Source organism: Oryctolagus cuniculus, chromosome 12 (genome assembly GCF_964237555.1).
Source record: "Oryctolagus cuniculus chromosome 12, mOryCun1.1, whole genome shotgun sequence".
Taxonomy (NCBI): Eukaryota; Metazoa; Chordata; class Mammalia; order Lagomorpha; family Leporidae; genus Oryctolagus; species Oryctolagus cuniculus.
Window position 1 is genome coordinate 76458301 of NC_091443.1, and position 72089 is coordinate 76530389.

Here is a 72089-nt window from a genome sequence, read left to right on the forward strand (position 1 = left end):
TCAAAAAATAAAATAAAATAAAAGGTCTTCCATCTGCTGGTTCACTCCCCAAATGGCCAGAATGGCCGGAGCTGTGCTGATCCGAAACCAGGAGCCAGGAGCTTTTTCCAGGTTTCCCATGTGGTGCAGGGGCCCAAGCACTTGGGCCATCTTCTACTGCTTTCCCAGGCCATAGAAGAGAGCTAGATTGGAAGAGGAGCAGCCAGGACTAGAACCAGCGCCTGTATAGGATGCCGGCACCGCAGGTGGAGGATTAGCCTACTATGCCACAGTGCTGGCCACAATCAGGTGTATTAATACATGTTTGCCTCATAATATCTTTAATTTATGATAGGGTTGTTGGGATGTAATAGCATTATAAGCCTATTTATTATAACCTGAAATAAATACTGGTGGACTCATAGAGATATAAGAATTGAATAAATGTATCCATGGAGAAGAGATAAATCTCCCATGTCAAATTAGAAGTAAATTATGTAGATATTCCCCCATTCAATGAAGTGGAACATAAGCCCATATTCCTTGAGTGTGCAGCATGTATAGTGACTTCCCTCCAAAGAATATAGTGTGAAAAGGAAGAAAAAGTGGTAACTTTTCACACCCCATTTTAGTCAGATCATCATGGTCACCATCCACAGTAATACATTATGTTAATAGTGTGTATCGTTGATGTGGTAGAATGAAAATGGCACTGTTATTTTTCCCCCAACCCTAGTCTTATAGTGATAAAAATATCAAACAAACTGTAATAGAGAGGAATCCTATGGTACAGTCTCAGAGGCTGGCACAGTCAAGAAGAATCATTTTGGCTTAGTATTTCCTTTTGTCTACATCTGTTGAATTTTTCCCTTTAATTAGCTTTTCTGCTAATTATACCATCTTTCTCATCTTGAGATGGTTATACCTTACTTCCTCTGTTCTTGAGCAAAAGCCACCTGCTTGCTTGTTTGCATGTGTGTTGAGTGTGCATGGGACACCTGCTAGTATGAGTGCTCTGTGGGAGACATAGGAAGAGTGACTTTGATTCTGTTCCACGTTGATGTGGCTGGGCTCGGGCTTTGAACTGAAGTCCTGTAGTGAGTAGCTAACAGTTCCCTCAGTGCTTTTACTGTTGCTCTGGGTCTACCCTGTGTGCGTTAGTTGAGTGTGTCCGGCTAACATTTCAGGCCAACACTGGTGACCTGTTTTGAGATGCATCCCCTGCAGGACTTCTTGCCTTGCAAGCTTTCTGGCTGAAGTGCGGCCTCTTAGGCCTGAGATGCGGTGTTCTGCTGCCCTGATGGTCTCAAAAGATTGAAGGCTGTCTCCAGGCAAGAGGCCATAAATTCCCCAGTCTGACCTGATGGCATTCCTGTTTTTGCACAGAACTCCCTCCAGTTTCTACCAGTTCCTAGTTGTTCTCCAGGGCCTCGAGATGAATTTTCTCTTTAGATATCTTGATCAGATTTTAAAACTTTTCAGGAGTGGGGAACATCCAGCCTGTGGGCCTTCTAAGACCCACAGAATCATTTGGATTGGCTCTGCCAAGGCAACCACAGGCAGGACTTAAAACTCAAAAAATCCATGGCAAGCTACTTTTTAAGTTGACAATCTTGTATGATCCATGAATGACGTTAATATTCAAATGGCCCTTGGCTGAAAAAAGTTTTCTTGCCACTGCAGAGGTAGCTACTCCAATATTAACAGATAGACAAGCCAGTCAGTGAACTCTTTTTGGAGGTTCAGCAAAGTGTGGTCTAGTGTAAGATAAGGACCTATGCCTTCTCCCTTGCTTATTTTATTCCAGGAGCATTTGTTTAGTGTTTCTTAAGTACCAGGTACTATTCTACATTCTTTAGAAATACTCATTTATTCCTTTTTTAAAAAAATATTTATTTATTTGAAAGGCAGAGTCACAGAGAGGTAGAGAAAGAGACGGAGAGACAGAAAAGTCTTCTGTTCACTCCCCAAATGGCTGATCCAAAGCCAGGAGCCAGGAGCTTCTTCCAGGTCTCCCACGTGGGTGCAGGGGCTCAAGGACCTGGGCCATCTTCTACTGTTTTCCCAGGCCACAGCAGAGAGCTGGATCGGAAATGGAGCAGCTGAGACTCAAACCGGCGCCCATATGGGATACCACACTGCAGGTGATGGCTTTACCTGCTACACCACAGCGCCGACCCCACTCATTCATTCCTTGTAAAAAAAAACCTCCATGGAAACCACTGTTGTTTATTTATTTGCCAACAGAAAAGCTGAAATACAGAGGAGTTAAATTACTTGCCAGAAGCCAGGCAGCTGGCAAAAGGGAGGACAGGGATTCACATGCAGAAGTTTTGTTCCAAAGTTTGTACTCAACCTCTGGACTATGCTTCCCCTCTTTCTTTTCACTGAAGATGAAACACTGATGCTAATTGTTTAATGCAGGTGATTGTGTTTAGCCTGGCTTATTCTTCTGTGCTATTTGAAAAGAAGCACAAAGGATAGACACAGGGGTTTGGTATGTCTCTCAGACCATGCCATAAAGAGTGTCTGAATAGGCTGTAGGGCCGGCACCATGGCTCACTTGGCTAATCCTTCGCCTGTGGCACTGGCACCCTGGGTTCTAGTCCCGGTTGGGGTGCCAGACTGGATTCTGTCCCGGTTGCTCCTCTTCCAGTCCAGCTCTCTGCTGTGGCCCAGGAAGGCAAGTGGAGGATGGCCCAAGTGCTTGGGCCCTGCACCCGCATGGGAGACCAGGAGGAAGCACCTGGATCCTGGCTTCGGATCGGCTCAGCACGCCGGCCGTAGCGGCCATTTGGGGAGTGAACCAAAGGAAAAGGCAGACCTTTCTCTCTGTCTCTCTCTGTCTAACTGCCTGTCCAAAAAAAAAAAAAAAAAAAAGGCTGTAGGAATAACCAATATAGACACCTCAATCCAGATATCCTGATTGTGGGGATGGCTCTACCATTAAATTTGTATAGCATTTCAGACTTTCAGCTCCAGTTTATTCATGTATAAAATGGAGTGGTTCAGGCTGGCTCTGTGGTGTAGCAGATTAAGCCTCTACTTGTAATGCCAGCATTACATATGGCCAGCAGTTTGATTTCTGGCAGCCCCACTCCTGATCTAGCTCCCTGCTAATGCACCTGAAAAAGCAGTGGAAGATGGCCTAAGCACTTGGGCCCTTGCACCCATGTTGGAGACTCCGAAGTACTCTAGGCTCCTAATTTCAGCCTGGTTCAGCCCCTGTCGTTGAAGCCATTTGGGGAGTGAATCAGTGGATGAAGGCTCTCTTTCTCTCTCCCCCCTCCAGACCTGGAGTCCACTGAGTTTCTAGGAGCTGTACGCTGATATCTGTTACCAGGCTGTGGGAGCTTTTAGACAATGCAAGGTGCAGTGGGGCGCTTGCCTGAGCTGCTTTGGAGGAGACACGTGGACATTTGAGTATTGCTCCTGGTTTCCTGTTTTTCTGTAGCTCTGCCTTTCAAGTAAATAAAAGATAACGCTTTAAAAGAGAAACCGAAGTGTTTATATATTCTCTAACAGGATTAGTCCTCACAGATCTGAAGACAAAAAAGCACCTGAGTGTTTCCTCTTTTTCACCACTAGAGGGAGAAGCGATACCGGTTCTTTTCTGTTTGAAAGCCCTGAAAAAGAAACTCCAGTGTTGCTTAACATTTTTTTCATGATGGTTTAATACTATTCATTGTAGGAAAAAAAAAAAAAGTGGCAGCTAGGGAGAAGCATCAAGAAGGAGGAAAACATCACCTCAAATACCACTGTTGTAAACATTTTTCACCACTTTCGGCTACAGGACATCCAAACTTCCTTCCCTGTATGTGTGGAAAAGCCTGTTTTTCCTACCTCCCCTTGCACCTGGGGTGTGGACACATGACTGAGGCTAGATCCCAAGACTCGGGTCTGAGACTCCAGGAAATCAGGGGCGGGAAAGAAGCTGCACAGGCAGGAGGCAGTCCCAGGGAGTGACAGCCCCCTCAGCCTCCTGATGTGACAGCCATCAGGCGCAGAAATGAAGGGTGGTGGCCACAGCCCAGCTCACTGGGGACCTGGAGTCCACTGAGTTTCTAGGAGCTGTACGCTGATATCTGTTACCAGGCAGTGGGAGCTTTTAGACAATGCAAGGTGCAGTGGGGCGCTTGCCTGAGCTGCTTTGGAGGAGACACGTGGACATTTGAGTATTGCTCCTGGTTTCCTGTTAGCCTTTTGTGCCCCCTCTACACACAGCAGCCTTAAGAGTCTGTGAACTGTGGAAAATATATTTTTTTAAAAGACAACTGTTTTATGTTTAAAACAACCAGAATTTTTTTTTTAGTGCTTCCAACTAAGAAATCTTGCCAGAAGCACCTTCTCCCCGTGACAACCACTGTTGCTATTTTGGTAAATTTTAAGAGGGCTTCACAAGAATTTTAAAGAGATGAATCTGGTTCCAAAAACAAATTACCCAGACATTATTTGAAAAGTTTCCCAGGTGGCATTGATTTACACCATAGCAGAAGGACATCTTGGCTTTTGGATACCTCCATCTGAATGTTCCACAGGTTCTGTGAAACCATGAGGCATTCTAAAAGATGGTAAGATGATGTCTTAAGATCCATACAAGGCAAAAAGAGCTAACCTTCCTTTAATTATAGGTATGTTACTTTAAAAAAGATTTTACTTATTTATTTGAGAGGTAGAGTTACAGACAGTGAGAGAGAGAGACAGAGAGAAAGGTCTTCCTTCCATTGGTTCACTCCTCAAATGGCCAAAACAACCAGAGCTTCACTGATCCGAAGCCAGGAGCCAGTAGCTTCTTCGTGGTCTCCCATGTGGGTGCAGGGGCCCAAGGACTTGGGCCATCCTCCACTGCTTTCCCAGGCCATAGCAGAGAGCTGGACTGGAAGAGGAGCAGCTGGGACTAGAACCAGCACCCATATGGGATGCAGGTGCCTCAGGCAGATGATTAACCTACTGTGCCATGGCGCCGGGCCCGATATGTTACTTTTGATAATGCATGTACAAGTGTAAGACTGTCTCTTAATCCAAGAACCAATTTCTTCACCAGTATGCTCCATTTTCTTGCAAAAGGAACCCTTGGTTACCCATGTTGTTTATCTTGGAGTCCTTTTGGTTATTTTCTTTCCTTCACATTCTGCATTTGATCCGTCAGTGATGCCTTTTTCTAAACTGTGCATTAGAAGTAGATTTTACCCTAGTTTTCCCTCTCACTGTATCTCCTTGACCTCTGCTGGTTCTGATCCGCATAAGCACTGGGGTCTTGGATGGATGAAAAGCATGAACTCTCTACCCATCTGGAGTTCAGGACGGCCAGAGGGGGAGCTGGGTTTCAGGCAAGGGGAAAGTCTGTGCAGAGAGAACTGTGTCTAGGCAGAGAGAAGCGGTCTAGCACGGACCTTCAGGCTCGGCAGCAGGGACTGAGGGTGAGGGTGCTGCAGGGTTCACACCGCTGACTGATTGGCGGGCCCATTTAGTGCAGCTGTCCTGGTTGCACATGTGGCCCCAAGGAACAGTGGGTAGTCTGAGTCCTAAGAACTCTTCTCACTGCACCCCCTAGCACACAGTTCCTGCATGTACCTTGCTTAGGACACTCTGCAATGACATGGGAGAGGGGGCTCGAAGGAGGATACTGCTTCCCGCTGTGCAAAAGGTGGCTGAGTTTCTGCTGTACACATGGGACCAGGAACGGCGGCAGCTCTTGGAGATAGAAGTTCTGAAGAAGATTCTGGTGGCAAACGTAGCTTCAGCTTTGTGTTGCTGCTGTTGTTCTGCAAACGTATGTGATACAACCCTTTGCAAACACCCAGGAACACTTTGGAGAGACATGAGAGGAGGGAAGGCCTGCTGGTCCAGGTGGCACTTGGAGCTTGCAGACAGAACAGAAGGGCACGTGTGGTTCCGACTGTCCTTCCAGACTTGTGAAGATAGCCAGCTCCTGTAGCTCTGTCTCTCTCTCAAAGTTGTCTCCTCACTCCTACCCAAGCTGCTGCTGACCTTACGACTTCCTTTCCCCGCCTGGACTGCTCTGCCAGCCTCTTAACCTGGATCTTGTCTTTGTCTTTCTCCAAGTTCCAATCCGTTCTCCATATGAGTGGAGGTTTGATTTCTGCAGTGTTAATTATATTATGTCACTCTTCTTAACATTTTGATGGCTTCTTATTTTCTTTACTGCTTTTTTTTAAAGATTTATTTATTTGAAAGACAGAGTTACACAAAGGCAGAGGTGGGGCAGGGGGGTCTTCCATCCACTGGTTCACTCCCCAGATGGCAGCAACAACCAGAGCTGTGCTGATCCAAAGCCAGGAGCCAGGAACTTCTTCAAGGTCTCCCACATGGGTGCAGGAGCCCAAGGACTTAGACCATCTTCTGCTTTCCCACGCCATAGCAGAGAGCTGGATCAGAAGTGGAGCAGCCAGGACTTGAACCAGCGCCCATATGGGATACTAGCACCATAGCCAGGACACAAACTGGCACCCCTGGCTTAACCTCCTACACCACAGCACTGCCCATTATTTTCTCTGAAAAAAAAAAATAGCCAGTATTCTGTGTTGATTTTATTTTATTTTTTAAAAGATTTATTTGAAAGACAGAGTTACATAGAGAGGCAGAGACAGAGAGAGAGGTCTTCCATTTGCTGGTTCACTCCCCAGATGGCCACAACGGCTGGAGCTGTGCCAATCCGAAGCCAGGAGCCAGGAGCTTCTTCTGGGTCTCCCACATGGGAGCAGGGGCCCAAGGACTTGGTCAGCTTCTACTGCTTTCCCAGGCCATAGCAGAGAGCTGGATCAGAAGAGGAGCAGCCGGGACTAGAACTGGCACCCATATGGGATGCCAGCGCTTCAGGCCAGGGTTTTAACCTGCTGCGCTACAGCGCCGGCCCCTCTGTGTTGATTTTAGATACTGTTTTCCATGACTGGACTGCAGTCATTCTGCATACAGACCTCCCATTCAACTCCCACCTTGCAGCTTATACTCTTACCAGTCCCACTACGAGTTGGCAGTTTCATGGACAGAGCATGCATTTTATTTTGTGCATTCCAGTGTCTTCCTTATATATTGATAATTAAAGAGTTAAACAGAATATCGACACATGTTCGTTTTATCTCTGTGTGAAAGTCAAAATTAGGTCTGCTTTTAAAAAGTGTTCTTTACTAATACAAAGCAAATTCTTTTCATGCACAATCATGCCCTCCTTGAGAATGCGCATTAATGGTACTTGTGCAGTTTCTAGATTATGAGGATTCAGCTTGAGTAGCTTGCATTTGGCATTAACCATTGTGTTTTCTGCTCAGTTGAGGCTCAGCTTCCTTTTCAAATTTTCAATTCTTTCAAAAACTTAAGGAAATGGGAGCCAGGTAGAAATTTATAGTTTTGCTTGATATGTTGGGGCTGTGTCCACCAGATGTCACTCTCACATCTCAGGATCTCAGAACACAAGTGTTCTGGGTGCACTAGTTCTGATAGTGCTTATACAACTGCAAACTGACGATGCTGTGCGTCTTAAATAGACTGGGCAGGCAGAGTTGGAAGCAGAATCCTGGCCATTGTATTTCACCATGTCCCCACATACCTGAGACATGTGTCTGTCTGAATGATACTGGGAATTATTCTCTTACTGCTTAAAACTAGATAAGTTTAAAAGTGTTCTCTTGATTAAATCTACCACTTAATTCAGAAAACACTTATAATAACCTAAATGTATATTGCCAATTTCTGAATAATGGAGGGGTCTTCTTAAGTTTAGAGCAGTATCCATTGAGACTTTATCCTTGGTAAGAGGGTCTGGGACAGGAACAAGGACATAGCTTCATGATCAAGTCAGACAGTAGCCCTCTCATGAGTGATCTGTGCTGCTCTTCTTTAGTGTCTGTTAACATCAGTAGTGTTCCCCATTGTCAGAAATCACCACTCTTTCATTCTGCTCCAATTTCACCTTCTCCTAATTATTCTGTTTCATGAGCCTTAACTGCTGTATAGAAAGTGTGTATGTGTGTGTGGGGGGGGGGGGGCGTACTGTAATGACAAACTAGGATTGCCTTTTCTTGCCTCATCTTCCTGTTTGTACTTAAATAATTTTTTGGCTTATCAAGGCAGGTGATAACAAAAATAATTTGTTACAATTTATTCATGAAGCAAAAGGAGGTAAATGTTGTTAGAGAATCAGCATTTCTATAGCATCTAGCCTATGTCAAGTGCTTTTTGAGCTATGCACATTTTAGTCTTCTTCATATTTTGAGATGCCTAAGATAGAAAATGCCATCCCTTGCATAGAGATATTTTTAATGCCATAAGCTATGGATATTTATTTATTTACATATTTATTTAAAGATTGATTTGTTTATTTGAAGGAGGGTATGTATTTGTGTGTGTGTATGTGTGTGTGTGTGTGTGAGAGAGAGAGAGAGAGAGAGAGAGAGATTTTTTTCCATCCACTGGTTCACTCCCTAAATGGCCACAATGCCTGTGGCTGGGACAGTTGGAAGCAAGGAGTCTCAAAGTCCAACTGGGTCTCTTACCTGGGTGCCAGTGGTACAAGCACCTGGGCCATCCCTTCAGAAGTGGAGTAGCTAGGACTCTAGCAGGCGCCCACATGGAATGGTGGTGGCACAGGTGGGAGTTTAACACACTGTGCCATGTTACCAGCCCCTAAAATAGGCAATTTAATGATCTTGGACATAAACATTTACGTGACTCTGTCACAACCAAGTTTTTTCTATCTATCTAATCATGACTTCTGAACTTTTCCCTGTGCTTCTTTTTTTATTCTTCTGTGTATGTAGGAACAGTTAACAAGAAGTCTGCTTCCTTAAGAAAATTTTAAGTGCATGATATCATTTTGTTAGCTGCAGCACTGTGACCTACAACAGACCTCTAGAACATATTCATCCTATATCACTGAAACTTTCCACTGCTGAACAACAGGTCCTAATTCCCTCTCCCCCAGGCCCTGGTAACCACTGTTCTGCTCTGCTTTTTCTGTGGTTATGCTTATTTTAGATATAGAAGAGGAACATTTTATTATTTGTCTTTTCTTTCTTAAGTGATTTGCCAGGTAATTGGGAGGGTCCAGAACACTTAAGTTGGTCATTTGCTGCTGCTCTCATCTTTTTACTGATCTGACAGTGAAAAAAGCAAAAAAATGAGAGTGAAAGTTTAAACTTGAAAAGAACATAAATTAATTTAATTGCTCTTTCCTCTTGGATATTTTTTCCACTATTTTGATTGATCATTTTATGTGGCAAAAATGAATTTCAGTGAAAGAAAATACTTGCTATAAATATTGGAATTGATCTGTAGAAACAAACACATAAACATTGCAATGAGTATGAAAACATAATTATTTTCTTGAAAAAAGACCTTTAGAGATCTTGCATGAAATTTGTTTGACCAAAAAAAATTGAATATTTCAAAAACATATGAAGCTTAATTGGTGAATTTCTGAAAAGATAATTTAGATGCTGTGTAATTACAATAGAGTTTTATAATTATTTTATGGTTATAGCAATGTAGAAAACATGATTGGGACAGCATTTTTGCCTTAATTATTTTTAGCAAAATCAGGAGATTTCTATAAAATTACAGATCTACCAGTAACCAAACATAATATAAAGTATAAATAAATTCCATTAAAGAAATTTTTCTGCAATACATTTGCAGAAAACTCACTTCTTTTCCTTTAATTTCATCTGATTAATCAAATCTTTTGTGGATAATTTTTTGACTCCACCAAACCACAAATTGGCAAGTATCTATTTTCTTCAGCATGAAAGTGATGAGCCAGCATTTTCCCCAATATATCATCTTGATATTACTTGTCTATGACCAAGTTATTTTTCTTAATTTTTATTATTTGATGCTGGAGTAAAAATATTTACCTCAGTCCTTTTTGCTTCCTTTCCTCAGTATTATCTCTCTCTCTCTCTCTCTCTCTCTCTCTCTCTCTCTTTCTCTCTCTTTCTCCTTCTGTTGGTTATCCTTATCGCATGGTGGTTGTTTGCCTGAAGTCATTCTTGATTTAGTTTTTGCTGTCTCCATCTTTGTCTTTTTTCCTATTCTGATGGTGCAAATGAGCACAGTGGTTTTGATTTAAACACCCTGAGTTGGAACTTGGCTCTAGTTTGCTATCTGCCTTCTAAATTCCCTGAAGTCTAATTGACTTGGAAGCCTGCCAGTTTGCTGGATGCCAAACCTGCACTGACAAAATTTCTAAGTTCAGTTCTCATCTTGCCCTTGGGTCCAGTGTTCCCAGTTCGTTGCCTACTTTGCATTGCAGGACTCATCTGTTTTGTGTCAATCTCACAAGAGTGTTAATATATCCAAGGCCAGGATTTTTCTTATATTTAAACAAAATATTTGTCCTTGTGTGACTGGCTTATTTCACTTAGCAAAATGTCCTTCAGGTTGAATCATCTTGTTACAAGTGGCAAGAGTTCCTTCTTTTTAGGCTGAGTGATATTCCATTGTATGAAAATACTACATTTTCTTTATCTGTTGATTTATCGATAGGCATTTGTGTTGTCACAGTATCTTGGCTGTTGTGAATAATTCTGCAGTGAACGTAAGAATAAAGCTCCCTCTTTAAGGTTCTGATTTCAGTTATTTTGTATACATACCCCAAGTGGAGTTGCTGAATCATTTTGTAGCCCAGTTTTTAACTTTTTTATAAAAGATTTATTTATTTGAAAGTCAGAATTACAGAGAGAGAGAGAGAGAGAGAGAGAGAAATCTTATGTCCATTGGTTTATTCCCTAAATGGACACAATGGCCAGAGCTGGGCCAGGCTGAGGCCAGGAGCAAGGAGCTTCTTCTGCATGTCCCATGTAGGCATAGGGGCCCAAACATTTGGGCCATCTTCCACTGCTTTCCCAGGCACATTAGCAGAGAACTGGATTGGAAGTGGAGCAGCCAGGACACGAACCAGTGCCCATGTGCAATGCCGGCAACTCAGGCGGTGACTACCCACTATACCACCATTCTAGCCCCTAAGTTCTTAACTTTTTGAGGTACCTTCATACTGCTCTCCATAGCAGCTGCTTTGTTTTACATTCTCACCAGCAGTTTATAAGGGTTCATTTTTCTCCACATCTTCACCAACTCTTGGTATCTTTTTTTTTTTTTTTTTGTAATACTCATTCTGACAGGTAACTCATTGTGGTTTTGATTTTCATTTTGCTGATAATTAATGATGTTGAGCACCTTTTCATGTATCTTCTGGCCAAACACTTGGAAGGATAATCGTCTCTTCAACAAGTACTGGTAGGAGGCAAGAGTTGGGGCACAACAGTCTAAGCCATAGCTTGGGATGCCCATGTCCACATCCCGTATCAGAGTGCTTGGCTCAAGTCTTGGCTACCCCATTTTGCTCTAGCTTCCTGTTGATGCATGTGGAATGCAGCAGATGATAGCCCAAGTGCTTGGATCAAGGAGACCCTGATGAATTCCTGGTTCCTGGTTTAAGCTTTGCCCAGTCCCAGCTGTTGCATCATTTAGCTAGTGAACCAGCAGATGGAAGATCGATTCTCTCTCCTCTCTCTCTCTCTCTCTCTTTGTCTCATGTGTCTCACTTTCTCTGTTGTCCTGCCTTTCAATTAAATAATCTTAATAAAAAGACACTGTATGCAGATCAGTGAAATTTGACCTCCTGTCTTACACCATATACAAAAATCAGCTTAGAATTGATTAATGACTTATATGTCATACCTGAAACTGTAAAACTCTTGGAAGAAAACATAGAGGAAAAGCCTCTTGAAATTGGTCTTAGCATTGTTGTCTTGGATATGATACCAAAAGCATAGGAAACAAAAGCAAAAATAGGTAAGTGGGACGATATCAAACCAGAAAGATTTTGCACATAAATGAAACCAATCAAAATGGAAAGGTAGCATTTAGCATGAGAATAAACATGACAAGCCATATATGTGAGAAGGAGCTAATGTCTAATATATACATATATATACACACATATATATGTATGTATATGAGCTGTAACTCAGTAGTAAAACAACCAAATAATCTGATTTTAAAATGAATAATAGACATTTCTCCAAAGAAATGTGCATATTTTCCTCAAGTCTGGTTCCATTTCCCTGCTCCTGGCTGTACTCTTGATCTTGCTTGTAGCTTTCTTTCTATATCTGTTCTTCTCCATGCTTGCCATAGGCGCAGGTATGAACCATTTTTTTCTCCTTCTCTTCAAATACAAAGAGATTCAGAAAATTAAAGTAGTTTGCTCAAGAAGAGAGAATGATGCACAAGGTTATATAAGGTTTTCTGACTCTCAAAACAGAGCTTTTTTTATTCATTATTCTTTGTGAAATAAAATGATATTTTAAGAATGTTTTAGAAAGTAGAATTAAAACATGCTTCTTTTGGTGCAAAAATTTTTGAGAGCCAATCAGTGTTTTCATAATAGTCATTTTTCATGAACTTTATGAAGATCTGGCATAACTGCCAGATACATAGGCTGGGCAGGGGAATAATAAAATGAAATAAATTTGATTGGTAGTGAGATAGTAAAACATTTTACTTGGTGAAAATTTCTAATTTTCTTTAAAGTGAAAATTTATTGTTTAGAGCCATGATTCTTTTACTAATATCCATTAACTGGAGGTATTATTTTTATGGTTATCTATACAGAATTAACTATATATAAAATTATCTTTCAAACATGTGGCAATATAACAAGTAGTCCCTACTTCTCTAAAGAACTAGTTACTTATTTTAATGCCTCTACTATAATGGACTAACAGTATTTTATGTTGGCATTGAAATTATCTGAAAAGGACCTTAAAAAACAAACAAGTAAGTTCTCATTCAGAGTATAAAGATGATCTCCTTTGCTTTCTCAATTACAGTACATGAATTTTGTAGGCAGTAACCCTTGGAAATCTGATCTGGAGATATTTTGAAAGTCAGTTAGAAAGAGAGGGGGAGGCAAAGAAAGAGATAAATCTTCCTTCTGCTGATTTACTCCCCGGGTGGCAATAATAGCCAGCACTGGGCCAGGCTGAAGCCAGGAGCTTCTGCATCTCTCATGTGGGTAGCAGGTGCCTAAACATTTATGCCCTCTTCCTCTTCTTTTCCCAGGATGTTAGCAAGGACATGGATCCAAGTGGAGTAGTGGCTGGTGCTGTGGTATGGCAGGTAAAACTGTCGCTTGCAGTGCTGGCATCCCCTATGGGTGCCAGTTCGAGTCTGCTCCACTTCTGATCCAGCTCTCTGCTGTGGCCTGGGAAAGCAGTGGAAGATGGCCCAGGTCCTTGGGCCCCTGCACCCACATGGGAGACCTGGAAGAAGCTCCTGGCTCCTGGCTTTGGATCAGCCATTTGGGGAGTGAATGGAAGACCTTTCTTTCTCCCTCTGTCTCTTTCTCTACCTCTCTGTGACTCTGCCTTTCAAATAAATAAATAGGTCATTGAGAGTAACTGGAATGAGATCGTTGACAGCTTTGACGACATGAACCTCTCTGAGTCCCTCCTTCGTGGCATCTATGCCTATGGTTTTGAGAAGCCCTCTGCCATCCAGCAGCGTGCCATTCTTCCTTGTATCAAGGGTTATGATGTGATCGCTCAAGCCCGATCTGGGACTGGGAAGATGGCCATATTCGCCATATCGATTCTCCAGCAGATTGAATTGGATCTGAAGGCCACCCAGGCCTTGGTACTAGCACCCACTCGGGAATTGGCCCAACAGATACAAAAGGTGGTCATGGCATTAGGAGATTACATGGGTGCGTCCTATCACACCTGCATCGGGGGCACCAATGTGTGTGCTGAGGTGCAGAAGCTGCAAATGGAAGCTCCGCACATAATCGTGGGCACCCCTGGCCACGTGTTCGACATGCTTAACCGGAGATACCTGTCTCCCATGTAGATCAAGATGTTTGTACTGGACGAAGCTGATGAAATGTTAAGCGGTGGATTCAAGGACCAGATCTGTGACATCTTCCAGAAGCTCAACAGCAACACCCAGGTGGTTTTGTTGTCAGCTACAGTGCCTTCCGATGTGCTCGAGGTGACCAAGAAGTTCATGAGGGACCCCATCCGGATTCTTGTCAAGGAGGAGGAGCTGATGCTGGAGGGTATCCGCCAGTTCTACATCAACGTGGAACGCGAGGAGTGGAAGCTGGACACACTGTGTGACTTGTACGAAACCCTGACCATAACACAGGCTGTCATCTTCATCAACACTCAAAGGAAGGTCGATTGGCTCACTGAGAAGATGCATGCCCGGGACTTCACCGTCTCTGCCATGCATGGAGATGTGGACCAAAAGGAGCGAGATGTGATCATGAGGGAGTTCCGCTCTGGCTCTAGCCGAGTACTGATTACCACTGATCTGCTGACCAGAGGCACTGATGTACAACAAGTTTCTTTAGTCATCAACTATGACCTTCCCACCAACAGGGAAAACTGTATTCACAGAATTGGCCATGGTGGACGCTTTGGCAGTAAGGGTGTGGCTATTAACATGGTGACAGAAGAAGATAAGCGGACTCTCAGAGACATCGAGACCTTCTACAACACCTCCATTGAGGAGATGCCCCTCAATGTTGCTGACCTCATCTGAGAGGGGCTGTCCTGCCACTTAGCCCCAGCTGGGGTTCAGTCCTCAGGGGCTGAGGAGCAGCAGGAGGGGGGAGGGGAGGGAGCCAAGGGATGGACATCTTGTCATTTTTTTCTTTTTTTTTTCTTTGAATAAATGTCACTTTTTGAGGCAAAAAAAATCAAAATGGAACAGATATCAATGAATATCATATAAATTAGAAGGAAATGAGTTATTTCCTCTTTAATTATGATGAATACCTTTAGATTTTATAAGTAAGATGCATTCCTGTATAATGACATAACTGTGAATTTTTTCTAACTATGGTTAAAATTCCAAATGAAGTAAAAGATAAATATAATTTGATCTCAAAAATGTTTTGCATATCAAAAGATACCATAGACACAGTTGAATGGCACCAGTGACAAAATAGTTGTAAAATATGTTGCTGATAGAGGAATGTTTATTTATATATGAATGTATATATATATACATAATATATGAAAAACTTAATATGAGGAGAATTTTTTAAATGTTTTATTTATTTCAAAAAGTTAGAGAGGCAGAGACACAGAGAGAGAGAGAGAGAGAGAGAGAGATCCTGTATTCTCTAGTTCACTACTCAGATGACCACAATGGCTGGGGCTGGGACAAGCCAAAGCCAGAAGCCAGAAGCTTCATCCAGGTCTCCCACATGGATTTCAGGGGCACAAGTGCTTGAGCCACCTTCTGCTTTTCTTAGGCCATTAGCAGGGAGCTAGATGGGAAGTCGAGCAGTGGGGACTTGAACCTGCATCCTTATGGAATGCCAGAGTTGTAGGTAGGAGTTTTACCTGTTGTGCCATAATGCCAGCCCTTTTTGAGAAACTTTAAAGACAGAACAGAACTTAACATTCAGGGAAAACATCACAAACGACATGAACACAGAGTTCCCAGGGAAGTAGTTACAAATTGTATTTATACATATGAAATATATTCAGTTTCTCTTACAATGAAAGAACAGATTTGAAGAAGCACTGACATATTTTTCACTTAATAAAGATGAACAAGTTTGCCCATGCACTTTATTGGGAAGGCTATGGAAAAATAGTTGTTTTTATATGTTGCTAGTAATAATACAAAGTGGTATTTATTAAAACCACATAGTTCTGTGTTCTTTGACCCAGAAATCCTACTTCTAGGAATTTACACTGAAATTTTCTTTAATATAAAAGAGCATATACCAAAGGTTATTTGCTCTAAGGTTATTTAAAGCACAAAAAACCAGAAATGACCTAATATCTATCCCTTAAACAATGATTGAATAAGCCATTCATGGCGTATACACACAGTGGAGTAACTAGCAGCCAAACACAAAATGAGGAACATCTGTAGAAACAGATGTGCAGTGAATTCCAGATTCCAGTCAAGGTAAATGTAGAAAAAGTAGAGGAAATAAACACAAATGTACTTATTTGTTAAAAAAAAATGAAAAAATAAATTTAGGAACTATAAACTAGAAATTTGTGAGTATGATTACCTAGATGGGATGGGTGAGAACAGACTGAATGTGAGGCTTTTCTGTGTTTACCTTTTAATATAGTTGTGACCTTTTTTTCCCCAGGAAAATGTTTTACATATTCAAAAATAAAATTAAGGCACACTTTAATGAATTCCAGGTAGAAACAAGTGGGCATCTATATATAAATTTGATAATATAACAACAGAATCAACCTCTGTGAGTTTGTTTTTTTCGAATAAATTTGGTCTGGCTGCAAAAAAAATATTATTTAAATATTATGACTATACCATACTTAAATATATTCTTAGAACAAAAATAGATAAAAATATAGTTAGAATTTAGCTGAGTACGTTCATTTTGGTAGTGGTATTGGAATTAAAGTGTTATTTAGTGTACTTTATGTACATTGATAGTGAAAACAAGCAAATTGTGGGTCAGATTCCTTTCTGTAAAGAAGAGAGATAAGAACATGAACCAGGGAAGTGAGAAGAAGAATATATTGGTACTGGATTAGCACTAAAGGTATCAGTATGTAGCCGCGTATCTTCTACCTCTATCCACTGAAAGAGATTGGAAGCAATGGCATCCTAATAGCTATATTCAAATATATTGTACAGATCTTCATTTATATATTTTTATTAATTGATTGATTGATGAGGGAGCTAGACAGAGAGCAAGTGAGCAAGCTACTATGGGCTAGTTCACCCCCTAAATGGGTGATCTCCAAAGGCTATACATTAGTGGGAAGCTGGAATGGGGAGTGGATCTGGGAGTTGAAGTCAGGCACTCTGCTATGGGATGTGGGGGCCCTGGGCCGCATCCTAACCACTGTGCCAAATATCCACACCAGATCTTGGTTTGTACATACCGCTCCTCACTCCGAAGGACTCAAGGCCCCTTGGGGAAACAGTGGACTCCGGAGTTGCATCAGAGAGAATACAAGAAAGTTTGCAGCATTTCGTATTTCAGACACTAGGGAAGTACTAAAGTGATGAATGGGTCAAAGGACTCAAAAGTTAGCTTAAAGAGGCCCCTATTGGACATATACAGGATAACTGAGAACCTAACAATGACAAAAATTGAGAATAATACATTGAGTATATGAAATATTTCATGAGTCCATATTTATACCAATATACTAAAAATAAATCGAAAGGGGAGAGATGTGAAATCTATTTACAGAAGACTATCATCAAATGTAGAAAGTAATGGAAGGATTTTAGAACCAGCATCGTGCAGTTGCTTCAAGAAAGTTATCAACAGATATTAAATCACTGAGCTAAAGTTTGTTGAACAATGTGCTATTATCTCAGACTATTAGTTATAAATGGGTAAGTTATTACCCATGGGTAGAGAGTATTATTATAAATAGGTAAACTAGAGAAATCTAGCAGATACTACTTTACAAATAATCACACAGGAACAAAGCACATGTGCTCCCTTAAAAGGACGCAATATGGCCTTTATGGAAATTTCTGGCGAAAATATTTTATCGTGGGCAGACATTTGGCAGCTGCTTGGGGCACTCGCATCCCATATCAAAGTGCCTGCTTTGACGTCTGTCTCCTTGGCTTCCAATTCATTTTCCAGCTGATTTGCACCCCAGGAAGCAGAGGTGATGGCTCAAAGTACGTGGTCCATGCCACCCATGTGGGAGAATCAAACTGAGTTTCAGATTCCTGGATTTGGCCTGGTCCAGCTCTGTGTATTCCCAGTGTTCAGAGAGTGAACCAGCAGCTTCAGTGGATGGAAGATCTCTCTCTGTGCCTTTCAAGTGAAGTGAAATAAATAAATAAAAATGTTAAAAAATTAACTTGATTTTAAACTTGAGGAAACAATCAGATAAGTCCAGTTTGAGGGACATTTGCAAAACAACTGATCTGACCTCTAAAAATATCAGTTACAAAAGACAGAAAAAAAAGGCTAGAGAAAAATTCTAGATTAAAGGATATTGAATAACTATCTTTTTTAAAAAGAAACATCTCTAACTTATAAAGAAGAGCTGTCTACTTTTGATTTATGTACTTCAATAAGACTCAATTTAAAAGTTATAAAATATTATGAGTTCTTTTTGATGCCTGCAGAGGATACTCTTAAATAGTACCAGTTAAATTCTTCTGTCTCACTTCATTTTAGTGACACTTTTAACTAGTTATCAGTTCTATATTAAGGCTAGAGGGAATGAAGAAGAATGAGGAAAAAAAAATAAGAAAGGTTTCTTTAATAAGGAAAAAAATACCAGCTTTGCTCTTTTGGGGTGGGATGTATGGTGCAAGTTGCCATCTGTTCAAATTTGGTCTCAAATGTTTAAAATTCAATGGATAAATTAACCTGAAAAGGCAGTTGACTTTATTCAGACACAATACCCACATTGGAATTATTTGTTTAAGTTGAGAACAGGAGAGGTGCCCTGGTCATAGGATATAACACTTTTGAACTTTTGAACATTTCTGGATTTCAGTGTTGTGTTAAAATTTGTAATTAAAATTCATTATACCGGAAAAAATTTGAGTGTATGATAAGAGAGCTTTGTAAACTACAGATAGTATAATAGGGTTTTTTAAGTTTATGATTTATTTATTTGAAAGTTAGGGAGAGAGGGAGAGACAAAGAGTGATCTTGAATCCATGGTTCACTCCGCAGATGGCCACAAGGACGGGGACTGTGTCAGGGCAAAGCCAGGACTCTCCCAGGTGTCCCATGTGGATTTGCAGGGGCACAAGCACCTGGGTCATCCTCCACTGCCTTTCCCAGGCCATCAGCAGGGAGCTGGATTGGAAGTGAAGCAGCCCAAACCCAAAGGGTACCCTCATGGGATTCCGGCATTGCAGGTGCCAGCTTTACACACTATGCCACATCACTGGCCCCTATGACAGGATATTTTTTCACGTACCTGAGTTCTGACTAAAAGTAAGGGACAAAGCTTATTAGTTTGTGAAGGAAAATTTCTATCTGGGAAGAAATGAGAAATCAAGGTGTTAAGTACTCTACAATTCATGATAATCGTAAGATGGATCTCTTTGGTTCTCTAACCCATCAAATTAAATGTATAATATGGTGTTTAATTACTTGTAGTAGGGCCCAGAACCATAAATGTATGGGCTCCATGTCAGGGTTTAAATTATGTATTAGCTTTTACTATGATCAATTTTAAACATGTATACAAGTAAATAATAAGTTAACCTACATGTAACGCATGATGCGGCACTAACAGGAATGTGTATCAGCTGGTTGCTAATCTTGTTATATGTATACTGACATACTGACCTTTATTTCTCCTCTGGATTATTTTGAAGCAGATCACAGACATATAACTTCAAGATTAGATTATATGTTATGAAGATCTTTATTCCTATTAGTATTGTTCACACCTAGTACATTAGCCTTAATAGACATCAGACACCAGCACAGTAATAATGCATTGCATTTCTATAGTTCTTTAAATCACCAAAGTTTTTTTTAGCACTTGTGGCATGTTGCATGAACTTAAGAGCTTCCCAATTTAAATACTCTTCAGATGCAAGCCAAGATGGTAATAACAAATGTTTTATAATGAAATGTATCAATTTTGGAAGATCTGTGAACCAATATTTTATAAATGAATAATGTAAAATCATACATAAGTAAAAGATACGTTCAGAATTCAAGAAAAATGTATCAGTGGATTCTAATGCAATATAGTACAAAAAGTTTAATTATTGGGGCCAGTGCTGTGTTGTAGTGGGTTAAGCCACTACCTGCAGCACTGGCAACCTAAATGAGTGCTGGTTCAAGTTCCAGCTGCTCCACTTCCAATCCAGCTCCCCTTAATGCACCTGGGAAAACAGAGGAAAATGTCTCAAATCCTTGGGCCCTTGTACCCACGTGGGAGACCCAGATGAAGCTCCTGGCTTCTGCCTGACTCAGCCCTGGCTGTTGCAGCCATCTGGGGAGTGAACCAGTGAATGGAAAGCTGTCAGGTCAGGATCAATGCTTTGGAAATTAATCAAGTAAGGTTGCTTGTACAAAATCTGGCTTTCCTAGCAGTTTTTAACTGTTTTCCCTATTATTGAGTAGAGAACACTTCACAGAAAGAAAAACTTTTTGTTCTTACTTTTAATTAAGGCAGATGGTTAACTTAAATGGAAAACGCGTATTGTTGGGAACATATAACTAATGTGGTCCCTATCAGAAATCTTCTCCACGTCGGTAGTAGGAAAAGAAGACATATTTATTATTGCATAAGCACTGACACAGAATGCAATGTCTATCACAAGAAATCTACTAAGTGGTTGCTAAAATAGAAAGAAATCCCATGTGCTGCAGCTAAGCAGATAAAACACACTACATACATGTTTTCATTATAAGCAGCAGTGCAAGTAGGAAGACTGGAAAGTACATTTGTCACTGCTGTTCATTGTAGCTTCATCTGTTGATTGGAGTGACTGTGCTAATTTGCTTTACTTGGAGGAAATCTAGTTAATTTATGATTCGAAGTAGTTTTGCAACTAGTAGTAAGTTGCCCAATTAAGTTAGCCTCCTACCCTACCAGAGAAACTGGGAAATGGTGGTACTATCTTTCTTGATGTTTACATCTCAAAAGTAATGGCTCCAGGTTCTTTGAGAAAGACATTCCTAGATCATAAAGCTGACAAAATAAAAATCTAATTATCAAAAGGATTCATATGCATTTCAAAGAAAGAGGAAAGCTCTCATAGTGAAAATAGTTTTTTTTTTTTTTGACAGGCAGAGTGGACAGTGAGAGAGAGAGACAGAGAGAGAAAGGTCTTCCTGCGCCGTTGGTTCACCCTCCAATGGCCGCCGCTGCAGCCGGCGCACCGCGCTGATCCGATGGCAGGAGCCAGGATCCAGGTGCTTTTTTTCCTGGTCTCCCATGGGGTGCAGGGCCCAAGCACCTGGGCCATCCTCCATTGCACTCCCTGGCCATAGCAGAGAGCTGGCCTGGAAGAGGGGCAACCGGGACAGAATCCGGCGCCCCGACCGGGACTAGAACCCGGTGTGCCGGCGCCGCAAGGTGGAGGATTAGCCTATTGAGCCACGGCGCCGGCGTGAAAATAGTTTTTTAAATGTTTTAAAGATTTATTTACTTGAAAAGCAGAGATAAAGAGAGGGAGGGAGGGAGGAAGGGAGGGAGAAAGGGAGGAAGAGAGGGAAAAGGAGAAGGAAGGAGGGGGGAGGGGGAGGGGGAGGGGGAGGGAGAGCTTCCCCTATCTGCTGGTTCACTTCCCAAATGGCCACAAAGGCCAGAGCTGGGCCAGGCTGAAGTCAAGAGCCACCATCTTCCTCTGAGTCTCCCAGTCTCCCACTTAGATACAGCAGCCCAAGTACCTGGGCCATCTTCTGCTGATTTTCCAGGCGCACCTGCAGGGAGCTAGACTGGAAGTGGAGCAGCTGGAACTTGTAGTAGGCACTACAGTCAGAGGCTTAACCTTCTATGTCACAGCACCAGGCCCAATAAAATAAATCTTTTAAAAAGTTTAATTATTTAGTTTTATATTCCACATTGCAGTTAACCTAAAGAGACTGCTGTCTGTTGAGTTTTGGTATGATATTAAAAAAAAACAATTATCTGATAAGGTTCTTAACATGGTTTACTCTCTTTTCCGACAACATATCTGTGTGAGACTAGACTTCCTTTATACACTTCTTCCATCACAGCATATTAAAACAGATTGGAAGGAAGCTGGATGAGAAGCAAAGTGGCCAGGACTGGAACTAGGCAGCTCTGACTGGGATATGGAGGACCCATGTAATATCTTAACCAAATGCCTGACGCCACTTTTTATTTTAGGTTTCTTTTTTTTTTTTTTTTTCCCAATAAGCTGTCAATTAAACCAGCTTTCTTGGCTAGAACCATTGGAACACTTATACTCTTTTGTGGAATGAATGTTGCTTGATTATAGAATTCAAAGTAAAGCCAATTAACCTTAAACTGTCATGTTTTTAAAGTGTGGTATCATGAAGACTACAAATATCTTTTAACCACTCTTCACCTTCTTCCCCCATTATTCACCAATATGTCAACCACCATAATTTCAAAAAAATATGAATTTATTCACTCAGTAATCTCATAATAAAACTTGTAAAATGTTTGCTTATTTGAGAAGCAGAACAGACACAGAGAGCCAGAGCCAGAGTAACAGACAGGAAGAGCGTGAGCTCCCAGCTGCTATTCGACTCTAAATGCCTGCGGAGTCCAGAGCTGGGCCAGAGCAGAAGCTGGGAAGGACCCAGCGACTAAGCCATCACCTAATGCCTCCTGTGGTCTGCATGAGCAGGAAGCTGGATCAGGAGCAGAGCCAAGGTTGAATCCAGGAACCCTGATATGGGACACAGATGTCTTAGCCTCTGGGCCAAAGGCCTGTCCCTCATGACAAACTTTATTTATTTATTTTTATTTTAAAGGTACAGTTGGGGGGCAGGGAACAGAAAGAGAGAGAATCTTCCATCTGCTGGTTTACTTCCCAAATAGCTGCAATGGCCAGAGCTGGGCCAGACAGAAGGCAAAAATTTCTCTTGGGGCTCCCACGTGGGCATGGGGGCCCAAGGACTTGGGTCATCTTTTGCTGTTTTTTTTTTCCCCCAGGTACATTAGCAGGGGGCTGATTAAGAAGTGGAGCAGCTGGGACTCAAACCAGTGTCCATATTGGATATTGGCATCACAAGTGGTGGCTTTATCCACTATGCCACAATGCTGGCCACTTTATGATGAAATTTTAAGGAGTTTCTGTTTGCTTAGGATAAAATTAAACATTTCTGCCAGAATGTTCTTCACAGTTTTTTGTTCAAATGTCCCAGTCATTTATAAATGGACAACTAGGAGTAAATATTAGGGGAATGTCCCTTGCATTTAAAAAATTAACTTTTTTTTATTATTATTTGACAGATAGAGTTAGACAGTGAGAGAGACAGAGAGAAAGATCTTCCTTCCATTGGTTCACCCCCAAAATGGCCGCTATGGCTGGAACTACGCCGATCCAAAGCCAGGAGCCAGGTGCTTCCTTTTGGTCTCCCATGTGGGTACAGGGCCCAAGCACTTGGGCCATCCTCCACTACCTTCCTGGGCCACAGCAGAGAGCTGGACTGGAAGAGGAGCAACTGGGACTAGAAAGAACCTGGTGCCCATATGGGATGCCAGCGCCTTGGGCAGAGGATTAACCAAGTGAGCCACAGTGCCGGCCCCTAAAAAAATTAATTTCTAAATAAATATGTAATTCTTCTAATTAAAACATAGCAAGCCAAATGTTTTATAGTATTATCTATTAGTGAGGAGCACTGGACTCTTTTTCTTATTAGAACGTACCTCTATAGATTACATTTTTAAAAATAATTAAAGACAGAGTTAAGGATACATTCAGCAGTAGCTTCATTCTTCCTGTGCACTGTAGGATTTTTTTCCCATTGTGAAATTTCAATTATATAGATTGTCTGGATATGCCTTAATAAGCTTAGAGAGATAAACCCTTGAGAATGATTTTATAGGGTTACTTTCATAATTTCATTTCATAGTTAAAAAGTATTACATTTATAATTATGCTTCTGGCAGAATAAGCACTTTCCGTCAACATCTGAGAGGGAGGAGTTCATCTGAACTACACAAAGCTGCTTTTCATTTGAACTGCAAAAAAACCTGCTTTTCTGTAAGTCGGAGCATCACTGCTAGGTTGTACTTGAGGAACATTTTGTTCTACAGTCATACTTAATTGGGTATTAATGGTGCATTTTAATCCGCTTTGTATAAATTAACAGCAAAATAAAGACAAAGCATTTTTAAGTATATTCTTACAAAAAGTGTGCCATTTACAAGAGAATTTATATCAATAGATTATTAAATGTAAAACTGGTGATTGAGACCCAACAAATGAATCATGAGTATACAAGGTAGTGGCTGAGTGGCTGAGGGACAAGCAGGAGCATCTCAGCCAAGTGAGATAAGGAAGTGTGACGGGTAAGTATCCACTCGTCTTTGGGCAGTGGTTAATGAGATATATCTTTCCAACTCTGCATAAATATTTAAGCATAAATATTTATGAATCTATGTGTTTCTTTCCTTTATAATATAATGTTGACCTGAGGGAAATAAATTTAAAAAAATACTTTGACCTCTTCCTTAAGATAATGCAAAGTATGAAACAGAGATAGAGACTAACCATGGACAGTAGTGCTTGGAGGCATGCATAGAAATTACCCAACATGTGGCCTTCCTGAGATTAGTATCCAAACTGCGACTTCAGTAAATGGGACTACATTCACTGATTTTTAAAGTGCACATCAGATGCGGATTCCAGTTCCCTTCTCTGTCTTTACATAGTTTTCTAAACAGGCCAACAGAGTTTCAACGGGCACCATTACGTTTTGTCCAATTTACTCTGCTTAAAAGTATCAGTGTCTCTTTCAGAAAATTATAACATATAAAAATATATAATTTAAATTGTGTTGAGAAAAATAAACATTAAATAGAATTGGATAATAGTTTCAATAATTAATAACTTCTTTCAAATCACATACTTTATGCTGCTGCAGTCTTTTCCAGTTTTCTTTTTTTTAAAAAAATAATTTATTTATATGAAAGTCAGAGAGAGGGAGAGGCAGAGAGAGATTGTCCATCCACTGGTTCATTCCTCAGATGGCTACAATGGCCAGAACTGGGCCAGGCTGAAGCCAGGAGCCAGGAGCTTCACCTGGTCTCCCACATGGGTGGCAGAATCCCAAGTACTGGAGCCATCTTCCACTGCTTTTCCCAGGCCATTAGCAGAGAACTGGATTGGAAGTGGAGCAGTGGGGACTCCAATCAGCATCCATATGGGATGCAGGCATCTCAAGCAGTGGCTTTACAAGCTGCATAATGCCAGCCCCAATAAACCCAGTTTACTTCTTTAAAAAAATTCTGACTTAAGGGCCAGTGCTATGGTGTAGTAGGCTAAGCCTCCGCCTGCAGCACCAGCATCCCTTATAGGTGCCAGTTCATGTCCTGGCTGCTCCTCTTCCTTTATATATCTCTGTTACAGCTTGGGAAAGCAGTGGAGGATGGCCCAAGTGCTCTGAACTTTGCACCCATGTGGGAGACCTGGAAGAAACTCCTGGATCCTGGCTTTGGGTCAGCCTAGCTCCAGGTATTGCAGCCATTTGGGGAGTGAAATAGCAGATGGAAGATCTTTCTCCCTGTCTCTCCATCTCTCTGTGTATAACTCTACTTCTCAAATAAATAAATAAAATGTTAAAAAAAATAAAGTAAAAATAAAATTTCTGATTTAGATTGCAGATGTGGTCATGGCAGGCTACCTTTTGAAGATGTGCATCATTCCATCAGAACGTATGCAGCTGCCTTTTCTCTGAAAACAGTCTCAGCAGGAAACAGCCCACAATATTTCATTCAGGTGAGGCACAGTTCTATAAGATAGGCTATACTTTTAGGATATGTTGTGTGTATCTCCTGGAATTGGTATTACAGTCCTTTAATACTATATTTTTTTCTACATAAAGATAAAAACACGAAAAATCTTAAGTGTTCTTCATTATAAAAGTAAAGCATGTGACTTGATAAACAGTGGGAAATTAGAAGGCATGAATAGCATATCCTTGGCAGTATGCATAATGATTTGGGGTAGAGATGTGGGAGTCAGACTAGATGCAAATCTCAGCTGTGTCAGTTACTGACTGGATGTACTTGGAGAGGCTACTTTACTTATGTGGGCCTCAGCTTTTTTATTTGTAAAGGAGAGATGACCTTAACAGTAACTATGCCATAAGGATATTGGGAGATGCAGTGTGGAGTCAAGTAAACCAGGTGGCTCTAGTGAGCAATCGGCAAGCGTTGGCCATAATCATCCATGACTGCCACTCGTAGTGATTTGTTACTTTGCTTTTCCTCACGTATTTTTAACACTTGCTCCGTGTGTGTGTGTGTGCATGTGTGTGTAACTGATACAGCCTGATTTTTCTCTTAAAATTAATTTTAATATTTTCTTTCATGACTAAAAAGTGTTACTCTTTATAAGAAATGCAGACAATACCTTGGCTCAAAAACCTTGCTGGGATCATAGAAATCATTTAAATGCTTTTCCAAGAGAACTTTTTAACAAAATGTTTATTTGACAGAGAGAGAGAGAGAGAGAGATCGTCCATTTGCTGGTTCACTCCCCAAATGACCACAACAGCCAGGGCTGCGCCAGGATGAAGCCAGGAGCCCAGATCTCAATGCAGTCTCCCACCTGGGTGGTGAGGACACAAGTTCTTGGGTTATCATCCGCTGCCTTCGAGGATGTGCATTCACAAGGGCCATGGATCAGAAGTGGTGTAGCTGGGACTTGAACCAGGCACTCCAATACAGGACGCTTGCAAACAAAGCGGTGACTTAACCATGTCTCCAGCTGCCTGCCTCCGCCGAGAATATTGATACAAGCTTCTGAGGGCAGCCCTCTTCATCTATGAGAAAACCAAATGCCGCTGAAAACTGGATGGTTGGCTCAACGGAAAATATACCCTCCCCACACACCACACCTGCCCCTCCCCCATAACGTGCCTTCAAAGGGTTCTTCCAATGGGGTCTGTATGCTGGCTGCTTTGGTGACAAGTATGTAACATCAAGTCCATGCCTCTGAGGGAGACAGCCACATTTCCCTCCCATCCCCACCACTAGTTGCCATCCTACCCACTAATGCATGTCCAGAGCATTGCTTGAGCCAAAGGGAAGCTTCAATATTTTGTAAAACAGATACACCGGAAGTTCCACGGAAGTGAGGTAGAATTCAGGATATGTCAGTCCTGTAACCTGGGCTAGCGCCTTCTCAAGGAATTTCTGCATTGTGTTACTATCCCACATTACATCTCCATGAGACCTTTAATGAGCAACTACTGTGTGCCAGAAATCGTGCTGAGCTGGGGGCTTGAATACTGTTCCACTGCCTCTGAATCTAAACTATCCCAAGGTTTTCAGGGATTTGACCTCAGCTGGCCAAACTTACCGCCCGCATCGCACTCTACTGTTGAGCCCTCACTTGCCTTTATTTGCCGCTTCCACAGCTATTGAGTGTTCACCACACACTGCATGAGTTGTAGGCACTGCAGAAACAGAGGCGATCCAAAGAAACTGTCTGCTTTCATGGGTTTTTAAACCAGAATGGAGGTTAGTCTATAAATGAACGAAAATAGCATGGTTTCAGTATCTCTTATTGTGAAGAAAGAATAGCAAAGATAGGAGGAGGGAGAGTGATTTAAGTGAATTCTATTCTTTTTTTTGGATAAGGTAATGGGAGATTTTGATTTTGGATTGGGGAATGTCATTTCAACAGGGAGCTGACTAACTGCAGAAGGGAGCTGTGTGACAATTATAGGAAAAACTTCCTGGACAGAGGATAGAGCAAATACAAAGTTCTTGAAATGACAGCAAGCATGAAGAACCAGTGGAACAGCTAGTTGATGTGAGTGGATCAAGTAGAATACACAAGGGGAGAAAATAATGGGAAATGTAATTGAAGAAACAATGAGGAACTAGATTATGCACTGGAGGGCATGGGAAGGTACGTTCTGAGTTTTCTTTCAAATATAACAGGAAGAACTTGGGGCCTGGGGTGGGTCTTTGGTAGCTATGTTGAGAGTAGAAGGCAGAGAGGACAGTGTGGTGGCAGGAGGCACTTTCAGTTCCTGCAGATGTCTGCTTATTTTTTTTTTTTTTTGAAAATTTCTTTATTTGAAAGAGTGACAGAGAGGCAGAGAGAGAGAGAGAGAGAGAGAGAGAGAGGGAGAGAGAGAACCTTTCATCTATCCACTGGTTCCCTCCCCAAATGGCCACAATGGCCAGGGCTGGGCCAGGCCAAAGCCAGGAGCCAGAAACTTCTTCCAGGTTTCCCACTTGGGTGCAGGGGTCCAAGGACTTGGACCATCTGCCTCTGCTTTCCCAGGTGCATTAGTAGGGAGCTGAATCAAAGTGGACAGCTGGGACTTGAACCAGTGCCCACATGGGATGCTGGCATTGCAGGCAGCAGCTCTACCTGTTCCGCCACAGTGCTGGCCCAAGCTGTCCACATGTTGATGGATCTCTCTCGGTGATGTGGGAGACCCACCTCTGCCTTGCTGCCAAGGGTGGCATGCCCTCTTGCTTTGTCCCCTTGGCACTGACCCCCTTCTTTGGCAATATCCCACTCTTCAGTCCTTTGTGACCCAGCTCGCGTCAGTGACTGATTTCATTCACTTTCAGCATGCTCTATACTGGGAAAATATTGTAGGTGAATTCTTTTTACATATTTCAAATACTTTAGCATTCTTGAATTTTGCCAATTAGTTATTTCATTTTCAGAATGATATTCTATTTTTTCATTTTAAATAGTCAAATAGTAGTTTTAATTATAAGGAATTGAAAAGAAATAGTAAAACTTGGCTGTGTGTCTCAACTATTTAACTTTAACCAAATATTTCCTTTGCTTATCCACATTTATAATGCCCAACTTTTTCCATCTTTCCCCTAAATTTGTCTTGCTAATGTAACATTTTCTTACCTGAAGATTTTGGGTTCCAGAGCCTTATTGAAACGTGATGCACAAAAGAAGCCAGAAGAATATATCTCTGGAATGTCTGTAAAAGTGCTCCTGACTCCTGTCCTCACATCCACATGTCTTCCTGATATGCCCTCATCTTCAGCAACGATGACTAGAAGAGATGCATGACAAGTATCCAGGGCACAGTGTGGCAGTGAAGTGTGTTTTTCCCCAGCTGGTAGGGTGGACCACTCAGTATGCAGAGTGTGATGCAGGGTGGAGTCAGTCCCATTTTGTCTAAATCCCTCCATCAATAGGAAATACTGGGGGACCTTGAAGAAACAGACTAAGACTTTCTTGACTGAAAGGAGCCAGGAGTTACTGATCTTTCTTAGATTTAGAGGGTAGGGTTCCGGGAAGACATAGGTTGACAAATCTGAAAGTATCCCTCATGCCTAAGCTTTCTACTCTTCTCCATTTCCATTTCTCTTCATTGTCCATTTTGCCTACTTGAGAGAAGGGAGGGTGTGTATCATCCTACATAATCCATTTATTCTTTGAAACTAGGGAGAAATTTCTAGAAATGAGAAAACAGAGCAAAGTGCATAGAAGGGCCTCAGGATGCCCACTAGAGCATTACTGTTTGTGGTGATTTCTGCAAAGTGCATTTCTATAAATGTAGCATCTATTTTTTTATGTTGTCAAGTTGGCACTTGAATTAATGAAGATTAAGGACCTAGCCCTATAGATAATGAATAGTGTCTAAATGACTGTGGCATATATTCTCAATGAATGCTTGTAGAATTGGATTTGATTTCAGCAATAATCTACATTATTAAATAAATGACACAAGTCCTGAGAAAGGCAATTACCTATCTGACTCATAATTAGGAAATATGTGAGTAGGTAGGACAGCCCCTGTGGACTCCTTAATGATAGGAAATGAGCATTTTACTCATGTTTCCAAAAGAAGATGGTATGCTATAGCATTATAGCCTGGGCTCCAAGAGATCTGGCTAGAAACCTGTGAGCACTAGTTTTCCATTAATTGCAGGAGCCATAATTTCTCTAATTTCCCAATTCTCCTATCTATAAGCAGTGATGGCTGATACCTCTTTTAATAAGAATATTCCTTCCTTGGGTCTTATCCTGGGCCCTTTTCTGACCTTGCCTCTCTGCAACGTGGAGAATTAGAGTCAAGGAGATTTTCCCATGCAGAAGCTACAGCCCCTCCTGTCACGCAGGAAGACCAGCTCCAAGTATCTGGGACCCAGTACTTTACATTAATGGGGTTCTGACTCTTGCACAAAATGGCCAAGGAAGAGTTGCCTTGAGAGGTGTAAGGAGTGCAGATGGAGCTTGTGTGTTCTGCAAGCTTGGGCGTTCATAAATGGGCATTTCAGGCACCTTACATAGTGCTGCTGGAGCCTGAGAAGAGAAGGCAGGACACCCGGGCTGGGACTGCTTCCTTAAAGGCAGCCACAATCCTGCACCAAACTCCAAGGAGTCAGGGAAACTGTGCCTTGTACCTGGAATCCCAGGTAATTGTGAGTATACATTTTCCAAGGTAGGAATATACGACACATCTCATTTAACTGGATGTTGGCTGGCTATTTAAAGATTTTTTTTTTTTAAATTGAGACAATGATAGATTCATATAAATTGTAAGAAATAACACAGATCTCTTGTACATTTTTGCCTAGTTTTCTCCAATATTAACACTTCATGAATCTACTATACAATATCACAACTTATATACAGACGTTTACACAATCCAAATATCTTATTTTGGCTTCCCCATTTTTACTTGTATTCGTTGATGTGTATGTGGGTATTAAATTCTATACACTTTAGCATCTGTGTAGGTTCATTTATTTGCTTCCAGAATCCAGACACTGAACAGTTCTAATACCACCAGGATTCCTTATAGATTTATTACCTTTAAATAGATATACAGGGCCAGGGCCGCGGCTCACTAGGCTAATCCTCTGCCTTGCAGCACCGGCACACCGGGTTCTAGTCCCGGTCAGGGCGCCGGATTCTGTCCCAGTTGCCCCTCTTCCAGGCCAGCTCTCTGCTGTGGCCAGGGAGTGCAGTGGAGGATGACCCAAGTGCTTGGGCCCTGCACCCCATGGGAGACCAGGAAAAGCACCTGGCTCCTGCCATCGGATCAGCGCGGCCATTGGAGGGTGAACCAACCGCAAAGGAAGACCTTTCTCTCTGTGTCTCTCTCTCACTGTCCACTCTGCCTGTAAAAACAAAAAAAAATAGATATACAGAATATCTCATAAATAAGGGGCATAGTATTATAGTTAAATGTTTAGTTTAGGCCGAATTAAGAGTAAAGTAATATGCATGTGTAAGAATAAAAGCTCTTTCTGAAGGGCAAACCCTTCCTGAAACAGAATCCTCGGATTACCCCATAGCTTCTGCTGGGAGGCTCCCACTTGCCTTTAGAGACGGGGATTTGGGAGAGTTGGACTTTACTCTGCCACCTCTGATTGCCAACACAGGCTTTGTCTGGCCTGTAGTCCTCAGTAATCCACATCTGTCTGTTGTTTGCTCAATATTCCTTTTGTTCTTTATTGCTCAGTATCCCAGGAGAATAACTCCAAGGTTACCCTCATACTTTGGCAAGGCCCCTAGGTTTTCCGGGGGCTCTGATTTCCATAGAGTTTGTAGGAGGTTAAGGATATCCTGCTAATGTTTTCAGGAATCTATTCCCTTCTCAGTCTTATATTTTATTCTGGGTGTAGATTTTTGGGGACAATTAGGCCAGCTTATGTTTCTACTCAGACACATAGCAAGGCACACAAATTTCTCTATTAAAATTTGGCACTTATTATCATAGAATGTAAAGAAAGTAGAAAACACCATAGGAGGAAATAAAAGGAGAGACACTCATTGGGCATAAGCAAATGAGAAGTGTAATTAGGTGACAGTCAAAAGTCAGATTTGGAACCTCCCATTTTCTGAACTCCCTAAAACGTGTCCCAGCTGTTCTGTGATCCACCCTGGAACCCCCTCAGCAGCTCACTGGGGTAGCTTCTCTTTGGCTTCCCTCTACCAGAAACAGCCTGCTAGCTAGCTGCCAGGCTGGCTTATTTAGTAAGCTCTCTTCTTTCCAGTCTTTTGGCTTCTACATCTGCATTTTCACCACTTGGTTGGCTCTTAGCAGGAGCCAAGATATAATCCGGGAAGGAAGCCAGATCCCAAGGCAGCCGAAAGGCAAACGTTGACTACGAAAATAAGCCTAGTATGGTTACAGGGACTCCGGGATGTTTAGTAATGTTATGGATGCAAACTATTTATTTTAGAATCCACATTTTTGAAAAATGTATATTTTGGTGTATGTGTTGGACAAAAAACCAGACCCCAAAATTAATGCATCAACTGCAAATGTGTCATAAAATAGTCGCTAAGGACATCACTTTGGGTAGCAGAATTATGTAGAAAGAAGCAGGAAATGGCTGGCGCTGCAGCTCAATAGGCTAATCCTCTGCCTAGCGGCACCGGCACACCGGGTTCTAGTCCCAGTCGGGGCGTCGGATTCTGTTCTGGTTGCCCCTCTTCCAAGCCAGCTCTCTGCTATGGCCTGGGAGTGCGGTAGAAGATGGCCCAAGTGCTTGGGCCCTGCACCCCATGGGAGACCAGGAGAAGCACCTGGCTTCTGGCTTCAAATCAGCGCGGTGTGCCTGATTTGCCATTGGAGGGTGAACCAATGGCAAAGGAAGACCTTTCTCTCTGTCTCTCTCTCACTGTCCACTCTGCCTGTAATATATATATATATATATATATATATATTACAGGAAAAAACACAGGGTAATTCTATTTTGAACTTGAATGCTGTCAAAACATATTTTGGGGGATTTTCAGTATTATTTCAGTATTATAAGCTTTCTCAGTAGCTTACATTTTTAAAAATATAAAAAATACCATTGTTAATATTTCACAGTGAATTATATGAATTACACCGTCCAAGAATTTAAAAGCAACATATGGTAATTAGAGAAAATAAGAAAAAATTAAAAATAGAAAATTAATATCATCCATAATTCTACTGTTCATAGCATCACCACTAACATTTTGGTATGTATCCTAAAATGTGTATTCTAACAATATTAAAACATATCCAATATGTACTTTAACAAAACTGAAATCATGGTTTAGCTTATAGTCTACCTTTTCCATCTAATGATGTATCTTGAACATTTTTCTGTATTCTTATAATGAGTTTAAGCAACTACATAGTGTTCTGCCACATAGGTAAGCCTTAACAGTTATCTTATTTTGGATATTTCAGTTGTTTGTAATATATCTTTATTTTGTTCATTGTAGAAAATAATAAGTAGTGGGAATTCAAAATTCAAGAATTCTGTGTCAGATGGCCTTGCTAAAAATAACTCTTCACTCTGTCTGTTGCTTCTAGCCCCTGCTGTTTCTGTAAACTTTCTGCATTAACCATCTTCCCTTTTTCTGTACAGAACATGGATCTTTTTGTGAGCTAATATAACATAGGGGCTCAGAGTACAGCTGCAGAAAGGCCATACAGAGCTGGATTTACATCTTAACACTGCTATTTGATAGGTCTCAAATACTCAGTTATCTTAGTGAGCAGAAGAGAGGTTACCAGAGGCTGAGAAGACTGGGGGTAGGGAGTGGGTGAGGGAATTCTTGATGGGAACAATGCGGTCACAGTTAAATAGAAGAAATACATTCTGGTGGAATTCTACACAGAGGGTGATTATAGTTAACAGTGTTATGTCATATTATCCAAAATAGCTAGAAGGGAGGATTTAGAATGTTCTTACCACAAAGAATTGATGAATGTTTGAGATTAGGGATAATCAAGGTCTTTGAGTTCATCAATACACAATGTAGCAATGTATGAAAACATCATACCGTACCCCATAAAGATTTGAAATCCTCTGTCAATAAAATATTTAAAAGGAACCATTCATCTCATATTTTAAACAGAGTTATTAGAAACATTATACAAGATATGAATCTAAGTTTATGTGCAACTTAGCAGCTCATAATGTTATCACTCATTGATTTTTGATGAGACCCATTTATTGAGCATTTTAAGATGGCAGGTATTATGTTAGTTACTCAGGATACAAAGGGCACAATTCTGCCATTGTAGCTTTTACAGTCTAGTATTGTAGAAAGTTATCAAGTAACCATGTTTTTAAAAATTCAAAATCGCATCTATGCCAAGTGCTAGGAAGGAGAGTGATATGGTGTAATAACTATGAGGAGAGATGGGATGTATTCACATAAGGATTCTTAGGTTCCTACAGGGATATCCATGCTTGCCCTAGTGTTCTGGACAACAAGAGAGGGTGAAGGAAGGTTGGTGTCCACCAGAAAATGTGTTACTTGCTCTAGGTTTTGTGTCTTTTCACGCAAATGAAATTGTATGAGTGTGACTTTGCATTAAAATGCTGCAGACTGAGACCAGCAAGAAATGTCTTTGTCTCTTTCCTGCCCTCTGTGAATGGCCTCTGATCACCTTCCTTGTGTAGTGCTGCCCTGGCCTTTTCTACATATCTGCAGGATGGCCCATTGCAGTATGCTTTCTCATCCCCTCCCCCACCCCCTGCCAGGTCCATCGCTTCCCACTTTTATCATCGTGCCACCCTGGCAAATGTTTTATTGAAGAGCTTAGCAGGGTGCCTGACACACAGTCATTCTCACAACATGCAAGGCTGGTTTACGTAAGACATATTTCAGGGCAGGGCAGACAACAAATGCCCAGTAAATATAGGAAGGAAGGAGAAAGAATTTCTGGTCCCTGACTGTACCAGAGTTCTAAGACAATTCAGTGTGAAAAGGAATGGAAAAGAATATTATCAAGGGCAACTTCTGGAAGCAGTTCAGTGAATGTGTTTGTGGAGAAGATAAAAAAGTGTTTTTAAATATTTGAAAATGGGGGAGAGTATTCAAGACCAGGCTACATCAGGTACATGAACGACATCACCTGTGATAGAAAGTGTCAAGATACAAATGTGGCAGGAGCAGGCACAGGCTGGGGAAAGGCTCATTTGTAGGTAAACAGGAGGGGGCACTGGAGAATGGAATGTGTTGGTAATATTAGATTTTTAATATTTGGAATGAGTATGAAAGACATGCAGGTTGGAGGAGGACCACAGGACTTTACAAACATTTAAAGACTGTTGATACAGGACAGTGCACAAAGTAAAACAAATCCTCCCAGCTGTGATCACCATGTATTAAGATACAGAACTATTAGGGCTGGCACTGTGGCGGTAGCTGTTGGAGCCGCTGCCTGCAGTGCTGGCATCCCATGTGGGCACCGGTTTGAGCCCTGGTTGCTCCACTTCTGATCCAGCTCTCTGCTGTGGCTTGGGAAAGCAGTGGAAGATGGCCCAAGTCCTTGGGCCCCTGCACCCACATAGGAGAACTGAAAGAGGCTCCTGGCTCTGGATTGGCGCAGCTCCGGCCGTTGCGGCCAATTGGGGAGTGAACCAGTGGATGTAAAACCTCTTTCTCTGTGTAACTATGATTTTCAAAGAAATAAATAAATCCTAAAAAAAAAAAAAAAGATATTGAACTATACAAGAGCCTCTAAAGAACAAAAATCTTTGTGGCTTGATGCCCTTGCTCCTGACCTTGAAATCACTGAGTTAATGTCATCGTCACTGTCTGAAGGTAGACAGGCCTTGACACCAGAGACACAGGGCATGCTATTTATTTTTAGAAAAATTCTCTTTCATAGTCTTATTTTTTATTGCAAAATATATATTTATAATAAGATTCTGTAACCTTACTCATGAATCAGTGTCCTCAGCAACCACAAAGATTTTCATACACTGACAGATTAAGAAAGTTCTCCTGCATAAACTCATCAGAACACTCATACTCGTTTATAGAAAGAGGTGTTTCCCAAATTTACAATTGGGAACAAAAGCCAGCTAGTTCTGTAAACTAAATTTTTTGTAATGGTATCTTCTTATAATAGCTTTACAAATTTGGAAAGTTCAGTACGACACACCTGTGTAAATATAGCCCTTGCTTTAGGTACAATTAAAATGAATCAAGAAGGCAGGAAATAAAAGAAAACCTAACCTCCCAGTCAGAGTGTGTGGAAACCAAATCACAGTTTTACAGTGTGGAGTCATCACCCTCCATGGGAGCACCATCGAAGTGAAGTCTCAAGTTCTTTCTCTGCCTATTAAACACCCCAGTCTGCTGCTAGAACATGCCACCAGCGTCTTCCGGCTCCACTTACAGCTCTGCAGGTGTGTCTATTTTGTTGATTGGCAGTCCACCAAATCAGGGACTGATCTGCCTTGTTGAAAAGCCTGGGGTTTGCCTTGTGTTTTCATTAGTGCGCTAAGTGGTATAAAGCTCTTAATCTTAAAGTGCATTCCTGTGCTTGCCCTGCCACTTCAAATTAGTTTGACCCTCATTCTCTCTTGACTCTGCACAGGGGACTTTTGTTGGCCACCGTGAAACCCGGAGCAGTTTCAGCTGCTGTGTAATCCACATGTGAAAAATGGGTACTTCCCCTGAGGTGGCCTGACAATAAAAGTTTGTGATTTTGGTTGAGGGAAAAAAAATACTTTCTGAACGGAGATCTGTTATTTTACTTACTGCCAACGAGGACAAGAAGATTGTCAGGGGACTGATGTCGATTTGTACTGCTTGCCAGGCATAGCAACTAAGATTGTCACTGCAGCTAATTGATTGTCAGGACAAAATTTGCATCTTATTTCTTCAGGGTTATGTTGCCTTGGTGATGTTATGACATCAGGTTTTGCGTAGGGAGCTATTGTTTCTGTGGATTTGGGTAGGAGCTGGACAGGAGGATTTATGGACCATTTGGGGAAGATCTATGTCGTCTGCTATGAGCTGGGAAGGAGAAATTGATGGCACAGTGGAGGAAGATATGTTAGCAGGAGTATGAGGGCGGAGAGTGCTCAGCTAAGATGTGGGCTTCGGGACTGTGTTCATACCTGTTTCTGTTTTGATGTCCATTTTAGTATTCAGAACATGAGTAAGAACATCAAATTAGATACTTGCATTTGAATAACTTGAAGCTTTTCAGTAAAGTGATTTTCTTTGACACTGTGAAAAATGTAGGCTCTCTTATCCCCATTGACCGTGAGACTGGGAAGCATAGTGGAAATAATATTGGCCTTAGAATGGGAAATAGAAATTAGCATCCAATTTTGCTTTTTACACTGTGAATTTGAATTTAATAAGACCAGGGGGAGTTTAAAATCTGTGCAGAAAGGAGGTTGCTATGCCAAGAGGAAGAATGCGGTTTAAAGGAGATTTGATCATGTAGAAAAGGGAGAACTGTGAATGGTGGGGAAGTGAAAATCAGAGCTCTTAGAAATGCATTGGCCCTTGGCCAGCGCTGCAGCTCACCCTCTGCCTGCGGTGCCGGCACCCTGGGTTCTAGTCCCGGTTGGGGCGCCGGTTCTGTCCAGGTTGCTCCTCTTCTGGTCCAGCTCTCCCGGGCAGGGGAGGATGGCCCAAGTCCTTGGGCCCTGCCTCCTCATGGGAGACCAGGAAGAAGCTCCTGGCTTCGGATTGGCGCGGTGCCGGCCATAGCGGCCACTTGGGGGGATGAACCAACAGAAGGGAGACCTTTTTCTCTGTCTCTCTCTCTTCTTCTTTCACTGTCTAACTCTGCCTATCCAAAAAAAAAAAAAAAAAAAAAAAAAAAAAAAAAAAAAAAAAAGCCATGGCCCTGAAAAGCAGAAAACACCACCTCTGAAATCAGAGGAGAGAAGGCAATCCTGTAGCAGAGTGCACTGACGTTTTGGTTGAGAGCTGCAAAGCTAGGGGAGATCACAAGGATGATTTACACTTTCTCAGTAAACCAGAAGGAAAAGCCACGTGTGAGTTGAAGACATTCCACTGCCATCAAAGAGAAACAGAGCCAGACATAAGCTACAAGCCAGAGGGCTGCTTCTCCCCCGGCTACTGCAGTGGGGGAGAGGGGCTGCGGTCTAAACGGAGCTCAACTCCTCTGAAACAAAAGCGGGGCGCTTTTAAAATAATAGGGCATGCAGAAAGGAGATGGACCGAAGGGCACAGGAGTAGAGAAGGTTGCTCAGTGTGATGAGGCCATCTGAGTCTGCTCAGTGGTGCTTGCTAAAGAGCCCAGCTCTCCCACAAGGGTTGGCAGATAGGAGCGTCTGTCTTCTTTCTTTATGGATGCTTGCAGTTCAAAGACAGACACCCCTGCATGTAGGAGATGCATCTCAAAGGGACACAGAAAGGACTTGAAGTAGCAAGCTTTGGAAAGCAGATGGGAGAGTCTCAAAGACAAGGGAAGCCAGAGGCCTGGAGCAAACCACACATTCTTTTGGCAGCACTGAAATTTCTCGGCGGACAAGGGTCATCAGCACAGTGGCATACTCTTGTGTTTGCTTAAAGACAGAGTGTTTATTACCATGCTGGTGTTCAACTTCCTCCAGCCCAGACTTAAATGAGTGATACAGGTTTGAATCCATGTGATGAGGCATTGAGCCTAATTGTATGGGCTGACGTTTAAACACTCTCAGAGAAGGCTCTCTAAACTGATCATGTAAGAAATGTCTAGGGCCAGTGCTGTGGTATAGCATGCTAAGCTGCTACCTGTGATGACAGCATCCCATGTGGGCACTGATTCAAGAGTCCTGGCGCCTCCATTTCCCATCCAGCTCCCTGCTGATGGGCCTGAGAACAGCAGAAGATGGTCCAAGTGCTTGGGCCCCTGCCACCCATGTGGGAGACCTAGAAGAAATTCCTGGCTCCTGGCCCCTGGCTTTGGCCTGGCCCAGCCCCAGTCTTTGTGGCCATTTGGGGAGTGAACCAGCAGATGGAAGTTAGCTTTCTCTCTCTCTCTCTCCTTCTCTCCCTAACTCTTTCAAATAATTAAATCTTTAGAAATAAATGAATTAAAAATGACAACCAAGTGTTGAGAACAACGTGGAAAGCTGAAACAGACACGCAGATAAGAAAGCTCATGACTACACATAAAAGAAGGGACCGTGGAGCAGAGCTAGAAGGCAGGCATAAGGCTCTCACATTGCCCCAGCCTCTGTCAACAGTGCCTTATGGAGTGGAGAAATTTCATCTGCACTCAATGTTTTGATCATTCACGTTCTTTACTGAATACCTAGCATATGTCAAGCATTGTTCCAAGGATGCAAAGCTCAATATCTTTTCATTAATGTTGTTTTGCATATGTGTATGCTAAATTTAACTGCTAGTGTAATCTATATGATTCAGTCCATGTGGTAGTATGGTTTTGATTTATTTAAGAGGCAGAAATACAGAGAAAGAAGGAGAGAGAGAGAGAGAGAGTCTTCCATCTGCTGTTTCACTCCCCAAATGGCCACAATGGCCGGGGCTAGGCCAGGCGGACACATGGAGCCAGAAGCCTCTTCTGAGTCTCCCATATCAGTGTAGGGGCCCAGGGACTTGGGCTGTATTCCGTGGCTTTCCCAGGCACCTGAGCAGGGAGCTGGATTGGAAGTGGAGCATCTGGGACTCCAACTGACACCCATATGAGATACCAGCACTGCAGGCAAAAGCTTAAGCTGTAGTACAGATGCCCATAGTACAGTTCTATTGAGTCTTTTAAATTTCCATAATGTTCTGAATTCAGAGCGCTTTTAAGTATTTTTAATGAAATATATTTGAACCAGGGAAGACCCCACTCAGTTTCCAGGCAGCACCTTCTGTCTTTTATTAGGCACGATTTCATCAGACGTTTCATTCTTATGGCATTATGCAGTGTGAGGTTTGGAACAGATAAGTGACTTCCATGAGATTAGTGATGAACTTCATTTGATAAATAAAAGTCGGTTTTCATGGTATTCATTTTTGTAGTTCTGTTTGATTGTATTTTATTTAGTGTTTATGATTAAAGAGCCCATAAGATTAGTGATGCCACAAAATTAATTTGAATTTCAGCAATCTGTGAATTTCACCAATTAGTTAATTTCCACATTTATAAAAAGGAAGTTCACAAGTTAAATGAAATGGTGCTTTAGGTTACTTATGCAGTTAAAGCTGCACATTTTCATGTATTAGTATAATGATATCTATATTTCTTAAGATATTCTTAAGTAGATTTCGTATGGCAAATTTTTTAAAATTGTGGAGATTGTAGTGTATATAAAAGATACTTTCTAATTCTTATATTTTAATCCAATTTGCTTTCAGAAATAATATTTCCAGCAAGGTAAAGCATTTGATAATATTAAGATCCTTTAGGAAGAGCCTTTACTAATATACTGGTGATATGTAATACCCAGGTTGTGAGGGAGAATCAGAGACATATCATGATATCTGATTGGGAGAGCAAATGCCTATGACTACAAGTACATCATATGGCTTCTGAGGAGCCCATTCTCACAGTGTAGGGCCTAACGATAGAGCTCAGGGTTGAGAGTAGTAGTACTAGTGAGAGCAATGCAAGAGCCATTGTCCTAGCCTGTGATAATTGAGTGCTGGATTGGAACAGGATGCTTTTGGATCATGATCAGCCAGCATCCATAGTAAAAAAAAAAATCCAGAGAAGCTTCATGCTAAAATTTTATATGTTCCTGACTTTTCCATGATGATCAAGTTCAAAATTGATCCTAGAATTTGGAGTTGAGCTGAAATTATAGGTTTTTAACATTCACCATCTATCAATCTGCATATTAGAAATTATAGAAGATGAGGCTGGCGCCGCGGCTCACTAGGCTAATCCTCCACCTAGCGGTGCCAGCACACCGGGTTCTAGTCCCGGTCGGGGCGCCGGATTCTGTCCTGGTTGCCCCTCTTCCAGGCCAGCCCTCTGCTGTGGCCAGGGAGTGCAGTGGAGGATGGCCCAAGTGCTTGGGCCCTGCACCCCATGGGAGACCAGGAAAAGCACCTGGCTCCTGGCTCCTGCCATCGGATCAGCGCGGTGCGCCGGTCGCAGTGCGCCGGCCGTGGCAGCCATTGGAGGGTGAACCAACGGCAAAGGAAGACCTTTCTCTCTGTCTCTCTCTCTCACTGTCCACTCTGCCTGTCAAAAAAAAAAAAAAAAAAAAGAATTATAGAAGATGTTAAATAACCCTGGCCAAGTGGAAGATAAAGATTATGGAATATGAACCAGGCAAGGTATTTCATTAACTAATTTTCTGTATCCTTCTAATGTTGATAATGAGATATAGGGAAATCAATTTCAAGACACGAACCACCAAATATATCAAGTCATAAGGTCATAGAAGAAAGTAGGCATGCATTTGTATTGCTTCCTCAGTACCTCTCCCACATTCATAAGACCATGTTTTCATCAAACTTGAACCTCAGTGACACAGGCATACTTGTAACCAAATGTGAGACAAAGAACTCCATCAATGTGACATGCATAGTTAAGAATAGTCAAGTGAGATTTCATCACAACTGTCATATTACTGGTCATAAGATTGTTTATAATATTTCCTTACCATCCTTTTCATGTCTATGCCATCTTTAGTGGTGTCCCCTCTTTCATTCCTGACTCTGATAGTTTATTCAATCTGGATTTTTTTCCCACATGTCACTGAGGTTTTGGATATTTTATATTCAAATCCACCATCCTTTATTTTTCTTCTCTTCACTTTTTTGGGGTAATGTCCTGTTAATGTCTTCAAGTTCATTGATCTGTATTTCTGCAGTGTCTCATTTGCTGTTAATTTCATCCTGTGGTGTTTTTATTGCAGGGCTTTTATTTTTGTCTCCTACTCCTGACAAGTTCTATCTTGTTAATTTAAACATCTTTCATTCCCCTCATTATTTCCATCTTTTTCTTATTTGTTTGAGCATAGACAACATATTGAACTAAACTTTAATATCTCATCTGCTAATTTCATCTTCTCTATCATGTCTTAGTGTGTTTGAACTGGATGATTTTCCTTTTGATTATTAGCTGTATTTTTTCTGCTTCACTTATATTTTGATGAATGCAAGAATTGTAAAATTCTCTATTTTTAAATGCCTAGATTTTGTTGTTTTCTTGTGAATACTGGAATTTTGTTCTGGCAGACGGAACAGAAGCTTAACCTGTTACCTATCTGATCATTGTAAGGCTTGTTTTTAAAGCTTCCTTAGTGTGGCCACATAGTAATCAACTTTATCATCGATTCAACTATCTGGTCTTCATTCCAGTTTCTAATGAATACAGTTGTTGCTCACTGGGACCTTTTCTCTAGCTGTCAAGAACTTTAATGATTTGAGGACATTTCTAAAATTTTTCATTTATAGCTTTTTGCAGTTACTCTTTCCCTAGAAAATTTTCCTGTTGTGATGTAATGGGATTTCCCCTTACATGTGCACAGGTTTCTGTTCAATCATAGACTGCATCCATTATGTTCCAGCATTCAAATGCTCCAAATATTTCAATGAAATTGACACTTGTGCAGTATAATAGCTGGAAGTCACAATCTAGAGCTTATATATCCTTTATTAAGCACAAAAATACAGATTGTCCAATAATTAGTATCTTTTATATATATATATATATACACACCATTCTATAAATAGGACATTGGGCAAATATGAAATCCTTTCACACCTTACACAATATACACAGGAATGACTTTTTTAGTGGAAATGACCAAAACACTTCATTACGTTTTTGACGGTATGTTGTCAGTTGCACTAAACATGCCTTGTTTTGACGTTGTCGTTGTCGTTGGCCGTGTGAGAATACTACAACTTCTTAGATAAAATCTGACATCACTGTGGACAGTAGTAAGGCTGGGGACATTTTGTTTTATTCCTTCTGATGGTTCTCATTGCATGACTTTAGCACTAAGCAGATGTCTCTTTTTTAAAATCCAACAAATTTGTGAAATCTTTCCTGTCTTTGTTAAAATATTTGTGAATTATGAATTTATGATACACACATCAATTATTCAAGTGCAAAAAAAAGCCAAAACCTTTTTTTTTTTTTTTACCTATAGTAGAATATTTGGAAACCAGCAAATTGTGTTTAACACCACCACCACTGGAATCGTTAAAGGTACCCAGTGCCTTTGGTTGAAGTACATTGGCTCTACTCTTTATTTCTTTTGTTCATTGTTGAACTTTGCCAAGTGGTTCCTCTGTGCCACAGTTTGTTCGAACAATGCACATTTATTACTGAACCATTTTACAAAAAAAATTCACTCTTTGTATCGCATTTATAATCAGACAACTCTCTTGTCTTTTTTTTTTTTATCAGTGTTTGTTTCAGAGGACACTGGTATTGTTTTCCCTCTAGGTATCCATGAGATATATTGAAATCCACTATTCTGAAGGTACACCAGCAAGTCATAACTAGGGAATAGACTGCTGGAAAAAAACGGAGTGTGACTGTGGATTCCCTACTGCCTTAAATATTTGCAGAATTACCTTACTCTCAAGCACACAGCTCATAGCTTGTAACAAATAACCGCAAATGGCAACACATTCGAGTTTGTCAGGCAGTAGTGGGCACTCTACATATTACTTTGCACTGTACGTTGTCCCCATGTCCTTTTTATGGGACAGATATTTTGCAAAGTCAATGATTTGAAGTGTAGTACATTCCTTGAAGTAAAATGGCAGTCTACATCCAGAAAACACTTTCATGAATGTATTTATTATCAGTTGTATAAATAATCTTTTCATCAGTTAAACATTTAGCAATAGTAACTTATACTTAAGTTTATGCTGTTTTCACAATTAATTTAAAAATATTTTCCGATGCTCTAATTATTCACCTATTACTTTTCTCAGAAGAAAAGAACTCTAAAAATAGAATATGTATTTTAAAGTTACAATAAATAGTATATTTATCTCTCAATTTGTTTTTATAAGTATCCCATATGTATAGGACAATGGTATGCAACAGGTTAAAAGCTACCACAAGATAAATTTCTGGAGCTTTCTCTATAGTCTATCTCTCAGGGCTCTGCTCTGGAAATATCAACCACTTCTGCCTCTTTGAAATCTGAGCTTTCTGGCTCTTTTGAAGCCCCATTGCCTATGCTGCTGCCTGGCGGCTGTCTGGAGGCAAACTACATGGAGAATGATATGGCTTACCTCCCTTGTTTCTTTCTCTGTGGTGTCACAACACCATCCTACTATGGTCCAGTATCTGAAAATAGTTCTTATTTTCCATAGCTTTTCTAGCTTTCTAGTAGTTCATGGCAGTAGGTGAAATCTAGATTCTGGTACACTTTTGTGATTGAAAGTGGAAATTATTCTTCTGGGTTTTTATTTTTTGGTAGCTAGTGGAAAAATAAAGAAAAAGTATGATGTATCTGAGAAAATTGCTGTAGAACTTAGTAGAATGTTCAGGGACAACCTTTAAGACTGACTTGCCCAAGCATGGCTGGATGTATAAGCGAGAGAGAAAAGTGCTTGACTCAGATGAATATGTATGAAAAGCGTATCCAGGGCTCAGGAGTCTTGACACCATTCCCTTCAGCATCCAGAGGCCTGTGCATCCTTGAGAGGGGCTAAGTGCCTGGAGTCATCTCCAGAGACTTCTTCTCTACCATCACCATTCACCGTGAGATAGTTGAGCCACAGTAGCTTAGAGATTTGCCACTCTAAGTACTTTTGATTTTTGTGCGAGAGCCTTGAAGCTGAGAAGCACCTCTGAATCCCAAAGGAATGATTTTTTGATGCTGTTTATCCAGGCAGGCACTGCCATTATGAGGAATTTGAGCTAGTCTGCATTAAAAATGTGAGTTATTTATAGTTTATTCCCTTGAGGGACAAACAAGGCAGGGATATAGCATAACTGAAGAGAAGAGGAAGCTAGAATGAGGTATAAAATAGCTTGGTGAGAGGCTGGAGCACAATTTATAGATTTCCAAAAATGGGGAATTAGAAGGAGAAGGGGGAGGTGGAGGAATGGGGGAGTACTTGAGAAAAATGAAGGCCTAATATTCAGTTTTAAGTTGTTTGTGTTTCTGTGATAAAAATACTTCTAATGTACCAAATCTTTAGCAGAATTTGCTAGAACAAAAATAAATGAGTGAATTTTGTAGAAATTAAGGAGGAAAGTTGGTTTCCACATTTGGGCAGGTATGAGGCAGACCAGAAATAGCACACTTGGGGGTAGGAAGGCTATCCTAAACTAAACTAATACTGGGGATAGAAGCTCTGACTCAAATTGTAATGTAGACTCCTGGGAATTATTTTTAAATACTTCAAAATCTATGGAGTGGATATTTAGCAAAGTTTATTATAAAGCTACTGAGCTAAATGGCCTTAAATGACCTCTTTTTTGACCTCAGGTTCTGTGCTGCCCATCCCAGTGATACTGTAATAGTCACTGAATGTCTATTAATAACCTATTGCTACTGGCGGTGGCTGGCTGCTGGGGGAAATTGTGCAGGGAAAAGATTTCCTTTCTGCCTCAGACTTTGGCATCAGATTAGGAGCATAATTATTCAAAAAAAGAAATGATTTAATATAAATGTTATTTGATAAACTAAGTTCTTTTTGGTGACACTTGGCACTTATCAGACAAAGTATTATGGTGAGCTAGTTTAAGAATTCTTAAAATATTTTTAAAAAAAATAATGAATGTAAGGTTATTTTTAAAACAACTTAGTCACCCAGAATTTATTTTATTTCCAAAGGCAGTTCATGCTTTAAGATTTATGCTTAACATGCTGCTTTCTTAATTCGGATCAGAGGCATATAAAAAAATTACATGTTATTTTGGGGCTTCTAATTTAGCTCTTGCAGAAATGTTATGTTTTATGCCATACAAATATTCTAAGTCATATTTTTTTTGATATGTATATGTATATATATACACACATCTGTAATATTGGTAGCTCAATAAAAATGAGAGACTATCTGGCAGCATCAATTGGAACTCTATTTTTTAGCATACTTACACTTAATAAAAATTGAAGATAACTATTAGATTTTGATATGCAGTTCAAATTATTCCCTTAGGGATATGAAATTACACATGGTTTTATTTTACTATTGTGACATGAGTGATAGGAATTTCAATGATAAGTCCCAACTTAGAGTTTTATATCATCTATTTTCTCATTTTTCCTCCCTAAAGAGATTTAGAAACAGGATTATTGTCGCTCCCCCATTTGCGGAGGGACGACACTGGACCCTGCGCTGTTCTCTTTGCCCGGCCCTTCCTGGGTTAGCTGCCGTTCCCTCACTCGCGGAGGAACGACGCCATCCTGGGTTAGCTGCCGGCACCCCCCCCCCGCCCCCCCCCCGCCTCCGCGGAGGGGCGGCACCCCTGCTGCTTTCTTTCCCCACTTCCGCGGAGGGCAGCACACCTCCGGCCGGCTCTCTCGGGGGTTGCTCAGATGTTCCTCAGATGTTCCCCTGTGCATGTTGTTTCTCTCCTCCTTTATAGTCCTCTTCCACTAATCGCAACTCTGCTGCCCACATGCCGAGCATGCTGCTCTCCTCCAATCAGGAGCAGGATTAGCTCCTGCAGCTTATCAGTCAAACTGGTGAGGCAGCTGTGTAGAAGTTGTTTGCTGTCTCTCAGTGCCATATTGTGGGAGATCAGATGCATAGAATTAGTCCTAGCTCCAGTAATTTAGTCTAGTCTCAGTTGCTCCCCACAGATTATTAAAAATACACTTGTCTGGGGCCAAATGATTAGTCACTGCCTCTTAAAATGTTGCCATAGTAGGGGCCAGTGCTGTGGCATAGCAGGTAAAGCTGCTGCCTACAGCGCCGGCACCTCAGATGGGTACCTGTTCAAGTCCCTGCTGCTCCACTTGCAATCCAGCTCTCTGCTATAGCCTGGGAAAGCAGTAGAAGACAGCCCAAATGCCTGGGCCCCTGCACCTACATGAGAGACCTGCAGGAAGCTCCTGGCTCCTTGCTTCAGATGGGCCTAGCTCCAGCTGTTGTAGCTATTTGGGGAGTGAACCAGCAGATGGAAGACCTTTCTCTCTCTGCCTTTGCCTCTCTGTAACTCTGCCTTTAAAATACATAAGTAAATCTTTTTTAAAAAAAGTTGGCAATGTAGATAGGAAGACAGTTAATATTCATGATTCATTTTAATCCTCAAAAAAATCAATACATTGGTTCAAATAAATACCTAGCACTACTCACTCACCTGGCTTTATTAAAATAATCATTTTATGCATTAGATGTTTTATTTGAGATTGAATTATTGAGAGTTATTGTGTATATTAAAAATATTCATTGGTAATGATTATATTTTGAAATCTTCTAAATTTAAATATTGAAATTATTAATTTTGACTTTTCTCTTTTCCTGTATTTTTTTTAATCTCGTAAGTTAACATGTACTACTCACAGAACAATGAAGCTATAGACTTGGCATTCATCAAAGCAGTTAGTAAACAGCAGTAAAACAGAACAAAATGAAAAGAACCCAATGCAGTATCCATAACTCTTTTCATGTTAGCTTTTACAAATAGAGTATTTAAGTATTTGTGACATTGTTTGGTAAGATGAGAATATTTTTCTCAGTTATTGATATTACATTTGCTAGCTGAATTGATTAGTTTCCATTTTGTTCTTTTTAGCCAAACTTCACATTATCATCCTAACTGCCTGACAAAAACAAACTGTAAATACAAGTGGATGCTCAGGGCCAATCCATTGTTTCCAGATTTAAAATTTCACAGACTCAGAAATTAAAAGGAAAACAAATGAAGGGGTTGGTTGATCTACCTTTGTCAGTATTTCCTATTGCCAGGGAGAATATTAAACAAAACAATATTATGTACAAGTCTTATTATTTTATAAAAGAGAGATTGGTCAACATCAAAAATAAAGAAAATGAAGAAAGGAGGTTATAATTTCATCCTGAAAGAGTCTGTAATAACATTTAATAAATGAAATCACTCTTAACCATTGTTTTTTCAGTTTTCATGATAGGAACTTCTAACCTCATATTCAGAGAACTTCATCCAAAACGGTATCAAGAGAACACAGTTCTCGGCTGTTTCTAAGACCCTGCCTTTATCTCCTTGACCAGATTCTTGGCTTCTCTGTTCATTTTGGAAACCTGTTTATGTTGCTTTTCCATTACTTAATCTTTCTGATTTCACTCTTGGCTTGTTGACCTAAGTTTCCTGTAAAGATGTTGGGCTATGTACAGTCCCTTGGTTTTGTCATTCTGTGCTGCTTTAAGAAATCCTTGTGCTGCCCTCTTACCTCTCAGAAGCCCAACCTTAGTTATGATAACTTCATTTTTCATAAAGAATTTGGGCATATTGTTTTCTACCTGAATCAAATTTCAATATGGTAGAACCATGCATCTTTTCTTCCTGGGTACTATTTTGAGATTTAACTAATTTTACTTGAAAGGCAGAGTGTCAGAGAGGGAGATAGAGAGAGGGGCAGTGAGTAGCCATTCGGCCACCGACAAGCATATTTTTAATAGTCCTGTTTCTAAATCTCCTTAGGGGAGAAAAAAGTGAGAAAATTATGTAAAACTGTAACTTGGGGCTTATCATTGAAACTCTTATCAGTCTTGTCACAATAGTAAAATAAAATCTTTTTAAAGATTTATTTATTGGGGCCAGTGTTAAGGCACAGCAGGCTAAGCTTCCACCTGTCATGCTAGCATCCCATATGAGTGCCTTTTTGAGTCTTGAATCCTGGCTGCTCTACTTCCAATCCAGTTTCCTGCTGATGTGCCTAAAAAGGCAGTGGAAAATGGCACATGAACAGAGTCCATGGTTTTGTTCCATAAGAACATGATGATCAAACTTCCACCACATGAAGACAGGGCATTCACTATTCCATCAAGTACAGACACAGTGTTGGCATTTCTCTCATGTCAGGGACATGGCATTCACTTCTGTCACATGAGGACTTGAAGCCCACCCTTACATCACATGTCACATAGTTCATCCTTCTGTCACTTGAAGACAGGAAGTTCACCATTCCATCGGTTGAGAACATGGTGTTCACCGTAGATTCACACGAGGATACTGCAGTCACCGTTCATCACATGAGGGCAAGATACTCACCTTCCAGAGGCCAAGGACAAGGCAGTCATCCCTTCAGATGAGAAGGCACTTTTGTTATGTGAGGACATGGTGTTCACAGTTCCTTCACTTGAATACATGACCTTCACCCTACATTAGCATGAGGACATGGCATTCGCTCTTCAGTCAGGTGTCAAGAGGTTGTTAACCTACCCTCAGGTGACAAAACTGAATTCACCAATTTGACAAGTGAGGGCATGGTATTTACCCTTCCATCAGGAAAGAACAGGGTGTTCCAGCTTCCACCAAGTAAGGAAGGGCATTGAGCCTTCTGTCAGGTGAGAACATGGTGTTCACATGAGAATATGACATGATTACGTGATTCCATCAAGTTAGGACACTGCAATGATCCGTTAGTCAGGTCAGGTGAGGGCATTCACTGTTCTTCCAGAGGAAGACAGATTTCACCATGCATGCATCTGAAGATAGGGATCTCACCCTTCTGTCACTCGGGCACATGGTGTTCACACTTCCACCAGGTGAAGACAGTGCATTGAACCATACTCAGGTTTTAAATGGGACTTGATCATGCCACAAAGAAGGACAAGGTGATCACCCTTCCATGCTCTGAGGAGAGTCCTTAGCTCTACCATCACAAGATGAAATGGCACTCACACTTCTCTCAGGTGAGGACATAGCACTCTCTCTTCCCTCAATCGAGGACAGGGCATTCATTGATCCTTTGCAGGAAGGCATGGCCTTCACCTTTGCCACCACGTGAAGAAGTAGCTTTCACTTTAGTGACAAGTGAGATCAAGGTGTCCACCTTTCCCTTAGGTGAGGAAAGGACATCCCCCCTTCCATCAGCTGAGTACATAGAGCTCACTCAGCCTTCCAACAGGTGATGAAACTTGTATTCACACTTCCACAGCTGAGCACAGGACCTTCATGCTCGCATCGCATGGGATCGTGGAATGCACCTTCCCATTTGTTGAGGACACAGCACTTGAACTTCTGTTATATGAGGGGACTGAGTTCACCCTTCCATGCAGAGGACAGGTCATTCACTCTTCCTTCACGTGACAACACGGCCTTCACCCTGTCATCCTGTGAGGACCCTGCATTCATTCACCCAACACACACGTGAAAACATAACCCTCACCCTTCCATCAGATGAGCACAGGACACTCAACCTTCCCTCAGGAGGGGACAAGTCACCCCACTGTAACCTGAAGATTCAGCCTTCACTTTTCCATCATGTGAGGACAGGACCTTCACCCTGACTTCACATAAGGACTCAGCATTTACTTACTCTCACATTAGGATGTGGTCTTCATCCTTACGTCAAGTGAGTAGAAGGCATATCCCCTTCTGTCAGGTGATTACTGGATACTAATTCTTCAGTTAAGAGAAGACAAGGTGTTCACACTTCCATCAGTAAGGAGGGAGTGATCATACTTCTGTGTGGGAGCAAAACGGTGTTTGCCCTTCTCTCCAGTGAGGACACAGAATTCACCCATTGGATGAGGACAGGTGTACACAGTCTCGCAGAACACTTGAAGTGATTATTCTTCCATCAGCAGAGAACAGGGCATTGACACTTTCCTCAGCTGAGGATAGTGTGTTTACTCTTCCCACAGTATTGAAAAGTGTGTCACTGTTTGAGCACAGAAGACATGGCATTGATGATGAAATGGCATTCATACATGTACCAGGTGGGGACATAGCATTCGTCCTTCCCTTGGCTGAAGACAAAGCTACATGGAGTTTACCTATTACATTTCCAACAGTGGATAGCAGAGAATTAATGCTTTCCTTAAGTGAAGGTGGCAGGTTTACTCTTTCACCAGGATTTCAAGGGCCATTCATCATACCACCCAATAAAAGCATGGCATTTACCTTTCCATAATATGAGGAAAGGGCATTAACTCCACCATCTCAGATACAATGGCATTACACTTATGTTAGGTGAGTGCATGGCATTCACTCTTCACTTACGCATGAACAAGGCATTGAGGAAGCAACACTCACCCTTCCTCAGGTGAAGACATGACCTTCACTCTCTCACCTCATGAGGACACAACTTTCACCACACTGACAAACAGGTGAGGGTGTCCACCCTTCCCTTAGGTGAGGAAAAAACATTCCCCCTTCCGCCAGCTGAGTGCACAGAGTTTGCTCTTCCATCAAATGTGGAAATTGTGTTCTCATTTTCATCAGTTGAGGACAGAATTTCACTCTTCCCTCAGTTGCAGATAGGAGTTCCATTCTGTGCGGATGTGCAGCATCCAAGTTCTATCATTTCAGGACATGGGTCATCATTAATGTCACTGGAACACGGCATTCACTCTTCCATCATGTGATGACTTAATCTCCATATCATCACGTAAGGACCTGAATTCACCCAACAATCCTACAAAAACATGTCCCTCACCTTTCCAGCATTCAACCTTCCTTCAGAGGAAGACAGAGCATTCACTCTCCAATCTCCTTTGTACTCCTCATCCACCCTTCTAGCTCATGAAGACAGGAGCTTCCCTTGAGGACATGACATTCACTGTACTCACATATTAGGTCACAGACTTTGCCATTCCCATAGGTGATGAGAAGCGTTCACCCTTTGGTCATTTGAGCACCGAGTAATAATTATTTGGCCACTAGAGACAGGATGCTCACACTTCCCCTGGTAAGAAGTGGGCATTCAACCTTCTGTAAGGTGAGGACACATTGTTTGCCTTTCAGTCCAGAGGGGACAGACTTCACCTTTCCCTTGAGTGAGGAGATGACACTTACCATTCCTCAGATAAGGGTGAGTGATTACCATTCCATGAGCAGAGAATAGGACATTTACACTTCCAGTAAATGTGGACAGCACATTCACTTTTCCATCAGGATTGAAAAGGGCATTGAGCATTTGAACAGATGATGACAAGGCTTTTACCCTTCCATCATGTGAGTATGGCATGCTCACTCTGCAATCGTGAAATGACATTCAACTTCTATCAGATAGGGACATGGCCTCATGCCTTCCCTCAGTTGAACTCAGCATTCACCATTCCTTCACTGGAGGACATGAACTTCACCCCCTCACCATGTGAGGACATGGCTTTCACCCTACTGAAACATGAAATGAGGCTGTCCATCCTTGCCTCAGGTGAGAAGACATCTATCCTACCATCAGCTGAGTACACAAAGTTTATTCTACCATCATGTAAGGAACCTGCATTTGCACTGGCATCAATTGAGGTAAGAACTTTACTGTTCCATTAGATGCAGACAAATCTTTTCACCTTCCCATTTGATGTGGACACAGCATTCAAATTTCTGTCATGTGAGGGCATGGGTCCACCTCTACACATCTGAGGACTGGAAACTCACTCTTCATTTACACGATAGCAAGTCCTTCACCCTCTCATCATGTGAGATCTCTGCATTCACTTGACACTCCTATGATAACTTATACTTCATTCTTCCATCAAATGAGCACAGGGCATTCAACTTCCCATCAGGAAAAGAGAGAGAATTCACTCTACCATCACCCGAGGACTCTGCATTCCATTACATGAGGACAGGACCTCCACCCTATCTTCACCTGAGGACACAGAGTTTACTTTACTGCCACATTAGGACATGGACTTCAACTTGCCATAAGGTGAAGAGAAAGTATTCAGTCTTCCATCAGGTGGGTACTGGATGGTAGTCATTCAGTCAATAGAGGACAGAGTTTTCACACATCTCTGAATGAGAAGAAGGCATTCAAATTCAGCAAGATGAGAAAATGGTGTTTGCCTTTCTGTCCAGCAAGGTCACACTCCCACAAGAGTGAACAACTGATTGCACTTTCCATCGGCAGAAAATAGGACTTCTATCTTTCCATCAAATGAAGAAAGCTCATTTATTCTTCCCTCAGGATTGGAAAGGTTACTCACCATTCCACCAAGTAAACACATGTCATTCACCCTTCCTTCATGTTAACAATACAGTCACAAGATGAAATGATATTCACACTTCTGCCAGGGGAGGACAAAGCATTCACCCTTTGCTCATGTATGAGCAAGGCATTCCTCTTCCTTTGGCTGAAGACAGGGCATTAACCACTTCTTCCTTTGGAGACATGACATTTGCCCCTTCACCACTTGAGGACACAACTCTCAACCTACTTACCCATGAGATGAGGTGTCCATTCTTCCTTGAAGTGAGGAAAGAACACTGCACTTTCATCATGAGTACACAGAGTTCACACTTCCATAAAGTGTTGAAAGTTCATGCAAGCTCCTGTTGATAGAAAGACCTTCACTCTTCCATCAAGTGTGAATAGGTCACCCATCTTCATGATGCTACAGTGACAACACAGCATTCAAACTTTCATCATGTGAGTGCACAGGGTTTGCCTCTCCATGGCTTTTAGACACTGTTGCATAATAAGACCATCTGTTCTTCATTCTGTCATCACACGAAGACTCTATTCATCAGTCACCCACATGACAAAATGTTCTTCATCCTGCAATCACAGGGCATTCAACCTTCCATGACCAGAGGATAATGCATTCATTCTACCATCACCTAATGGCCACACATCATATTCTATCACAGATGACAGGACCTTCACCCTGTATTGACATGAGAACATGCATTCACCTTGCTCATGTTAGGATGTGGTGCTCATCCATCCGTCTGATGAGAGGAAGGCATTTGGATTTCTAGCAGTTTTGTGGTGGGTGACAATTCTTCCATCAGTAGAGGATAGGGTGTTCTCACTTCCCTCTCTGAGAAAAGCCCTTCAACATTCTATAACTTGTGAACATGGTGTTTGTGCAATGAGAACATAGACTTCAATCTTGAAGCTGAGGGGGACTGAGGGGACTTCACCATCCCCCAGGTGAATACAAGTGATTACCCTTCCATCAGCAGATAGTAAAGAATTCACCCTCCCCTCAGGTGAGGGCAGTATATTTGCACTTCCCTCAGAATTTCAAACAACATTCACACTTCCATCTTGTGACTTACTTTTCCTGTTTGATGTGAGAACAGGGCATTAACCCTACCATCACAAGATTAAATAAATGGTATTCATACTTCTGTCATGTGAGGACATGGCAGTTACCAAGTCCCCATGTGTGATTAAAGCATTCTCCATCCCTTCCATGCAGACAGGACATTCTCTCTTCTTGCATATGAAGACATTACTTTTACCATGTCACTGCATTAGGAAACACCTCATTTGCTCACCCAAAACTTGAGATAAGGGTGTCAACACTTTCATCATGTGAGGAAAGAACATTCCCCTTTCCAGCGACTGAGTACACATGGTTCATCTTTATACCACGGGAAGAAACCGCATTCAGGCTTCCATCAGCTGAGGATAGGACCTTCATGTGTACACCAGGTGGTCAGGAAATGCATCTTCCCATTTGATAAAGACACAGAATTCAAACTTCTGTCATTTAGGAAGGCACAGCGCTTCTTTCCATGGCTGAGGACAGGGAATTCACTCTTCTGACACATGACAACATGGCCTTTACCCTGTTTTCATTTGAGGGTCCAGCATTCCCCCACCATTCATGTGACAAACTCTCTTCATCCTTTCATTAGGTGAAAAAAAAATGCAGTCTCTATCACAAAGAAGAGTTCAAGTGAATGCCCTTCCATCTGCACAGAACAGGACATTCAGCCTTCCCTCAGGTGAAGGCGGCATGTTTACTCTTCCATCAGGGTGGGAAACAGTATTCCCCATTCCACCAACTGAAGACATGGCATTTAACATTCCATTGAGAGAGGACTGGGTATTAGCACTTACCATCCCAGGAAGAAACGGTGTTCCCACTTCTGTCAGGTGAAGACATGCCATTTGCCCTTAGCATATGTGTGAACAAGGCATTATTCCTGCTCTCAGTTGAGGACAGAAAATTCACTATGCTGACACAAAAGATGAAGGTGTATGACCCCACCCCCACCTCAGGTGAGGAAGGACAATTGGCTTGCATCAACTAAGAACAAAGAGCTCACCCCTTGACATGGTAAGGAAAATGTGTTCATACCTCCCCTAGTTGGGACAGGACCCTCCTTCATGTGACAGGCACAGACAGGCCATTCATCTTCCCGTTCAACGAGGGCACCACATTCAAACCTCTGATATGGGAGGTGACAGGGTGCACTTCTCCATGACTGAGGACAGGGCATTCCTCATTCCATCAGATGACAACACGATCTTCAGCCTATTAAGATGCGAGAGCCCTGCAGTCACCCAGCCCTCACCTGAAAACACACGAATCACCTTCCGTCAGTGAAGACAAGAACTTCTTGCCATCTTCACATGAGGACACTCTATTCAGCTTACTCTCACATTAAAACTCTGACTTCACATTCTGTCAGCTAAGAGAAGGAATTTGGCATTCTTCAGTGGAATACTGGGGGAGAGGTCTTCAGGCTGGAGTAGACATTGTGTCCACTCTTCCCTGTGTGGGGAGGGGGCACTCAGATTGTGTGAGGTGAGAGCACAGTGTTTGCTCTCTGTCCAGTGATGACACAGACTTCAGCGTTCCATTAGGTGAGGAGACGGCATTCACTACCTCGCGTGAGAGTTCCATTGAATGCACTTCCTTCTGCCGAAAATAGGGCCTTCAGTCTTCTCTCGTGAAGACAGACCTTTACTCTTTCCTCAGGATTGTAAAGCCACATTCATCATTCCACCCGATAAACACAGGGCATTCAAACTTCCATCATGGAGGACAGAGCATTAGTGCTACTATGACAAGACAAAATGGCACCCACCCTTCTCTCACATATGAACAAGCCTTTCTCCCTTCCCTCTGGTGAGGACAGGACAATCATCACTCCTTCACGTGGGGACATGATCTTCACCATATCACCACGTGAGGACATGACATTCATCCTACTGACACATCCAATGGGGCTTCCCACCCTTCCTTCAGGTGATGAAAAGACGTTCTTCCTTCCATCAGGACAGGAAATGGAATTCACACTTCTGACAGTGAGGACCAGACTTTTCTTTCCTTTGTGCACACAGCCTTCCCCTTCCTTTTGATGAGGACACAGCATTCAAGCTGCCCTAATGTGAGGGGATGGAGTTCTCCTTTTCATCACTGAAGACAGGGCCTTCACTCCACCATCCCTTAATGATTTGCATTCAGCCTGTCATGATGTGAAGACAGGGCCCTCACTCTGTCCCACATGCAGACACAACCTTCCACTTACTATGGAGTCAGTACCTGGGCCTGGATTTTCCATCGGGTGAAAAGGCATTTAACACACCTCACATGAGCACAACGTGATTATCTTTCCACCAGTGAAGAATAGCGCATTCACCCTTCCATCACTTGATGACACGACCTTCACCCCATCATCATGTAAGGACCCTGCATTCATATGGGAATATGTCCCTCAGGCATCCAACACAGTAGCATAGTTACTCCATATACCATCAGGAAAGAATAGAGTATTCACACTACCACAATCTGAGGACTTCAGATTCACCCCTTTATCCATGAGAACAGAACCTTCATCCTATCATCATGTGAAGACATGGTATTCACCCTCATTCCAAGTTAGCACATGGCCTTTGCTCTTCATTCAGGAAAGAAGGCTTTGGACTCCCATTATGGGAGTATGTAGTGATAATCCTTCAGTTGTTGGGAATAGGGTGTTCATATATCCCTTGGAGAGGGACCTCTGTACAGTGAGAACACAGACTTCACCCTTTCTTTGGTTGAGGAAAAGGTACTCACGTTCCCATAGGAGTGAACAAATGATTCCTTACCTGTCACCACACATTGGGGCATTTGTCCTTCCATCAGGTGAGAACAGGACTTTAATTCTACCAGCATACAATGAAGTGGCATCCACACTTATGACAGGGGAGGACATGGCATCATCGCTTCCCTCAGCAGAGACGGAACACCCACCGTTCCCTCACATGAAGATGTGACTTTCACTCTGTCATCACATAAAGCCATAGCTTACACTCTATGGGCACACAAGATGAGAGTGTCCTCCCTCTCCTGAGATGACAGAAAGACATTCCCCCTCCATCAGCTCAGTACAGAGAGTTCACCCTTCTAACAGGTGAGGCAGGGCCTTCATGGGTCCATGAGTTGTATTTAAGGCTTTCACATTCTCATTCAATGTGAATACAGGATTCCAGCTTCTCTCCTGCGAGGGCACAGGGTTCACCTCTCCATGGCTGGGGGCAGGGCATTCACCCTTCCAACATGTGATGCAGCAGCCTTCACACTATCATCATGCAAGGATCCTGCATTCACACGATACTCACATGAGAGTACTCCCTTCTCCATTCCAACACATTAGCACAGGGCATTCAATCTTCCATCAGGAAGACAGGACATTCACCCTGCAGTTGCCTGGGGACACTGCATTCATCCCTACTTCGCCTGGGAAAAGAAGCTTAACCCTTTCATGTGAAGACACACGTGCTCTCACGTCAGGGCATGGCCTTCACACTTCTGTCAGATGAGGAGAGGCTTTGGCATTCTTCAACAGAGTCAGGGGAAGAGGTCTTCAGTCTGAAGTGGACATTGTGTCCACTGTGTCTCCCTGTGTGGGGAGGGGGCACTCAGATTGTGTGAGGTGAGAGCACAGTGCTTGCTCTCTGTCCAGTGATGACACAGACTTTAGCGTTCCATTAGGTGAGGAGACGGCATTCACTATCAGTGAATGATGAGCTCCAGTGAACGCACTTCCTTCTGCCGAGAACAAGGCATTCAGGACAGGACAATCACCACTCCTTCACGTGGGGACATGATCTTCACCATATCACCACGTGAGGACATGACATTCATCCCACTGACACATCCAAAGGGGCTGCCCGCCCTTCCTTCAGGTGAGGAAAAGACATTCTTCTTTCCATCAATGGGTAAGCAGAATTCACCCTTCCATCAGGACAGGAAATGGAATTCACACTCCTGACAGTGAGGACCAGACTTTTCTTTCCTTTGTGCACACAGCCTTCCCCTTCCTTTTGATGAGGACACAGCATTCAAGCTGCCCTCATGTGAGGGGATGGAGTTCTTCTTTTCATCACTGAAGACAGGGCCTTCACTCCACCATCTCTTGATGATTTGCATTCAGCCTGTCATGATGTGAAGACAGGGCCCTCACTCTGTCCCACATGCAGACACAACCTTCCACTTACTATGGAGTCAGTACCTGGGCCTGGATTTTCCATCGGGTGAAAAGGCATTTAACACACCTCACATGAGCACAACGTGATTATCCTTCCACCAGTGAAGAATAGTGCATTCACCCTTCCATCAAATCAGTTCAGGGCATTCATGGGAAAGCAGGATGTTAACATGACTGTCATTTGGTAAAATCGCATTCAGCCTTCCATCAGGTGAAATTGTATTCACACCTCCCACTTGACAACAGTACCTTCATTTAGGTGAGGACATGGCGTTCACTTCTATCCAGTGCAGCCAGGGGGTTCCACATTCCACAACCTAAAGATGCAGCATTCAACTTACCTGCGCTTGAGGACACAGACTTCACACTCCTGTCAGATGGCGATGGGGCACTCACCTGTCTGTTGAGGATGTAGGATGTCACTCACGCTGTCATCTCATGAGGTAACAGCATTATGACAAGTGGGCTTACGTTCTTCAGCCTCCCAGACCCTAGCCCCAGATGGAGTGAGGCGCATCAGCAAGGTGTTGCCCTATCACTGCACACCACATAGTCAGGACAGATGTCCAGGACTCCTGTTGGGTCCCCATGTCAAGGGTGACTCCTGGTGGCCAGCAGGCAGAGACCCTGAGTTACATATCTGTTTGGGGACAGGTGGCTTCGGTAAAACAAGTGCTCTGACCCCACATTGACACTCAAGCAGTGAGTTGTTGATGCTCCCACTAATGAGCACCCAATCTCTCATGCCACCTAATTCAGCTTCCCAGTAACCTACATATAGGGTCCCTCCAAGAATAGATCACCTTCTCAACCCAGGTGTCATCCCCAGGCAGCTTCTTCTCTCGGGAAGGAAGTAGATGCAGAACCCTGAGAACCTGGACTAAGGCCCCATCCACCTGCTGAGTTGGGCCAGGGGAGGGAAGCCCCATCCTCTGCAGCCCTAAGACTCAGCCTCAGCCTCAGCAACTTGAGAGACAGGGCTGAGGCAGTGTTCCTGACAGTGGACCCCTGGGAGGGGGCACTGGGACTGTAAGCATTGGCCATACCATGGGCTCTACCCTGCCACAGACCCATACTGGGAGCCATGCCTGAGAACTGCCTGGTGCTACCAGTGGTACAGGTCCTAGTTCCTTCAGATACTCACACCCTTTTGGAGGGTCCACCACTTCTACCTGTTCTATACCTGGCCCACTAACCCACCTCCCAACCCCACCCTTGCTACCCCTCAGAAAGTGACCATGTCTCCTGCCCCCACACCTTCTTCTTCCCAGGCTCTGCCATAACCACAAGCCCAATACCCTGCAAGGATCCCAACACCAGCCTCACCTGTGTTTCAGCCTGGCTGCTCACATCCATCCTGAACACCCCCAAGCCACCATTCCACCTGTCGCCTCAGCCGCCACCCCAGCCCCCTCCCCTCTAGCTGTCCTAGGACAATAGTGGGGAATCCAGGCCCAGCTGCTCCATACCAGGCCCCGGTTCTTCTCCCAGCAGAGACCCAGGGGCAGGTGTCCTGTGCTGCAAGCACCTCCTGCCCTGATCATCCTCAGTGAGTCCTCCCCAGACAGGGCTTCAGCTCACATGGCCTCCCCTGGCTGCCCCTCAGGTCCTTCCCTAGATGTCGCAGGCCTGGCCCCACATCTCCCAGTAGGCTGCTGGAGACCACACACCTAGGGGCCCAGGATCCTGCCCCGTGTCCAGTTCTGTCCTGGTCAACTCTCCCGAGTGGCTTGCTGGGAGCCCAACACTGACCTGGGCCTGTCCTTGGATGAGGCTGGAGATAAGGTCCCAGCCCTGGGCAGAAATGTCCCATAGCCAGAGAGGAATTTCTGAAAACAGAGCTTACCCTGAGATGAGGTGGTGCAGACGGCTCACTGAAGTGTGGGTCCTCAGCCTGCCTGCCAAGGGGCAGGGCGGCTCATCTTTCTCTTCTCAGGGCATCACCAGCAACCCTGCAGCCCCCATGGGACCTGGGTGGCAGACCAAGGCCCCAGCAGGAAACAGGACAGCTCTGACCTCTCTTGCAGATTGAAGGAGTCCAGACACTGTGACCAGGGCAGCAGCACATGAGGCTGAAACCTGCCTCCTCCAGGCAGCTGCCAGGCCTACACCTATACAGATACTAGCTAATGGTCACTGCTCACTCCAAGGCCACCAGAATCTCAAGGGCTTCCAATTTCCAAGCTGCAACACCAAGATGCAAGCATGACACACCTGCCAAGAACCACAGGCTGGCTCCCTTAGGCTTCTGGCCCTCTAATCACAGTGAGAAATGACTTCACAGCCAGACCAGCAGCACCCAGTACTCAGAAACCAAGAGCAATCTGGTCCAGGAGACGCGGACACAAGGCAGGCTAGCGGGGGCAGCCCCTGTCCCTCTACCCGGAGGGGACAGAAGGAAGGAGCCTCCTCAGCCAACTCCCAGACAGAGTGTCCACATCTCTGGTGCACCCACAGCAGAACAAGCTGCCCCAGCTGTAAGCGCTGACCTGATCACCCACCCAAACCCATCTCCCAGCACAGACTCACACCAGGGACAGGTTCTCATCCTCCCCACCGGGTCACTGGGAGGAATTATGAGACAACTGTATACACAGCACACAATGGGCTGCTGAGTGCTCAGCTGCCATCACAGTGGGCAGCAGCTCTGAGAGGTCAGCACCACTCGCCTCATAGTCACTGGCCCCTGCTCTGGGCAGAAGGAGAGCAGCTCCCACCCACCTCTACCTGGAATCTGTCCACCTCCGGTCTAGAAAACCAACCCAACTGCCAGTTGATGTGCAGGGAGCCTGCTGGGTGGTGACATCATCAGGTTCCACAGCTGTGTCACAATGCCTCTGTCCCAGGGAAGCAGTATCAGCCAGACTCCTCAAGCCCAGGAACAGTTAAATCCCCCTAGAGGTGGGGTCAGAGATCTCTCCAGGGCCAAGAGAGGAGGGCAGGTGCATGACACATGTGCCAGGAGCCCAGGGGTGCCTGTGCCTACTGTCACCTGCAGGCCAAGGTCCTGAAACTCTGCAGCACACCAGCTTCAACTCTTCCCCCTGTGACTCCTCTGAAATTACATTTGTATCTGTTTTTAGGGTTTTTCTTCCTTAATAAATATGATAACAGAAAGTCCCCACATATACGTCTCCCTGCTTCCTTAGGTCCCCATACTCTGTGCTATGAGCAGACACCAGAACTCACTTGGGGACAGCCTGTTGCATATCACAGGCATAGCCCCAACCCTGCTGGCTGGGGACAGCTCCTTCTTCTCTGTCCTGCCTGGACAGGGTTTGGAAAAATTGAATCCTCCTGGGAGAGCAGGGTGGGGACTGACCAGCTGAAGGCCGCCTGCCTGGGACCCTGAACTTGCACAGCCCAGACTGTCAGGAGAAGGAGCAGGGGACTATCCTTGTGGGAGACAAGGATTTTATGGACAAATCACTGTAATTTCTCTGCTACCAGAACCTGACGCTTGAGCTGAGTGCTGAGGCTGACACAACAACAAGGCAGATGCTCATGGATGGAACCCATGCGGCACACAGAGCTTCCTGAATTGCTGGGCTCTGGGACAGCCAAACCTGTTGGATGTGAGGTATTGCTGTCACTAGCAGCAGCTTCAGCCCCTCCAGCTCTTGGGCTGGTTGTGTCACCTCCAATCCTGCAGAGCCTGCAAACCCCAGCAGATGAGGAGCAGTTCTGGGGCTCCTGCTGCCGGATGGGTTCTGGTGTTCCTCTGTCCATTGCCACCCTCCCAGGCCTACACAGCTGCTGCTCTAGGATGTGTTTCAATCATTTGTCACCCACAGGGGAGGGGCAGTGGGTAACCAGCTGATGGCACTAAGCCAAAGTTCACCGTGGCAGACATGAGGAGTGAGTGTGGCCTGGCAAAGAGAAAAGATGTGGCCAGGAAGGGCTCAAATCCTGGGATTCCAAGTAATCTCGCTCTGTGTCTGCACACACACACACACACACACACACACAGAGGGAGAGGGAGAGGGAGAGGGAGAGGGAGAGGGAGAGGGAGAGGGAGAGGGAGAGGGAGAGGGAGAGGGAGAGGGAGAGGGAGAGGGAGAGGGAGAGGGAGAGGGAGAGGGAGAAGTGTATGTTTTCCACCTGCTAGTTTACTTTCCCATTGGCTGCAACAAACAGGCCTAGACCAACTTGAAATGAGGAACTAGGAGCTTCATCAAAGTCCACCACAAGGTGGCAGAGTCTCAAGTACTTGGGGCACCATCCACTGCTTTCAGTGGTGCATTAGTAGGAAACTGGAAAGGAAGTGGAGGAGCTGGGACTTGAACTAGCACTGTGATATGGGATGCCATCATCTCTAGCAGTGGTTTAATCCACTGCAACACCAACACAATGCCAGTCTGTGAATAAAGATTTTCAAATTTACTTGTTTATTATTTATCCATCCATTCATTCATTTGAAAGCTAGAGTGAAGCAGAGATCTTCCACCCACTAGCTCACATATCAAATGACTGCAACATCCAGGACAGAGTGGCAGGAGCCCTGGTACTCGGGCCCTCATCCAGTGCCTTCCATTCACATTACAGGGAAACAGACTTTGAAGTGGAATGATCAGGATCCAGCCAGCACTCCAATATGGATGTTGGCATTGTAAGCAGAGGGTCAACCCACTATGCCACAAATCCTGCCCCTGAATAAGAAGATTTTTCTGGAGACTTTTAGCCCAAAGAGGACCCCTCCATCTTTTAATCTTTGGAGAAAAAGAAATGAAGAATAAAACCACTGAAAGGTAGGTATCCAATGACTGCAATTTACACTATGAGCCCAATAAACAGCCTAAAATTTAGCAAAAATTGGGGCAGGATTCAAATCGTGTTTCTGTGGCTATCAAATTACTACTTGATAAAACTGACATACTATAAACTTGAAACTTTTCACATTTTATTGCTGTTAGAAATTACTTTATTTAGTCAAGCTTTGCTCTCTTTACTATCATTATCTATCTAAGCATTCCAACACAGAGAACCCCATCATAAATGAGCTGTCCACTTGCTCATATTCATTCTCTATTTAGTATCTGGTGCCCAATTGTAATAGTTCGAATAAGCTTATACAATTTTAAGACTGAGAAGTTTTAGGAAATGAGACTTTTCACATCTAGTTTTGGAAGAATCTCCAAGTGAGACTTTTTGACTCCAATTTTGGAAGCTGTAACTGCTATAATTATAGAGGGTCTTATGAGAACCTAGACCCACCCTTAACCCAGCTACTCCCCACCTCTACAGACAGGGATGCAATAAAGATCTGAGGCAGGTGAGGGAAAGACACAGGGCTCCAAGCACATCGACAAACCTGCAGGCCTCCTCAGTGACACAGACGCAAAGGGCCCACGCTACCTGCCTCTCCACGGTTCCACCAGTCCTGCTGCTGCTTCTCTTGTCTAAAGAATAAAGACTGTAGTTTAAGATCTCTTCAAAGTCAGAAAGCTGGGGTCCACATCACAGCTCTGCCACTTTCCATGAGACTAGACCAAGGTACACAGGTCTGTCAACTTTTTTCCACTTCTTTCACAGGGCTGCTTCGAGGATTAAATATCATAAGGAATTGTATGTAATCACTGACAAACAAAAATGGGCACAATAACTAAAAAGCTGTAGACTGATTTTTCAAACAGCCCGCACAACCAGACTACCAGGCAGTGTTGTGTGTTCGCTCCCTGACCCAGGAAGCTAGTTTGAAAGGTTTCACACTGTGGGCTTGTGTAAAGACTTTAAAATAACAGTTTATAACCACAATGCACAAATTTCATGTGTGTGCCAAAGGTCCACCCAAACCCGATTCAGACAGACTTGCATCGCCTGTGACACTTGGCACATCGGCCTCCCATGTCCAGCTGGCCGGGATTGACCCCCATGTATGCAAGGCTTGGAGACATTTTTCTACGTCCCCTTTTCTGCTGCTTTCATCCGTTGGTCATCCTAGTTGTTCCAGGCTGCTGGATGACACATAAAGAAAAAAAAGTCAACCCGGCCCCTGTCCCAGTAGGGTTTCCCACAGGAAGGAGAGGGACGCAAAAGTGCCTATGTGAGCACATCACTCCTCTCCCGGCAGCACCCTAATTCCCTTTCCCTCGTGCTGCCCTAACTTCCCTAGAGGATCAGGGTCATGAAACCTTCCCAGAACACACGCTATTCAAGAAAAAGCTGAAATCCTACCTTGGAGAAAAGGCGTGTTTCTGTGTTCTTGGCCTATTCTCTTGTGGTTCCTATCCCTACTCCTGCTTCTAGATTTCACTGTGATTGTTTCTCTCCCAGGACTCTTCCACATAGTAGAATTCTGTGTATGTTTGAAGGAACCCCTACCCCACCCCCCCACCAGTACACACATGCACTTATGCAAAAGGCATTCTTAGCAATCTATTTATGTTGGTAAGTTATATATTCATATACACAATACACATTCTATAGAGAAAGCAATGCATTATGCATGTAGATTTATATATTTTTTAATTCCTCCCCCCAAAGAAATATTTTATTTAACGAGCACAAACTTCATGCATTTCACAAGTATAACTTTAGGAATATAATGATTCTTCCCACCATACCCACCCTTCCCTCCCACTCTCCCATCCCTCCTCCTCTGCTCTCTCCCATTCTTAGTTCCATTCTCCACTAAGATACATTCATTTTCAATTAATTTTTAATCTTTTTTTTTGACAGACAGAGTTAGACAGTGAGAGAGAGAGACAGAGAGAAAGGTCTTCCTTTTCCTTTGGTTCACCCTACAAGTGGCCGCTATGGCTGGCATGTCGTGGCTGGCACGCTGTGCCGCTCCGAAGCCAGGAGCCAGGTGCTTCCTCCAGGTCTCCCATGTGGGTGCAGGGCCCAAGGACCTGGGCCATCCTCCATTGCACTCCCGGGCCACAGCAGAGAGCTGGACTGGAAGAGGAGCATCCAGGACAGAATCTGGCGCCCCAAACTAGAACCCAGGGTGCCAGTGTCCCAGGCGGAGGATTAGCCTAGTGAGCCACGGCGCCAGCCTCAATTAATTTTGTACACAGAAGACCAACTCTATACTAAGTAAAGATTTCAACAATTTGCACAGAAAACAAACAAAAAAACCTGTTCCTTAACAGTCAAGACAAGGGCTGTTCAAAGTCATTGTATCTTGAATTAATTTCATTTTTTTTTTAGAAATTTAATTAACAAAGCACCCAAGAATAACACATCTTTTGGGAGCACTTAGACAAAATTATAAAGCAATTCTTTGAGGACAGAGGTCCTGCATGGGGAGTTAGTGCACAGTGACTTCTGTTGTTAATTTAACAATTACCACTCTTATGTATGATGTCAGTGATCACCCAAGGCTCTAGACATGAGCTGCCTAGGCTATGGAAGCCTTTTGAATCCACAATCTCTGCAGGATTTAGACAAGGTCATAAACAAAGTGGATATTCTCTCCTCCCTTCAGAGAAAAGTACGTCCTTCTTTGACGGCCAGTTCTTTCCACTGAGATCTCACCCACCGAGATCCTTCATGTAGAATATTTTTTGCCAGTGTCTTGGCTTTCCATGCCTGAAATGCTCTCCTAGGCTTTTCAGCCAGATCCAAAAGCCTTAAGGGCTGATTCTGAGGTCAGAGTTATGCATATATATTAGGAAGACAATTTCTAAATAGAAGCAAAAAAAGATGCTGAATATTCACTACTTAAAATCCTAAAATGATAGGACTGTAGATAATATTCAGTTTCTTCCTTCTTTGCATCCAACATCCATTGCTTTAACTCATAAGAACTTTTAATTTTCAATTTTTAAAGGAAGTAATGTGGGCAGGGGTTTATGAATTTTTACCCCAGTTTCTTGTCGTCTTACACAAAAACAAGCTTTTTGTTTTTTTTTTTATTTGATAGGTAGAGTTATAGACAGTGAGAAAGAGAGAGACAGAGAGAAAGGTCTTCCTTCCATTGGTTAACTCCCCAAATGGCCGCTATGGCTGGCGCTGCGCTGATCCAAAGCTAGGAGCCAGGTGCCTCCTCCCGGTCTCCCATGCGGGTACAGGGCCCAAGCACTTGGGCCATCCTCCACTGCCTTCCTGGGCCACAGCAGAGAGCTGGCCTAGAAGAGCAACTTGGACTAGAACCCGGCACCCATATGGAATGCCGGCGCCACAGCCGGAGGATCAGCCAAGTGAGCCACTGCGCCAGCCATACAAAAACAAGGTTTCAAAATGCAGACACATATAAGGCGCAGAAAATGATAACAGATTTTTTTCAAAAGGCAAGAAAGTGAGCACACATACATATGTGGGTGTGCATTGTCCCATATTTGTAAATTCCCATTGTGAGTGGGCTAGAGGATTGCCTGAAGGGAGGAATTGCGGGGCAGGAGAGAAAGAAAGGGTACCTGTGCATGCAGCACCTCCAGCCCAGTCTGGCTAAAGAGAGAAGCTCCCCACAATGTTGATCCCTTTTACAAGGTGTGGGGAAGGGAGTGGGGCCTCTACAGGCATGAAGCCACCTGGGAACTTTGTGATACTTCCCCAAGTTCCATGTGGAGCTTAATTTCTGTATTTTCATGGCACCCCTGCTTAGGTCCTAGAAGAAGCAGATGCATCCTGGGAAAGGTGGCGTTTGACTGACACTCAGGAGGATAGATAACATTTGGGCCTTGCAGTGACTTCCAGCTCACACAGACAGACCTAAACTAGCTACCTGCCCACTCACCTCACATCAGAAGTATTTGAGCCATCACCTGCTGCTTCCCAGGGCATGCATACCAGCAAACTGAATCGAAAGTGAAGGCAGGCATTGTGATATGGAAATGCAGGCAGTACATGTGGCAGCTGTATTTGCTATGCCACCTTCAATTTTTAATTTTAACAAAAATTGACACGCATTTATTTATAAAGAAGATCAAAGGTAGTTTTTAAAACATGTGGGAGTATCACATAATACACATTTTAGTTACATCAAAGATATCCTTAGCTTTGATTAGAAAAAATGCATTCAAGACATTTTGAAGCTAATAGCCTGAATCTTTTCTCAGTATGCAGGAATGTCATAACATAGAACTAAAGCATACACAATTTAAGCAGTTGAGCTTTTAGGTGTTTAAAATCTTATGCTAACTTACTGCTACATTTTGTGCTTAATTTAGTATTATTTCTAGAGCAACAAAATTGATGTACATATTGTTTACTTAACCTGCAAAGCAAATCCAATCGCACACGTGCTGGTACCATAACAAATCTCAAAGGAAAAATGCATCAGCTGCAGTTCCTCTCCAAGATGTGATCCCTGTGCCTTCCTCCATCCACGTCTCCACACCAGAAAACAAGAGACCAGCAGTGCCAGCTTTCTGGATAAGTAGGCTGTGTTCCCATTAAACACTTGGAGCAAAAAAACCATGAAAACAGTGTGAGAAAAGAAAACTACATTAAAGTTTAACTCATTTGAAATCTTTTGTTTGTATGGGACCTGTTTCTAGTCTTGGTACCAACACTCAGTCATGTTTAGCACAAAAATATTTGTTACTTTGTTTAGCCTTACAATTAAACCAATTTTAACATTGTTTCTAATTATATTTGTTAGTGGAGAAAGGAATGATTTAACTCTGGAAAGCGAGAAAATCAAAATTAAGGCTTCTTCAATGTGATAAAATGTTCATTTGAATTGGTGGTTGTCAGTGCCACCCCAACAAGCTTTATTTTAAGTGCTGGTCCGATGTATGTTGGCAAGAACACAGCTCAATTATTAATATTTCATCTTCTGCTTTTAAACACAGAAAAAAAGAACTTTGGTAACACAGACCCCAGTTTGCTACCAACTAAAACAGAAATAAAATTGTATCACAAAGAATCCAGAATTAACCACAGAAGTTACATTAACACCAGGCAGTGCAGAAACCCCACTGGAGACTCTTGCTTGTCCCCCGGGACCACTGGCTACCTACTCTGTTCTCAGGAGCAGGTGGAAGGCAACAGTTCAACATGGACAGGATTTAGTTTTTCTTTCAGAGGTCTCTGCAGCTCACAAAGCAAGCCCTCACACAAACTCCTAAGCACGGGCTCAGTTCTTTATACGCTAGGCGATGCTTAGCTCAGATAGAAAGATGTTTTCTTCATCTTCAGGATCCTTGTCCATCTTCATAACCCTTGAAAATGATCTCCCTTTCTGCACAGCAGTTGATGATGTGCAGCCCCAGGTCGGAGACTAACTCCTCCCATTTCTTACGTTGCACTCCTCAATGCCATCTTTCCCTCTCAGGCACCCACGGGAGACCCTGAGCAGAGCTCTGCTTGCTGCTGACTCACATAGCAACTGAGAGGCTGCAGTACATGATAAAGCACGCACATCCCAGGCTTCCAGTGAACAGCCCCTAGCCAGGGTCTGTTTAAGAGCCTATATGCTTGGCTGAGTGACAGGATAAACTAGGAAGATACAGGTGCACACTTTTCCTGCTAATAACACGACTCTACCAGATGGTAAAATATGCTTATATCAGGACAGTGTTTGTGACCTAATGACAATACTGTAAAAAAAGAAAAACAAGCTTGGTTACTCTATATTTAAAATCAGGTTCATTCTTAGGATCATCCGTAATGATGGCAGAATAGCCTTGACAGGCAGAATTTGACATTTCCGAGTTCGTGGTAAGAATTCTAGCTGCCCTGCTTCAGATCCAGCTTCTTGCTGATGTGTGCCCTGGGAGTCAGCAGGTGACTGGTGGGTCCCTGCTAACCACATGGAAAACCCAAATGGAGTTCTGTGATCTCGGCTGTTATGGGCTTTTGGAGAGTGAACCAGCAGATCGAGGATCTCGTTCTGTTGTCTGTCTCTTTCTCTCCTTGACTTTTTTTTTTCATTTAAAATAAGATGAAAATCAAACCAACAAAAATTTTAGAAATAAAAATTCATCCAAACCTGTAGAACAATTTTCTGGAAACACAGGGGATGACAGGACATAATCAGCTGCAAACATCACAGGGCTTGTATTGCAGGATGAAATCAGGAAGATTCAGCAGAGGAAATGAATTTTCCTTAAAATATGGCAAGAAAAAATGGTACAAGTGGAGCTCTAGATTAAAAGTGACTTTAGAAGCATAGCAACCAATCACAGGCGTGGAACTTAAGTAACCTCAATAAACTTCTTATTTAAATAAATAATGGGAGGGGGCGGCACGGTGTAGCAGGAAAGCTGCTCTCTGGGATCCCAGCATCCCATAGGGCACCAGTTCAATTCCTGGCTGCTCCACTTCCAATCTAGCTCCCTGTTGATGTGCCCAGATCAACAGAGGAGCAGAGGATCTTGTGCTTGGGCCACTGCACCACGTGGGAAATCTAGAACAAGACTGACCCAGCTCTAGTCATTATGGCCATTTGGGAAGTGAACCAGTGGATGAAAAAGGTCTCTCTCTTTCGTTCTATCTATTTTTTAAAGATTTATTTATTTATTTGAAACTCAGAATTACACACAGAGAGAAGGTGAGGCAGAGAGAGAGAGAGAGAGAGAGAGAGAGGTCTTCCATCCACTGGTTCACTATCCAATTTGCTACAATGGTCGGAGCTATGCTGATCCAAATGAAGCCAGGAGCCAGGAGCTTCTTCTGAGTCTCTCTTGTGGGTGCAGGGGCCCAAGGACTTGGGCCATTTTCTACTGCTTCCCCAGGCCATAGCAGAGAGCTGGATCAGAAGAGGAGCAGCCGGGTCTTGAACCGGCAGCCGAATGGGATACTGGCACTGCAGGCGGCGGCTTTACTTGTTATGCAACAACACAGGCTCTTCTCACTCTCTTTATCTCTAACGCTGCCTTTCTAATAAAGAAATAAATCTTTTAAAAATAAATTAATAATGGGGAAAATTGCACTACTGGCTAGACATTTGATGATAACAGAGAATTCCAATGAGTTTTTGGTGTGATAGTGGTACTATAATGTCCTTAATGCCTGTGTTTAAAAAATTCAATATGAAATACTTTTAAAATAAAAGATAAGATTCTCATATTTTCTCTAAAGATGATCAAAGTAATCAAAGGTAAAACATAGGGGCTGGCACTGTGGCATAGTGGGTTAAAGCCCTATCTTGCAGTGCCAGCATCCCATATGGGCGCTGCTTCGAATCTTGGCTGCTCCTCTTCTGATCCAGCTCTCTGCTATGGCCTGGGAAAGCAATGGAAGATAGCCCAAGTCTTTGGGCCCCTGCACCAGCATTCAAGACCTGGAGGAGGCTCCTGGCTCCTGGCTTCGGCTCGGCGCAGCTCCAGCTATTGTGGCCATCTGGGAGTGAACCAGTGGATGGAAAACTTTTCTCTCTGTGTGTGTATCTCTACCTCTCTCTGTAACTCTGTTTTTCAAATAAATAAAAATCAGTCTTATAAAAAGGTATACCAGATTCCATAGGACATTTAATGGATTACATTTCCTGAACAAGTAAAATTTATTCCTAGAATATAACATTGGTTCAAAATATGAAATCTAATCAATGTTTTCCAAAATTTAATCAATAACAACATATTAACAAATTGAAGTGCAAAAATCATATTATCTTTTCAGTAGATGTGGGAGAAGCATTTAACAAGACATGACTTTTTTTAAAATAAAGTTTATTTTTATGGGGCTTACATTGTGGCACAACAAGTTAAGCCACCATCTGTGATACCAGCATCCAATTTGGGTGCCAATTCGAACTCTCCACTTCTAATCCAGCTTTCTGCTAATATGCCTGGAAAAGCAGTAGATGATGGCCCAAGTGCGTGGCCTCTGCTACCCATGTGGGAGACCCAGATGGAATTCCAGACTCCTGGCTGTTAGGGCCATTTAGGGGCATGACCTAACAGTATTTGAAAGGCAGAGTTTCAGAGAGAGAGGGACAAACAGAGAGAATCTACCATCTTTCAATGCCTGGTGTTGGACCAGGCCAAAGCCAGGAAGTAGACTAGATCTCCATTCAGGTTTCCCACATGGGTGGCAGGTGCTCCAGCATTTGGACCATCATCTGCTGTTTTCCCAGGCACGTTAGTAGGAAGCTGGATCAGAAGTAGAGCAGCAGGGATTCAAATGGGCACCATATGGGATGCTGGCATTACAGGGGCAACTTAAACTGCTGTACCAGGATTCTGGCCCCAGAGAGATACCTTTATCTACCGGTTCACCCTCCAATGCCTGCAGCAGCTAGGCCGGGTCAAAGCCAGGAGTCAGGAATTCTATCTGGGTCTCACACACACCTGGTACAAACCCAGAGACATGAGCAGTCTGCTGCCTCTTAGGTGCATTAGCAGGACACTGGATGGAAAGCTTGGCGTATCCAGGTCTCTAACTAACACTCGATATGGGATGCAGGGGTCCCCGCAGTGGCTTAACACCACTGCACCATCTTCCTAGATATTAACACTTCCTTGTTACCACTGACATTTAAAATAAGAAGGCACTTTATGTAATCATATAATATAGTTGTTTACTTGTTTTAAGCTATGAAGATTTGTATAATTTTTCTTATTTAAAAAATGATTTACATTATAGTCAAAGGCTTAATGGTCCACTAAATAAAGAATTCAACAAGTAAAAAGTGAAATTCCTTAATTCAGTGAGAATAGAGACAAAGGCTATGAATGACATGGAATCTCTTCTCTTTGTATTAATATCACATTAACATGAGAATTGATGAGATTTGTGTTCATTATGATGCTGTTGCTGTGACCCTGACAATCCTTAAAATTAAAACAAATTAAAAATTAAAAATATGAAAATAATTAACTGAAGTGAGATTCACATGACAGTTTTAAATATTTTACATGTTGTTTTTATGACATGGAATTTTCAAAATTTTAAAATTAAAGATGGCTGTGTTGAGGATTCGCTAACCAGTAACTTAAAGTTGAAGAGAAATATAGCAGTCATTGGTCCATCACCTCAGCTACCACAGAATAATGGCAGATGAATTAAATGCACTTTTTGTCACAGGGAGGTCATTGGCACATAGGGTTTCTTATTCCCGTTGGTCAACATCATTGGCAATTTCTGTCTTGTAATGATCTGATGTCCCCAAACCTATATCTTGTGTTAGTAAAAGACCTTCAACTATTTGATGGTACTATGAAATCTCAGAATCTTCTCTTACCTGAGTTAAACATCCCTGGTCCTTTTAATCAGTCTTCATATGACACGGTTTTCAGATCAATCTTTCAGGCTTAATTCTTTTTGGATGTGTAGATTATTTTAATACTGTTCTAATTCACGCTGGACACAACATTCCTAATTTCACAAAAGTGAACATGGTAGACTATTTTTTTTTTTTAGTTATCTGGACAATGTGCTCCTGTAAGTTGATACACCTTCTTAGAGAAGATGTTCACATGAATTTTGTCATCAACTGAAGTCCTTAGATGTAAACTTTGCTACTGAAGATGCAGTGAGCCCAGTTCTTGTACATTTGAATTTCTGAGCCAGAATGTTAGATTTCATAATTATTTTAATAAAACTAATCTTATTCACACATTTTAGGGTTCACTGCCTGACAGAGATAGTCACATCATAGAATGACACCATTCTGAATCTTAACGTT

The 72089-nt window shown here is 42.7% G+C and overlaps 2 protein-coding genes and 2 long non-coding RNA genes across 5 annotated transcripts; 2 read left to right on the plus strand and 2 right to left on the minus strand.

Moving 5' to 3' along the window:
* The first annotated feature begins 13431 nt into the window (after positions 1 to 13431).
* On the plus strand, positions 13432 to 13848 carry LOC138844687 (eukaryotic initiation factor 4A-I-like). The gene has a single exon (XM_070054217.1). The coding sequence runs from the start codon at positions 13432 to 13434 to the stop codon at positions 13846 to 13848; it is 417 nt and encodes a 138-aa protein (XP_069910318.1).
* Positions 13849 to 13854: 6 nt separating this feature from the next.
* On the plus strand, positions 13855 to 14544 carry LOC100344936 (eukaryotic initiation factor 4A-I-like). Its single transcript, XM_070054216.1, has one exon. The coding sequence runs from the start codon at positions 13855 to 13857 to the stop codon at positions 14542 to 14544; it is 690 nt and encodes a 229-aa protein (XP_069910317.1).
* An 11546-nt stretch (positions 14545 to 26090) lies between these two features.
* On the minus strand, positions 26091 to 30445 carry LOC127483772 (uncharacterized). Of its 2 annotated transcripts, XR_007910415.2 has the most exons (3): positions 28012 to 30445; positions 26986 to 27152; positions 26091 to 26446 (listed from the first exon to the last, which is right to left on the minus strand). It is a non-coding gene; the product is annotated as an uncharacterized lncRNA (long non-coding RNA). The 2 variants fall into 2 exon arrangements; XR_007910414.2 differs by having other exon boundaries at positions 26986 to 30445.
* Positions 30446 to 42536: 12091 nt separating this feature from the next.
* Positions 42537 to 60599, minus strand: LOC127483771 (uncharacterized). The gene is made up of 2 exons (XR_007910413.2): positions 59421 to 60599; positions 42537 to 57974 (listed from the first exon to the last, which is right to left on the minus strand). It is a non-coding gene; the product is annotated as an uncharacterized lncRNA (long non-coding RNA).
* Positions 60600 to 72089: the final 11490 nt, after the last annotated feature.

Coding starts and splice junctions, on each gene's coding strand:
- LOC138844687 (XM_070054217.1), top strand. CDS start 13,432: ATGAACCTCTCTGAGTCCCTCCTTCGTGGCATCTATGCCTATGGTTTT.
- LOC100344936 (XM_070054216.1), top strand. CDS start 13,855: ATGTTTGTACTGGACGAAGCTGATGAAATGTTAAGCGGTGGATTCAAG.